At 44.3% G+C, this 72,089-nt stretch overlaps 1 protein-coding gene across 1 annotated transcript; it reads left to right on the top strand.

The window, feature by feature from the left end:
- The first annotated feature begins 33,276 nt into the window (after nucleotides 1-33,276).
- On the top strand, nucleotides 33,277-49,346 carry LOC311138233 (monocarboxylate transporter 1-like). The gene is made up of 5 exons (XM_084172907.1): nucleotides 33,277-33,522; nucleotides 40,009-40,282; nucleotides 47,138-47,281; nucleotides 47,516-48,301; nucleotides 48,451-49,346. The coding sequence occupies exons 2-5, from the start codon at nucleotides 40,066-40,068 to the stop codon at nucleotides 48,681-48,683; spliced, it is 1,380 nt and encodes a 459-aa protein (XP_084029033.1). The 5' UTR covers nucleotides 33,277-33,522; nucleotides 40,009-40,065; the 3' UTR covers nucleotides 48,684-49,346.
- Nucleotides 49,347-72,089: the final 22,743 nt, after the last annotated feature.

Here is a 72,089-nt window from a genome sequence, read left to right as displayed (position 1 = left end):
AGACTGGTAGCCCAAGATGCTCTCATTAAAACAACACACACCGTAACCATCGATTCAGGACCATGGACAGAAGGTTACCACAATTCAGCAAGATGAAAGGATGAGCTGCCAATTTCAGTACCAATGAAGTAGACAGCCAGGACAACTCACCTCAGGGCTCTCCTCAGAGCACAACCAATAGGCTAAATTGGTCCCTATACCCATAAAATAATGCAAAGCTGTATATCTATGAATAGCAATTTGACCCGCAAAAGCAAGCAATGACCTTAAGAATGACAAATAAATCTAACATGCGTTGAAGTAAGAAGCAAAGGCCTAAAGTAACTATACATTACATTAAGAAATCAGCCAAACAACCAGGCTTGCATGTGCATTAACAACCAAACAACCAATGCATTAATAAGTCTTGCACAGTGGCCAGGGCCAACAAGGTTGTAGCATACTATTTAGAAGAGTTGCAGCCTCCTCGATGCTGTGTTGAACCTCATGAGAAGGTTCTGATTCCAATCTCCTTCCTGGCGAAATTTACTTGTCAGGTCCCTCTCAAATGCCAGCTGGAAAAGCTGGGCTTTTAGTTGATGTAACATGCTGCTTCTGTGTTCAGTGAATGCGTTCTTCAGGGTGGAGAGGGAATTTTCACACATTAATGTAGATGCCCCAAATCTTAATCCATGTGTCAGTGCCAACAGCACAGTCGGCATTGCTGACAAAGACCCGCCGTATCTTTAAAGAACACTGAGTGGGGTCCATTTGTTGTTGCTGGCTGTGGTTGCAATTTCGCTTTGCAAGAATGTGCGAGCCACAATAAACTCTGCTTCCACTTGTTCAGTTTTGGTTAGATCCAACAATGGTTTGACCTTGTTCACTTCCAAAAAGTTTCGGCTCTCGGGATCCATGGCACACAGAGCTTCCACAAGTTTACTATTTCCTTTGCTAAATCTTGATGACATTTCCCCCAGCACAGCATCTGTGCTTTCAACTACATACTCTTTCAGAGTTTTACTCATGAGTCTCTGTCGTTTGCTTGGAGCTGCTGTGCTCGTGCCCTCCTGGCATGCCTCCCATTGCTTTTTGAATTCAGCATCACATCGCAGTTTTTCACTGCACCCTACGTACTGCGGACAAATTTGACACGTGTGCAGATCAGTAGCTTCTCACTGCAGTAACTTCTTAGGAGGGTCGAGGAGCCCTAGGATTTTTTGACTCTTGTTAACAATAAACGTAAAACTCTGCTCTGTCACTGCTTTCAATAAACCTGTGGCCTCAAGTCTCACATCTTTGCCATATGCGCCAGTAGATTTGATTTCACAGAGAATCTCTGTAATGTTGTCACTTGATTTCAAAATGACTGACACCGTGGCGAGGTGGCCAGTCCATCTCTGATGAATAAGTATTTTCAGTCTTTCCTCAGTGTACTGTACAGCCACCGTGGGTTTCCTAAAGAAATTGTACAGGGAGCCCTAGTTTTATCACCTCTTATCACCTCTTTATCAGCTCCATCCAGAGCCCTGCAGGCAGGTCCATCCAGGGCCTTGCAGGCAGGTACATCCAGAGCCCTGCAGGCAGGTCCATCCAGAGCCCTGTACAGTATATGGGTCTGGGTCCATTCAGAGAATCCCTCTCCCTTGTCTTTTATGCAGTGGCTAGTCCCTGTGGTGCTAGTTCTGGCTAATGTTTTGGGCTGTTGGCATGACAATACTGACATGGCTTATAGGGCTGGGAATTGCCATGGACATCACGAAGCCAGCAGCATACCACCCTGCATCCCACTGCTGGCTTGCCTCTGAAGCTGAGTAGGATTGGTCCTGGATGGGAGACCAGATGCTGCTTGAAGTGTTGTTGGAGGGCCAGCAGGAGGCACTCTTTTCTCTGGTCTAAAAAATGTATCCCAGGGCAGTGATTGGGGACGTTGCCCTGTGTAGGATGCCATCTTTCAAATGGGACGTTAAACAGCTGTCCTGACTCTCTTTGGTCAATAAAGATCCTGTGGCACTTATTGTAAGAGTAGGGGTATTAACCCCGGTGTCCTGGCCAAATATCCAATCTGGCCCTCATACCATAATGGCCACCTAATCATCCCCAGCTTCCAATTGGCTCATTCAGTGTGTTCTCAGTCAACTTACCTGGTAAAATAAGGGTTAAATGAAAAATATTATCACAATACTTAGGTGTCAATATGTATTATGCTTTGATACTGTGATTTTATTGCGATTCGATGTTCCAAACATATTGCTCACCATATGTCTGCTGCAGAGGGACAAGAGAGAGCCATGAGAAAACAAGTTTTGATCAGTCATGAAAATAAAAGTGCTGAAAACTAATTGGCTCCCTATTTAAAAATAAGATGGAAAATGTGAAGGAAAAATACTGGAGTTTTGGTGCAGGTACAGCCAACTAGAGCAAAAATAATACACCACCCTCTGGAGTTACCCTCCCACTGGAGTTACCCATCCACTGGAATTACCTACCCACTGGAGTAACCCATCCACTGGAGTTACCCATCCACTGGAGTAACCCATCCACTGGAGTTACCCATCCACTGGAGTAACCCATCCACTGGAGATACCCATCCACTGGAGTAACCCATCCACTGGAGTAACCCATCCACTGGAGTAACCCATCCACTGGAGTTACCATCCACTGGAGTAACCCATCCACTGGAGTTACCCATCCACTGGAGTAACCCATCCACTGGAGTTACCCATCCACTGGAGTTACCCATCCACTGGAGTTACCCATCCACTGGAGTAACCCATCCACTGGAGATACCCATCCACTGGAGTAACCCACCCACTGGAGCTACCCATCCACTGGAGTAACCCATCCACTGGAGTTACCCATCCACTGGAGTAACCCATCCACTGGAATTACTCTGACTTCAAGTGTTTAGGAGCTCTCCAGAGTTCTAAAAGTGTCAGAGGGGTCCCATGGCCCCTCTGTAGGTCCCATGGCCTCCCCGCCCCACCTCATCTTCCTCCGCTTGCTCATCCCTTCATCCCCTGGAGGGCATTATGAGGCATGAGAGCAGCTCCTCTCAAGCCATTTGACCTCCTAGGGAGGCATGCTGTGTTTTTACAAGTGGGGAGGATTTGTTGTTGTTGTGTTTTTCATTCCATCTAAATCCTGGAGGGAATAACCATTAATCGCTGCTGATGAATATTGTATGGAGCTGCAACTTGACTGGTCAGTCAGCGGCAGCCCAAGTGTTTAATAAAATCAGTGTGAAACGCTGGGGTAAATGACACCAAACCTGTGCTGCCACCAATTAATAATTCATTAGGAGCTGTTCGGGCTAGGCCTATATAAATACCTTCTCTGACAAAGCCCCTGATGGTGCGTCGGAATTACCATTTAAAGAATGCTCTGCAGGCAACTAAAAAACGAATGATATGTCCTTGAAACAGATATACAATAAGACATGCAAATGGCAATGTGATCCAGCTCGCTCTTCCTGGATTTCTCTCTCCTACTCACTCTCTCTCTCTCTCTCTCTCTCTCTCTCTCTCTCTTTTGATGTAAGGTACTGTACATGGGTAATGTATATGAAAGTATTCCCATATGTAAGGTTTATTTTGGGGATATGGCCTAGTTCCATTGGAAGAGTGTACTAGATACTGTATGTTGGTGCATACCTTAATACGGATGTCAGAAAAAACACAGTATTCTCCCTAACAAATCCTGGTTCAATGCTTCCAAGTGAAACCGACACACTGCCATTAAACAGTCATTTAATGACTGTGTAGTTTGAATTTGCAGCACGGCAGATCAAGGACTCTTGTGCTGTGAGTTGGAACCAAGGATTTTTGTCATGGAAAGAGCAGGTGTTCCTAATGTTTTGTACACTCAGTGTATATACAGTATATAGACTAGATGACTGAAGCCACCACACCTCCATTTTAGTACTTGCCACCATTTTTGGATTTATTAATAAAATCAGTTTATGCCACGTTTATTCTATTACAGACATCTTAATGCATACTTTTACATTATATTATGTGAGCTAAACACACACACAAAAATAATAGATAAATAAACATTTTCCAGTATAATTTGGATGTTTGCGTATAATTTTTTAGAGAGTACTGATGTTACTGTCCCCACTACAACAAAACACACTGTGCTTAAATTGATGTAATGTTGTGCTTGAAATATTTAATTGAAATATTGTAGAATTCCATTCATTCCTATAGACGGGTTAGCTGACAACATCATGAAAATGATGTGTACTCTTCAATGGGGCAGAAGTCCATGTGATGTTGTGATTCTGGATGGCCAGATAGCTTGCAACAATGACAAGAAGCTGCCATGTGAGTAATCGCAGGTGGCTCGTTTCAGCTAGTTTTAACTTGTTCTTGATACCATATCTTGTTTTGATGTGTTTTGACTGATGTCAAGCTAGCTAACCAATAACTGTAATGATGTACTTGAGACAACAAGTGCTCATTGTGAACATTTATTTATGTTTTCAATAAATATTTGGAGACTAAATATAGTTTACATGTTATCAACAATCTAAGTCAACCTTATCTATTTTGCCCCATAGTTGTGCATGCGGCGGGTTTTGTTGCTAAACAACCAACCCATCTATGGAAGACTGCTTCTTCTGAGGAGTACCAATATGGCCTACTGGGGGCTTCAAAGCTTCTCATTGGCCAATACACAGCATCAGCAAACTAGTGTTTATAGGCTATACATTATTGGTTGGAAGGTTGTTGAAAATCATACCTGTGCCAGACTTTGATGATGTAAATTACAACCACTTTGCATGGAGTAATTCTAAGTCAATTTTCCCTTGTTCGTCATGCGGAAAATGAGGACTGTGTGAGATAAGATATGCATGAACATCACAGACTGCATAGAATATCTACTTCATGATGAAATGTCACGATGTAAAATCCCTGTATTGCTGTGGCATCAGCCGTAGCTTAACTCACGTCACATAACAGATTCTCCCATACGAGCTCCCTGGTAATGCTCCATGCTGCTTGCTCAATCAATCCATAACACAGAGGCCATGCATTCTAGTGCTTTTATTGGTCACTAACCCAGTCTGCTCTGCAAGCAGGGAGATCCCTATAAAGTTATGAATTAATGGATCATAAGGTTTGCTACCCTGAGAAGATGCATTAAGCTCCAGAGATAATAAGATATGTGATGGTTCAAGGTTAAACCCAAATCATGATGAGAATGTGAAGCATGGCCAGAGATGCCAGGAACAGAGTGCCAGGGAGGCCAAGTCATCTCAGAGGATGGAGACTAGTATGTGGTCTTACGGTGGGAAGCCAGGAAATCAGGCATGTTGGAATAGTATAGTATGTCCATTGCACTCATGCCTTGTATTCATCAAAGAAAGAAGGATTCCATACTCAAGCGGGTATACGGTATGTCATGTTGTGTTCTGTTTGATGCCATGTTCAGGTCTTATTTATAGATGCACTGTTAGAATCCTTTCACCAAGGTTGAATTCACAGGTGGCTGAATAGTACAATACAACATCCGTAGAGTACGACCTTTCCTCACACAGGAAGTGGCGCAGGTCCTAATCCAGGCACTTGTCCTCTCCCGTCTGGATTACTACAACTCTCTGTTAGCTTGGCTCCCCGCTTGTGCAACTTGTCCAGAATACCGCAGCCCGCCTGGTGTTCATTTTACATTTACATTTTAGTCATTTAGCAGACGCTCTTATCCAGAGCGACTTACAGTTAGCACATACATTATTTTATCGAATCCACAACCCTGGCGTTGCAAACGCCATGCTCTACCAACTGAGCTACATCCCCTGCCGGCCATTCCCTCCCCGACCCTGGACAACGCTGGGCCAATTGTGCGCCGCCCCATGGGTCTACCGGTCACGGCCGGCTACGACAGAGCCTGGATTCGAACCAGGATCTCTAGTGGCACAGCTAGCACTGCGATGCAGTGCCTTAGACCACTGCGCCACTCGGGCGCCACTGCGCCGCTCAACCTTCCTAAGTTCTCCCATGTCACCCCACTCCTCCGCACACTCCACTGGCTTCCAGTCGAAGCTCGCATCATCTTCAAGATCCTGGTGCTGTTCCGCCACCTCTGGTCTCTTGGCCATCCCACCTCTATGGGAGGGCAGCTCCCGCTCAGCCCAGTCAAAGCTCCTCTCTGTCCTGACACCCCAATGGTGGAACAAGCTTCCCCCTAAAGTCAGGACAGTCCCTGCCCATCTTCCGAAAACGTCTGAAACCCTACCTCTTTGAAGAGCATCTTAATTAACTCTAACGGCACCTCCGATGCCCCCCTACCCACCCCCTAAAAAGTAGATCTAGTGGCAAAAGTGTGCAGTATTTATTTTGTCCACAGGGTGTCACTACTAAATAATACATGAAAGTTCAAATGACGGCGCTGATGGATAGCTTTTTGGTTCCAAATTCCAAATTGTATGGAGCTTCAGTATGGAGATGTCTTGCTCGCCTCAAAACAATGTGTGGTCTCATTGACCGGACTGTAATTTCATCCTTTAAAGATGTCCAGTTTATTTTCAGCTGACCAGTGGTGACATGAACTCATACTGAACTCATTGCCTGAATACCAATGGTCACGTTTCGTTGCTAGAATATTTCAGGGTCACATTCTGGATTTTGAATAGAAATGTCATGTATAGAGCTGACATAATTCTTTACTCTACATGACAAGGACACATATCTGTTCTACACAATACATTTCTATGTGACCTTTTCCATAAAATTGTGCCTTACTGTCGAGTTGTGTCACACTCATGCTGGGAAGTTACACAATGAAGGGGACATTCAATGCCATGGTGGAGTTGGTGTTGTATGTGGCCTATAGCCATTACCTCCTAGCCAGTTTGCTACAGCAGGAAAATAATCCTGCAGCAACAGGAAATGTGAATTATTTATGTGGATTATAATTTTTTGTAGGGGGTTGATACATTTTTCGTTAGGGCAAATCAAGTCTAACATTTTAAAGTGGAAATTACAAACTTTAGAAACCTATTTAAACCTTGAATACAGTAGAAGTTTGCATTTCCTGTTGTGCATGAAAATTCTCAGCAACAAAAAGGTTATCAAATTAATATCCTACATCTGTAGACTGAGTGTTGGGCTTCAGCCAACAGACTGTGGTGGTAGAACACTGCTCTTGTCTCGCAGATTCTGTTACTCAATAGGCCAGCCATCTGGCCTGTCTCAGAGGTGCAGTGAGATGCTGAGAACCAAAGCAGAAGCAGTAATAGAAAAGGTCACACAGCCGGGAAGAAAGGCTTTTCATTTGAAATCATTAAATGTTTAGCCAGCGCAATAACTGCAAAGAGCAACGTTGAAAGGCAATGTAATGCTGCATTTTAGTCTGTTCTTCCTAAATATTTTTTCGGGCATAAATGTAGTTTTATTTCTGTTTAGAAAATTGAATGTGTGTATGTTGCATTCATCATCAATGTGGGTATTCATACATTCCATTCAAATAAAGTTGAAGTCAGAAGTTTGCATACGTTTTAGTAATTCCTGACATTTAATCCTAGTCATAATTCCCTGTCTAAGGTCAGATAGGATCACCACTTTATTTTAAGAATGTGAAATGTCAGAATAATAGTAGAGAGATTTTTTTTTCAGCTTTTATTTATTTCATCACATTCCCAGTGGGTCAGAAGTTTACATTCACTCAATTAGTATTTGGTAGCATTGCCTTTAAATTGTTTAACTTGGGTCAAACATTTTGGGTAGCCTTCCACAAGCTTCCCACAATAATTTGGGTGAATTTTGGCCCATTCCTCCTGACAGAGCTGGTGTAACTGAGTCAGGTTTGTAGGCCTCCTTGCTAGCACACGCTTTTTCAGTTCTGCCAACACATTTTCTATAGAATTGAGGTCAGGGCTTTGTGATGGCCACTCCAATACCTTGACTTTGTTGTCCTTAAGCCATTTTGCCACAACTTTGGAAGTATGCTTGGGGTCATTGTCCATTTGGAAGACCCATTTGCGACCAAGCTTTAACTTCCTGACTGATGTATTGATATGTTGCTTTAATATATCCAAATAATTTTCCTTCTTCATAATGCTATCTATTTTGTGAACTGTACCAGTCCCTCCTGCAGCAAAGCACCCCCACAGCATGATGCTGCCACCCCCATGCTTCACGGTTGGGATGGTGTTCTTCGGCTTGCAAGCTACCCCCTTTTTCCTCCAAACATAACGATGGTCATTATGGCCAAACAGTTCTATTTTTGTTTCATCAGACCAGAGGACATTTCTCCAAAAATACGATCTTTGTCCCCATGTGCAGTTGCAAACCGTAGTCTGGCTATTTTATGGCGGTTTTGGAGCAGTGGCTTCTTCCTTGCTGAGCGACCATTCAGGTTATGTCGATATAGGACTCGTTTTACTGTGTTCTGAACTGAAGTCAAAAGCTGGTGATACAACAAGGCTACAGGTAGAGGTACAGACCTCTGCTGATGCTCTCTCCTTACATCACAAATCCTGATGATTACTCTGCACTTCTATGTTGTGTATTAATTATTTGCTGGGATTTGATCGGTGGCCTAGTCATTCAGAAATTGATCGATCTAACCTATCCCATATATGTATATATTCTTAAATCCCATCCCATTACTAGTTTTGTGTGTATTGGGTATATGTTGTGAAATTGCTAGATATTACTTGTTAGATATTACTGCACTGTCGGATCTAGAAGCACAAGCATTTCGCTACACCCGCTATAACATCTGCTAAACACGTGTATGTGACAAATAACATTTGATTTGATTTGATTTGAGCGCATGTTGAAGCCTGAAAACTCTGATCTATGTTGCTGCTGCAGCAATTGACCCCCATCGGATAAAGTGCTCCAATACCTGCCTGATATATCACTAGCCCTTCTTACCGCTCTGCCCCCTGTCAGTTTTCTCCATTCTCCTCAAGGTCAGCTCTCCAGCGTGTTCTTGGACAGAGTAGTAGCAACAGCAGCAGTAGTTCTTCCTTTACTGCTGTCTATTCTGTTGCCCGCCGCCTGCCGCCTGCCGCCTGCCTAGAACTCAGCTCTGCCCTACTCTTTCCACCTCTCCTCCTCTCCTCCTACTCCTCTCCACCTCTACTCCCCCTCTCCTCCTCTCCTCCTACTCCTCTCCACCTCTACTCCCCCTCTCCTCCTCTACTCCTACTCCTCTCCACCTCTCCTCCTACTCCTCTCCATCTCTACTCCTCGCCCCCTCTCCCTCTCTACTCCTCCTCTCCTCATCTCCACCTCTACTTCTCTCCACCTCTCCCCCTCTCCCTCTACTCCAATCACATTTCAGCACTGTTGATGAGTACAACCACCTCCCTGGAGCACCAGAAGGTCTGGAAGGTCTGAACCGGAGAAAACAATGTGTTGATGACTGAGGAGTCACTCCTAAACAGGGATAGGAAGGTTTATAAATAAATACTGTATGTATGAGCAGCATGGCATACGGCTCCTGCTGCTTCATACTGACATACAGTCAGTTTATTAAGTACACCCATGTAGTACCGGTCGGACCCCCCTTTGCCTCCAGAACAGCCTTAATTCACCAGGGCATGGAAACGTTCCTCAATTGGTATCAAGGGACCTAATGTGTGCCAGGAAAACATTCTCCACACCATTACACCACCACCACCAGCCTGTACCGTTGACTCCAGTCAGGATGGGGCCATGGACTCATGCTAACCATTTTCGTGAATGGGGTGGTGTACCTAATAAACTGGCCATAGACTGTGTATCATTTGTCTCTTTGGTATGACATGTGTGAGATATTTATGTTTTGCTTGAATGATTTGAATACCTTTTGAGCTTTCACAAACAATCGTGTAGGAAGAAATAACTTCAGAGGAGGAGGAGCTAAAATCAACTTTGAACTTTATAGGGTTAGTTATAAAAAAAAACTAACAAATTACTATCTTTATACCTCTGAAGAGATCAACGAAATTGGATAAACCAAATAAATTAAGTCTTGTAACATTTTGGTCAGGTGAGGTGAAGGCATTATTGGTCAACGACCAAAGGCCAAGCATTGTATTCATTCACATGAAAAGGAATAGAAATAGGAGGCGCCCTCATTCCGTAAGCACATACTCTGTGAAGTGCTCACCCCGCTTCCTACCTCACTGTTGTTCCCTTTGGCTTACAATGGAGCTCCCATGGTGAAGCTACATGTCACAACACCATGCAAACACAACTTCATACATGTACAGCAACAGCTGTTGTTTTCACAGTTGTCATCTCCTACACACAGAGCTATACATACGTTTGGTTAGAAGTTGTTTGAATATCATGGTGCATGATTCCACAATGAGAAGTCAAAACAAACATTGTCTGGGTGTTGATGGTGAAACAAAACATCTTACTGTATGTTTTTATAACTTTGGTCTATTTCCAGAGATGGGGATAAGGTATGGTTCGGGCTCAAGAGAAGAGGTCTACTTTTCATAAACATTTTAAAACAAAACCTCTGACTGTTTAACTTGTTTTGATCCTTAGAAGCTGAAACCCATGTATACCAACTGAAGCTCTCCAGCTCAATGTGCTCTGCTGTAGGCTATTGTTTGTATATTCATGCATTACGATCTGAATTATAAATGTTGTGAGCTTATATCAAAAAGGAATGTTGATAGCATTTTGCTCTAGCTTGAAGAATATTTTACGAGATGTAATGAATTAATACTCCACCCTTGAAGAACTGATAACTATTTCAAAAGTGCATTCTGGGGTCATGCTCATACCATTGGCAAACAAAGCGGAGGCAAGTCTATCAATTTATTCATTGCTACCACAAGAGCATGCTGTGGAACTACACAATAACCTAACACACTAGGTGTTCTTTCAGTTGTTTAATGCATCATCATCCAATAGATAGCTCACAGTTCAAGTTGTTCTTGAGGAGACCAATTATTTCAGACTCAGAGGGGTAAAGGCCTTCTATTGTTATCCTTAGACATTCTAACCTGCTCATCAGGAACCAGTGCTGGACATCACTGAGCCAAGACCAATACCGTGTGAGAACAGAGGAAGGAATAGGGGAAATAACTTTTCCCCTCTGGCTCATAGAAACATGATGATTGGGCGGAAAGCAGTCTCACCTGTTATTAAAATTCAGATAACTATTATTTTTCCTTGAGGGAATGTCCTTTGTGGAATGGCTAGTACAGAATGTACAAAGATTAAAAAAGCAACCCATTTAATCTTAAAAAACAAATGTGAAAATAGCAATGGATGCTCTCTTCGAGAGTGTTGATGATGGTACTTATCTACTGTATATACACTGAGTATAGAAAACATTAAGAACACCTGCTCTTACCATTACATAGACTGACCAGGTGAATCCAGGTGAAAGCTATGATCTCTGAATGGCACATATACACAATCCATGTCTCAATTGTCTCAAGGCTTAAAAATCCTTCTTTAACCTGTCTCCTCCCATTCATCTACACTGATTGAAGTGGATTTAACAAGTGACATCAATAAGAGGGTGAATGGGCAAGACAACAAATCCAAGTGCCTTTGAACGGGGTATGGTAGTAGTTGCCAGGAACACAGGTTTGTGTCAAGAACTGCAACGCTGCTGGGTTGTTCACACTCAACAGTTTCCCGTGTGTATCAAGAATGGTCCACGACCCAAAGGACTTCCAGCCAACTTGACACAACTGTGGGAAGCATTGGAGTCAACATGGGCCAGCATCCCTATGAAACGCTTTCGACACCTTGCTTGAGTCCATGCCCCGACGAATTGAGGCTGTTCTGAGGGCAAAAGGGGGGATGCAACTCAATATTAGGAAGGTGTTCCTATGTTTGGTATACTCAGTGTATACTATAATAAGCCATACTAACTCAAAGCTTTAGTAAATTGACCACTCTGTGTTCACACTGGTCTGTGAAGTGTCTGAAAATATGTATAGAGAGAGAGAGCAGAGATCAGAGATCGCAGCCACATTTACAAGCCAGTGTCAGTGTGACTTAAAGCCAGTTAAATGTAACTAAATGTAACCTAAAATATAATCTACCTAATCCCCAAAAGTAATTAGTTATCATGAGAGGGCCATAAACAATAACTAGGAATGCTGCATACTCCAAGAAAGGTTAAAATCTCACCTTTCTGGTAATTAAAAAAATTATAATTGCTGAGGCGTAGTCACTTTTGAGGACATAAGCTCAAGTACACAGTACAAATATGATAAAAATATGTAAATATGAAATATTTTCTATGATGTATTTCCTATTTAACAAAACTGTATGAATACGGCTTGAAATGACTTATATGCAATGTTCCCTCTAAACACCACCTCCAGGACTGCCGCGCAGAAGAAATGCAGAGATGCAAGACTTTGAACTTCACTGAGTTCGCCCCATTACTTTGCACTTTATAGATTAAAAAAATTTTATGTGATCGAATCAACATTATATCAGCCCCTTTTCAATGCAACAAACCAAAACAAATCTAACTTTTCTAGATTGAGTCTGTGATTTTGTTGTAGGCAGAGCCAGAGCGCAACGGAGTACAATTCGGGTGGGTAGCCCAAGACGGGTCTTTCAATCACCCACGAGTGAATGAATGTGCTTTTCAGTTCAGATCAGAGCCACTCATGTGAACATTTGATGATATTCTTTACTAGTTAGAGAGTCATCCCAGTTATACAGTGGGGGAAAAAAGTATTTAGTCAGCCACCAATTGTGCAAGTTCTCCCACTTAAAAAGATGAGAGAGGCCTGTAATTTTCATCATAGGTACACATTAACTATGACAGACAAAATGAGAGAAAAAAATTCCAGAAAATCACATTGTAGGATTTTTAATGAATTTATTTGCAAATTATGGTGGAAAATAAGTATTTGGTCAATAACAAAAGTTTCTCAATACTTTGTTATATACCCGTTGTTGGCAATGACACAGGTCAAACGTTTTCTGTAAGTCTTCACAAGGTTTTCACACACTGTTGCTGGTATTTTGGCCCATTCCTCCATGCAGATCTCCTCTAGAGCAGTGATGTTTTGGGGCTGTCGCTGGGCAACACAGACTTTCAACTCGCTCCAAAGATTTTCTATGGGGTTGAGATCTGGAGACTGGCTAGGCCACTCCAGGACCTTGAAATGCTTCTTACGAAGCCACTCCTTCGTTGCCCGGGCGGTGTGTTTGGGATCATTGTCATGCTGAAAGACCCAGCCACGTTTCATCTTCAATGCCCTTGCTGATGGAAGGAGGTTTTCACTCAAAATCTCACGATACATGGCCCCATTCATTCTTTCCTTTACACGGATCAGTCGTCCTGGTCCCTTTGCAGAAAAACAGCCCCAAAGCATGATGTTTCCACCCCCATGCTTCACAGTAGGTATGGTGTTCTTTGGATGCAACTCAGCATTCTTTGTCCTCCAAACACGACGAGTTGAGTTTTTACCAAAAAGTTATATTTTGGTTTCATCTGACCATATGACATTCTCCCAATCCTCTTCTGGATCATCCAAATGCACTCTAGCAAACTTCAGACGGGCCTGGACATGTACTGGCTTAAGCAGGGGGACACGTCTTGCACTGCAGGATTTGAGTCCCTGGCGGCGTAGTGTGTTACTGATGGTAGGCTTTGTTATTTTGGTCCCAGCTCTCTGCAGGTCATTCACTAGGTCCCCCTGTGTGGTTCTGGGATTTTTGCTCACCGTTCTTGTGATCATTTTGACCCCACGGGGTGAGATCTTGCGTGGAGCCCCAGATCGAGGGAGATTATCAGTGGTCTTGTATGTCTTCCATTTCCTAATAATTGCTCCCACAGTTGATTTCTTCAAACCAAGCTGCTTACCTATTCAGTCTTCCCAGCCTGGTGCAGGTCTACAATTTTGTTTCTGGTGTCCTTTGACAGCTCTTTGGTCTTGGCCATAGTGGAGTTTGGAGTGTGACTGTTTGAGGTTGTGGACAGGTGTCTTTTATACGGATAACAAGTTCAAACAGGTGCCATTAATACAGGTAACGAGTGGAGGACAGAGGAGCCTCTTAAAGAAGAAGTTACAGGTCTGTGAGAGCCAGAAATCTTGCTTGTTTGTAGGTGACCAAATACTTATTTTCCACCATAATTTGCAAATCAATTCATAAAAAATCCTACAATGTGATTTTCTGGATTTTTTTTCCTCAATTTGTCTGTCATAGTAAATGTGTACCTATGATGAAAATTACAGGCCTCTCTCATCTTTTTAAGTGGGAGAACTTGCACAATTGGTGGCTGACTAAATACTTTTTTCCCCCACTGTAGATACAGTAAGTACAGGTCAGCAATGGGGAGTTACTGCTTTCTACAAGAGCACAAAACGTGTACGCTACATTTCAAGCTCTCTTTAAAAAGGTAGTCAGGTTAAAAGTTGTATTTAAAGGGAAAGTGTTGTATTTTCAGACAGGCTTGAATATGCAAATAAGCCAATAGGCAGAGGGGTAGCCTACGTTGTCTAATTCTCTGTTTGGTAATAATAATTCATTTTATTTTTGTAAAGTGTTTTTTTGCATCATATAACAAAATACAATGCAATTTACAGTCACCTATTTGGCCCATGGTGTTACAGACTAAGTAAAAAAATCATTAATTAATGTCAAGCCCTTCATAACGTAAAAAATATATATATGTTTTTAAAAGTCTCATGTAATGTAGGTTACATCATATAAATCAAAAGCGATTTCCATGTGAAAATCTTATGGGTTTGCTCCATTGGTTTTGTTGGTAGGCCTACATTATGCTCAAATAGCCACAATAGCCTATTGGCTACTGTCTAAAACTGTCTAAAACTCCTACCCTTTGAATCAGGCTGCAATGCCTGTGGACATTGCTCAGGACAGTTCCTGCAGAGCACCTGTTGCTGCACCTTATACGACCCGTACGGACCGTACTATACAGAACGCGGCTGATGGACCACGACTGCTAAATGGACACAAAAAAAAGATTTAAAAATAAAAATAATAATAATAACACATGAGTGACGAAAAAATTTACAAACAAACAGAAAATCTCCCTGTCTGGTAAAAGGTAAATATATACAGATGAAGTCGGAAGTTTACATACACTTATGTTGGAGTCATTAAAACTCTTTTTTCAACCACTCCACAAATGTATTGTTAACAAACTATAGTTTTGGCAAGTCAGTTAGGACATCTACTTTGTGCATGACACAAGTACATTTTCCAACAATTGTTTACAGACAGATTATTTCACTTATAATTCACTGTATCACAAGACCTCCGAAATTTTTTTTGTAGACCTCCACAAGTCTGGTTCATCCTTGGGAGCAATTTCCAAACGCCTGAAGATACCACATTCATCTGTACAAACAATAGTATGCAAGTATAAACACCATGGGACCACGCAGCCGTCATACCGCTCAGGAAGGAGACGCGTTCTGTCTCCTAGAGATGAATGTACTTTGGTGCGAAAAGTGCAAATCAATCCCAGAACAACAGCAAAGGACCTTGTGAAGATGCTGGAGGAAACAGGTACAAAAGTATCTATATCCACAATAAAACGAGTCCTATATCGACATAACCTGAAAGGCCGCTCAGCAAGGAAGAACCCACTGATCCAAAACCGCCATAAAAAAGCCAGACTACGGTTTGCAACTGCACATGGGGACAAAGATCATACTTTTTGGAGAAATGTCCTCTGGTCTGATGAAACAAAAATAGAACTGTTTGGCCATAATGACCATTGTTATGTTTGGAGGAAAAAGGGGAACGCTTGCAAGCCGAAGAACACCATCCCAACCGTGAAGCACGGGGGTGGCAGCATCATGCTGTGGGGGTGCTTTGCTGCAGGAGGGTCTGGTGCACTTCACAAAATAGATGGCATCATGAGGAAGGAAAATTATGTGGATATATTGAAGCAACATCTCAAGACTTCAGTCAGGAAGTTAAAACTTGGTCGCAAATGGGTCTTCCAAATGGACAATGGCCCCAAGCATACTTCCAAAGTTCTGGCAAAATGGCTTAAGGACAACAAAGTCAAGGTATTGGAGTGGCCATCACAAAGCCCTGACCTCAATCCTATAGAAAATGTGTGGGCAGAACTGAAAAAGCGTGTGTGAGCAAGGAGGTCTACAAACCTGACTCAGTTACACCAGCTCTGTCAGGAGGAATGGGCCAAGATTCACCCAAATGATTGTGGGAAGCTTGTGGAAGGCTAGCAAGTTGACTTTAAAAAGATAAAGGAGACTTAACTTCCAGGATCCAGTCAAAGTAAAAGTTTTAATAGATATTTGGGGTACAAGTGGTCACGTGAAAATGCAAAGGCCAATAGCATGGTGGTAGAGCATGGCTGTAAGGGCTGGTGTGAGGTGTGACCCAGGTGCGGTGCAGGATAGACAATAGGTAGTAGGCAGAGATGGTGAAACAAGGATCTTTACTGGTGGTCCCGAAGCCAGGATACAAAACAACGGACTTAACATGATAAAAGAAAGGTGGAGCAAATAAGTCTCCAAAAACAGGCTGACAGCCAAAATACGAAATAGTAACTATGACTGAAATAATAAATAAATAATAATAATATGCCATTTAGCAGACGCTTTTATCCAAAGCAACTTACAGTCATGTGTGCATACATTTTTGTGTATGGGTGGTCCCGGGGATCGAACCCACTACCCTGGCGTTACAAGCGCCGTGCTCTATCAGCTGAGATACAGAGGACCACAAATAATAAAGAAACAGGGAGAACACTTCTCAAGTACCTGTACATACTTCTCCGATTAGACACTGATTAGTACTGCTGAGCATAGAGAAACTAGCAGAGAAACCTGAGCAAGGGAACACAGGGAAGTGAGGGCATAAATACACAGGTGAACAGCTAGACACAGGTGACACCAATAGGATGATGATTAGTCCGGATTGTGAGTAAGGAGGTGCCTAAGGTTGTCGGAGGATGCCCATAACCCTCCCAGTCCAGGCGTTTGAGAACGGGAATGAAGTGGGCAGCCTTCGAAAACCGGTCCACAACGACCAGGATGACTGTGTATCCATCAGAGGGGGGTAGGGCGGAAATGAACCAGGGGTGCTTGGGGATAGGCAGGTGTCGGAGCAGCCCTGCCGCAGGCTGACATGAGCTCTTCGTGCGCGTGCACACCGGGCAAGCGGCCACAAAGACGTACGTAGCCCCCTCAGCTGATGGCCACCAGAACCTCCTACGCAGGAACTCCAATGTCCTGGCGCCCCCTGAATGGCTGTTGAGGTCGGACGCGTGCGCCCACTGAAGCAGTTGCGAGCGAGCCACCTTTGCGTATGTACATCCTCCCCGATGGACCTCCGCCCGGATTGGGCTCCCGCCGTAACGCTGCTCTGACCAGCCTATCGATTCCCCACGAAACTGGGGCAGCAATCAGGGCATTGGGGACAATTGGGTCGTCCCTCTCCACCAGGTCCACGGGGTCTAACTGCCGGGAGAGCTTGTCAGGCTTGGTTTTCTTCAACCCCGGACGGTCTGAGATCGTGAACCGGAACCTGGTGAAGAACCACACCCACCTGGCCTGGAGCGAGTTGAGCCTCTTTGCTCCCTGAATGTAGGCTAAGTTCTTATGGTCAGTCCATATGAAGAATGGGTGGGCAGCCCCCTATAGCCAATACCTCCACTCACCCAGGGCGAGCTTGACCACTAGCAGCTCACGGTTCCCCACGTCGTAATTCCGCTCTGCCGGGGACAGCTGACGGGAGAAAAACGCACAGGGGTGAGTCTTTCTTTTTCTTTTCTTTTTCTTTTTTAGGGGGTAGATCAGCTTTAATATTGCAGATAGATTGTAACTTCCATCAATGTAATTGTATGCATCACTTCCAATCCCCCATGTGTTTTTTCTCACAAATATATAAATATATATATATATACAAACACATACATATGCACATACAGTGCCTTGCAAAAGTATTCATCCCCCTTGGCATTTTTCCTATTTTGTTGCATTACAACCTGTTATTTAAATGTTTTTTATTTGGATTTCATGTAATGGACATACACAAAATTGTCCAAATTGGTGAAGTGAAATGAAAAATAATAACTTGTTTCAAAAAATTCTAAAAAATAAATAACCGAAAAGCGGTGCGTGCATATGTATTCACCCCCTTTGCTATGAATCCTCTAAATAAGATCTGGTACAACCAATAACCTTCAGAAGTCACATAATTAGTTAAATAAAGTACACCTGCCACCACCAAGCAAGCAGCACCATGAAGACCAAGGAGCTCTCCAAACAGGTCAGGGACAAATTTGTGGAGAAGTACAGATCAGGGTTGGGTTATGAAAAAATATCTGAAACTTTGAACATCCCACAGAGCACCATTAAATCCATTATAAAAAATTGAAAGAATATGGCACCACAACAAACCTACCAAGAGAGGGCTGCCCACCAAAACTCACAGACTAGGCAAGGAGGTCATCAATCAGAGAGGCAACAAAGAGACAAAAGATAACCCTGAAGGAGCTGCAAAGCTCCGCAGCGGAAATTGGAGTATCTGTCCATAGGATCACTTTAAGCAGTACACTCCACAGAGCTGGGCTTTATGGAAGAGTGGCCAGAAAAAAAGCCATTGCTTTTTTATTTATTTTATTTATTTCACCTTTATTTAACCAGGCAAGCCAGTTGAGAACAAGTTCTCATTTACAACTGCGACCTGGCCAAGATAAAGCAAAGCAGTGCGATAAAAACAACAACAACACAGAGTCACATATGGAATAAACAAAACGTACAGTCAATAACACAATAGAAAATGTATATACAGTGTGTGCAAATGTAGTAAGTTATGGAGGTAAGGCAATAAATAGGCCATTGTGCAAAATAATTACAATTTAGTAATAACACTGGAGTGATAGATGTGCAGAAGATGATGTGCAAATAGAGATACTGGGGTGCAAATGAGCAAAATAAATAACAATGTAAATAATAATATGGGGATGAGGTAGTTAGGTGGGCTAATTACAGATGGGCTGTGTACAGGTGTAGTGATCGGTAAGCTGCTCTGACAACTTATGCTTAAAGTTAGTGAGGGAGATAAGTGCTTAAAGAAAGAAATAAGCAAACACGTTTGGTGTTCGCCAAAAGCCATGTGGGAGACTCCTCAAACATATGGAAGAAGGTATCTGGTCAGATGAGACTAAGATTTAGCTTTTTGGCCATGAAGGAAAACGATATGTCTGGCGCAAACCCAACACCTCTCATCACCCCGAGAACATGTTTTTCATTGGCAGGGACTGGGAAACTGGTCAGAATTGAAGGAATGATGGATGGCCCTAAATACAGGGAAATTCTTGAGGGAAGCCTGTTTCAGTCTTCCAGAGATTTGAGACTGGGACGGAGGTTCACCTTCCAGCAGGACAATGACCCTAAGCATACTGCTAAAGCAACACTCAAGTGGTTTAAGGGGAAACATTTAAATGTCTTGGAATGGCCTAGTCAAAGCCCAGACCTTAATCCAATTGAGAATGTGTGCTATGACTTAAAGATTGCTGTACACCAGCAGAACCCATCTAACTTGAAGGAGCTGGAGCAGTTTTGCCTTGAAGAATGGGCAAAAATCCCAGTGGCTAGATGTGCCAAGCTTATAGAGACATACCCCAAGAGACTTGCAGCTGTAATTGCTGCAAAAAGTGGCTGTTCAAAGTATTGACTTTGGGGGGGGTGAATAGTTATACACGCTCAAGTTTTCTTATTTTTTCTTATTTCTTGTTTGTTTCACACACAAAAATATTTTGCATCTTCAAAGTGGTAGGCATGTTGTGTAAATCAAACGATACAACCCCCCCAAAAATCCATTTAAATTCCAGGTTTTAAGGCAACAAAATAGGAAAAATGCCAAGGGGGTGAATACATATCCTTTAAAAATATATATTTCCCTTCATGACTTTCCAACCCCAACACCCCTTCCCTAATTGGAGTAAACTAGTGAACGACAATGCTTAGGCCTCTACTTCCAGCTTTTACATACTATATACATTTTATGGACAGTCAATTTTAGAATAATTATATTTTGTTTGTTTTTACTCCTGAACTTCCTCAATCCGGTTTGCTTCTATATGCCATATCTTTCTAACTGTGCTCTTTCACAAAAGCTCTCAACCTATAACCTATACAGTGAGGGAAAAAAGTATTTGATCCCCTGCTGATTTTGTACGTTTGCCCACTGACAAAGAAATGATCAGTTTATAATTTTAATGGTAGGTTTATTTGAACAGTGAGAGAGAATAACAACAACAAAATCCAGAAAAACGCATGTCAAAAATGTTATAAATTGATTTGCATTTTAATGAGGGAAATAAGTATTTCACCCCCTCTCAATCAGAAAGATGTCTGGCTCCCAGGTGTCTTTTATACAGGTAACGAGCTGAGATTAGGAGAACACTCTTAAAGGGAGTGCTCCTAATCTCAGTTTGTTACCTGTATAAAAGACACCTGTCCACAGAAGCAATCAATCAATCAGATTCCAAACTCTCCACCATGGCCAAGACCAAAGAGCTCTCCAAGGATGTCAGGGACAAGATTGTAGACCTACACAAGGCTGGAATGGGCTACAAGAACATCGCCAAGCAGCTTGGTGAGAAGGTGACAACAGTTGGTGCGATTATTCGCAAATGGAAGAAACACAAAAGTGCTATCAATCTCCCTCGGCCTGGGGCTCCATGCAAGATCTCACCTCGTGGAGTTGCAATGATCATGAGAACGGTGAGGAATCAACCCAGAACTACACGGGAGGATCTTGTCAATGATCTCAAGGCAGCTGGGACTATAGTCACCAAGAAAACAATTGGTAACACACTACGCCGTGAAGGACTGAAATCCTGCAGCGCCCGCAAGGTCCCCCTGCTCAAGAAAGCACATATACAGGGCCATCTGAAGTTTGCCAATGAACATCTGAATGATTCAGAGGAGAACTGGGTGAAAGTGTTGTGGTCAGATGAGACCAAAATGGAGCTCTTTGGCATCAACTCAACTCGCCGTGTTTGGAGGAGGAGGAATGCTGCCTATGACCCCAAGAACACTATCCCCACCGTCAAACATGGAGGTGGAAACATTACGCTTTGGGGGTGTTTTTCTGCTAAGGGGACAGGACAACTTCACCGCATCAAAAGGACGATGGACAGGGCCATATACCGTCAAATCTTGGGTAAGAACCTCCTTCCCTCAGCCAGGGCATTGAAAATGGGTCGTGGATGGGTATTCCAGCATGACAATGACCCAAAACACATGGCCAAGGCAACAAAGGAGTGGCTCAAGAAGAAGCACATTAAGGTCCTGGAGTGGCCTAGCCAGTCTCCAGACCTTAATCCCATAGAAAATATGTGGAGGGAGCTGAAGGTTCGAGTTGCCAAACGTCAGCCTCGAAACCTTAATGACTTGGAGAAGATCTGCAAAGAGGAGTTGAACAAAATCCCTCCTGAGATGTGTGCAAACCTGGTGGCCAACTACAAGAAACGTCTGACCTCTGTGATTGCCAACAAGGGTTTTGCCACCAAGTATTAAGTCATGTTTTGCAGAGGGGTCAAATACTTATTTCCCTCATTAAAATGCAAATAAATTCATAACATTTTGCGTTTTTCTGGATTATTTTGTTGTTATTCTGTCTCTCACTGTTCAAATAGACCTACCATTAAAATTATAGACTGATCATGTCTTTGTCAGTGGGCAAACTTACAAAATCAGCAGGGGATCAAATACTTTTTTCCCTCACTGTATTCCGAGTATATCCACATCACCATCAGTCCATTTTATTGGTAAACTACATGGTAATGTAAAAATTGTATTTTTTTGTGATCCAATACGTAACATAGTACATATTATTTGGTTGTAATCCAGAGAGGTTAGAAAATGTATCTAGCTCCTCTCTGAGGCTGGGGAGGGATTCAAGTTGTGGATTTAAAAGAAAACATTAATCATCAGCGTACAATGACACCTTTGTTTTTAAGCCCAGGATTTTGAATCCCTTGATATTATTGTTGGATCTGATTTTAATAGCTAACATTTCGATGGCCATAATAAATAAATATGCCGATAGTGGACAACCTTGTTTCACTCCTAGGGTGAGTCTTACCGTCCGCGAGGAACCGCTGGGACAGGATTTCTCCCATCGCAACGTCTGAAGCATCCACCTCCACAATGAACGGTAGGAACGGATCAGGATGCCCTAGGACCGGGGCCGATGTAAAGTGCCTCTTAAGCGCATCGAATGCGTTCCCCGCTTCCGGGGTCCAGGCGAAGGAGCGCACACTCGTCTGGGTGAGGGCTGTCAGGGGAGCGGCTAGGGAGCTACAATTGCGAATAAACGCCTATAAAAAAATCTATGTGGAACATGCACTCTTCACCTTGACTTAGAGCTGGTGACTGAGAAGGCACTGGATAACCTGTCGAACGTGCTGCTGTTGTTGACTCATGTCCTTTGAAAATATTAGGATGTCATCCAAATACACGAAGACGCTGTGGGCGAGGAGATCCCGGAGCACGTCATTGACCAACGCCTGGAACACCGCAGGCACGTTGGCTAGACCGAACGGCATGACTTGGTACTCGTTATGCCCACTGGGTGTGTTAAACCCCGTCTTCCACTCGTTTCCCTCCCGAATCCTCACCAGGTTGTAGGCATTTGTAGTCCAGCTTGGTGAAGATCCGGGCTCCCTGCAACGACTCGAATGCCATCGTCATCAGGGGGAGTGGGTAGCGGTTCTTAACCGTGAAGTCGTTGAGCGCCCGGTAATCAATGCACGGCCGTTGCCCACCGTCCTTTTTCCCCACAAAAAAAGAAGCCTGCGCCCGCGGGTGAGGTAGATGGGCGGATGTGATATACTCCCTCATGGCCAGCGTCTCCGGCCGGGACAAGGAAAACAATCGCCCTTGTGTGGGCATTACGCCCAGCAGGAGATCGTTAGCGCAGTCGTATGGCCTGTGAGGAGGTAGACCCTTGGCACGCCTCTTACTTAACACCTCCCCCAGATCCCAATACTCCCGGAGAACGCCTGCCAGGTCTGGGCCAGTGACGGAGTCTGTAGCTGCCGTCCACCCGGTGGCAACCACCACTAGGGCGGTAGGCGGTTCGGAGTGTGGGACCTGGGGAAGAGGTGAGGACTGGTAGGTGGTCTGGGACGGTGGTTTGGGCTGATGAGTGGTCGGTGAACAGAACAGGGGCGGATCCTCCCTCCAGGATGAGCCGCCCCGTGGACCAGTCTATTCTAGTCTGGAGTTGGGGTTTCGGTTCTGGCTCGCTACCACACCTCCCGATACTAGCGAGCCCTCCTGTTTCCCGGCTTCTCTGTGCATGAGTCGCAGTGGTGACCTGCCTGGCCGCAGTACAGGCAACGTCTCTGGCGCAGACGCCTCTGCCTCTCCATCCTGGACAAGCGCGCCGCACCCAGCTGCATAGCCTCCTCCTGAGGCGTCTCCTCCCTGAATCGCCGGAAAGCCTCCGGGCTGATAGGGGGACGCGGAGGCGCACCTTGTGTCATCCCTCTCTCGTGCGCCCTCTCAAGACGACGATTGTCTACCCGCACTGAGAGGTCGACTAGGCCGTCCAGTCTCTCAGGCAGCTCCCTGAAGGAGAATTCATCCTTCATCCCCTCCGATAGCCCCTGTGCGTAAAGGACGACCAGGGCGGCCTCCTCCCATCCTGCCTCTCGAGCCCGGGTCCGGAACTCCACGGAGTAGTCCTTCACCGAATGGTCACCCTGCTGACAGGCCGTGAGCTGCCTCCCAGCCTCGTGCCCCGACACCACCCGAGAGGTGTCGAACACCTTGCGTAGCACCCGGGTGAATTGGTAGGAGTCGGAGCATGGCGGAGTTTGGCTCTCCCACTCCGCTTTAGCCCAGGAAAGGGCCCGACCCGTCAATAGAGTGATGATGTAGGCCACCCGGCCCTGCTCCGTCGGAAACGAGGAGGGTTGTAGGCTGAATACAAGGGTACACTGGGTGAGGAATTCCCTGCAGCCCTCTGGACGTCTGTCATACCTCTCCGGAGGTGGTAGGCGGGGTTCCTGCGATGTCGCAGGTGAGACTGGAGACGCCGCTGCCGCGGCTTCTGCTCCGCCAGCTGCTGGGGCTGGTCGGGTGTCCACCCAGCTCTGCATGGCAATCGTCAGCTGGCGGAGATTCTCTGTGATCTGCTGCAGGCTTCGGTCATGTTGGTTCAGCATAGCTCCCTGCGTTGCCAATGCGCTCCGATACTGTGCTGCCTCAGCTGGGTCCATATTGGCTCAGTTTTCTGTAAGGGTTGGTGTGAGGTGTGACCCAGGTGCGGTGCAGGATAGACAATAGGCAGTAGGCAGAGATGGTGAAACAAGGATCTTTACTGGTGGTCCCGAAGCCAGGATACAAAACAACAGACTTAACACGATAAAAGGAAGGTGGAGCAAATAAGTCTCCAAAAACAGGCTGACAGCCAAAATACGAAATAGTAACTATGACTGAAATAATAAAGAAACAGGGAGAACACTTCTCCGATCAGACACTGATTAGTACTGCTGAGCATAGAGAAACTAGCAGAGAAAACTGAGCAAGGGAACACAGGGAAGTGAGGGCATAAATACACAGGTGAACTGGTAGACACAGGTGACACCAATAGGATGATGATTAGTCCAGACTGTGAGTGAGGAGGTGCCTGAGGTTGTCGGAGGATGACACCTAGTGGGACGCTCTGGAACTGTGACCCCCTCCTGTAACACGTGGCTCAAAGGCATAAAGGCTCAAAAGGCAAATTCTTTTTCTATGGTCTCAAGATTATATAGTCATTCTGAATTACGAATACATGCATCATTACAGACATTGGTTGATATGAAACTTTCAATTGAACAATGAGACATCTGCTACTTTGGGAACAGAGAGTTCAAGATTTAATTGTCAGTTCCAGAGGCCTGGAAGTCTGTCCAGAGATCTGATAAATAGATAAAATGGAAACTTGTAGACCTTTATTTCAGACTGTTTTAGTTGTGTAAGCAATAAAGCAGGCTAATCATATGATTATAAACTAAAATATGTGGGGATGTGGTTGTTGTTGATCTTGATCTGTGTTTTTGCATTAATCTGAACATGTATAAAACTTCTGAGTTCATCCCAAGGAATAGGATTAATCAACAAATGTAGCTAGGTTTCCATCCAATTGGCAACAGAATTTCATACGAAGATTCTCAAATCTGCATCAAACAATATGCACATTTTCCCACCAGAGATGTGTTTCTATCAAACTGACTTATTGCTGATAAAAGGCTGTGCGTGATGAAGTAGTGCACATTAACTTTTGCGGTTAAATTCCCATGTACCGGATAAAAAATACAAGTTCAATTGGGTTTTCATCGCATTTTCAACTCTACTGATGGTTTTGTCACAGAAACTGTTGCGTTAAATAGCAAATGTGCCCACTCTGGTCTTGGCACGTGAGCTTTAGCCAACAGCTGGCAGATATAGTGTGGGTAGGCCACCTACATAAGATTATTCTGCATAAGAGCCAGATTATTTTTGTCAAACAGCAGCCAAGCATCGATCATCTTGTCACCAGAATAAGACACTCAATATTTATTGGAAAGGAGCATCAAGCTCATCACCGTGCACTATCACCATCCTGTGAAGTTCATCATAACTTATTTAACCTGTAGCCTAATAAACTGCATGCTTTCCCGAGTCGTAGTGGGAGGACCACACAACATATCATCGCGTGACTCCAAGTTTTCGATATGATGGTTATTATATCAATATTTTACTTACCTGCCAGTGTTGTGATTGGCTGTGATATTTGCCTATTGATTTCTCCCTCCGGAGATCAATGACCTCGTTAACCTCAAAGTAACCAGACAAACATAATCAATTACCGAGCACATTCAACACACATACTCAAAATGAAAACTACTTGTAACAGGGAAAGATCTTGACCCTGTTTCACATGTTTAGGAAATGTCTTGTCATAGCCAACCTCTGGAAGTGTGTGTCCTCCACTGATCTGATCTTGCTTTGTGTTTGTTGGTCGATAATACACTTTCACACTAAACCAACGTAGGATGTTATTTGTTTACTGCCGCAAAACAATTTACAGTTCTGGTTCATACCTGATTTCAACATGTAGAGATACTAGATTTTAGCATTTGGAATGATTGAGGACATGGAACATGTAACTGCTATAGTAAACAAGGCCTGTTTGTTTCATGCTTATTCATGAAATATCATAAAGTGTTACCAGCATTGGTCCATAGCTGCATTACAGGTTGTCATGCTCCGGTCCAGTGACTGAAATGGTAGCGAGACCCGAGACATAGGCTTTTTTAAATAACACTCTCTTTTATTCATTTACTGCAGCAGCAAGTTGGTGGAGCAAGTCAAGTGCGGTGGTAATAACCCCAGAACCTATTATTGTGGAGCTTATCATTCTATAGGGAACTTCTCAAATCCAGACCTGGGAAATCAAAGGATAATGCAGGGTCTATTTTTCACATAGCTGCACTAATCAGATGAAATCTTACAGATCAAACCTTGTGAATTATTATTACAGTGTTGGGTCGAGGTTCCTGATCCCCTCTCTCACACACCAATTAGAGAGCCATGTCTGGATAGGATGAATAGGCTGCATTTGAAGAGGAAGAGTAATTACATGTTGTGAGAGATGAAGTATGAAACACCTCATAACGTAATTCAGGAACACCTGTACAGTAAGAACACCTGTACACCTGTACAGTAAGAACACATTTACACCAGCACAGTAGGATTACCTGTACACCTGTACAGTATGAACACCTGTACACCTGTAGAGTACGAACACCTGTACACATGTACAGTAGGAACACCTGTACACCTGTACAGTAGGAACACATTAACAGTAGGAACACCTGTACACCTGTACAGTAGGAACACATTAACAGTAGGAACACCTGTACACCTGTACAGTAGGAACACATTAACAGTAGGAACACCTGTACACCTGTACAGTAGGAACACATTAACAGTAGGAACACCTGTACACCTGTACAGTAGGAACACATTAACAGTAGGAACACCTGTACACCTGTACAGTAGGAACACATTAACAGTAGGAACACCTGTACACCTGTACAGTAGGAACACATTAACAGTAGGAACACCTGTACACCTGTACAGTAGGAACACATTAACAGTAGGAACACCTGTACACCTGTACAGTAAGAACACATTAACAGTAGGAACACCTGTACACCTGTACAGTAGGAACACATTAACAGTAGGAACACCTGTACACCTGTAGAGTAAGAACACATTTACACCAGCACAGTAGGAACACCTGTACACCTGTACAGTAGGAACACCTGTGGAGTAGGAACACCTGTACACCTGTACAGTAGCCTACTTTACTAATTAAAGGGCAATGTACAGTGGGATACTGTACAGTAACAATGTAGTACTAATTAGATCGTGAGAGAACGTTGAAAAGTAATGCACTTTGTAACTTAAGGATCACTCCTCTAGAACTTCACAACATACACTGTATAATCTAGTGTAAGGAACACCATTCAGCCTTCTTAAGTAGACTAATGCAGTTTGTTACATATTGTACACCACGCTAAATGTAATACACTTCGTAACGTGTGTTTAAATATGGCGGCAGGTAGCTTAGTGGTTAAGAGCGTTGTGCCAGTAACCGAAAGGTCGCTGGTTCTAATCTCCGAGCCGACTAGGTGAAAAATCTGTCGATGTGCCCTTGAGCAAGGCACTTAACCCTAATTGCTCCTGTAAGTCGCTCTGGATAAGAGCGTCTGCTAAATGATTTATTATTTATTTATAAATATACTACTTTGTGAGAATGTGATCCAGATACTGTATACATTCAATATATTCTTCTTTTGTATTCTGTAATTGTACATATACTCCTTATGTAGGACTGTTCCAAGTTTCTGCTTGTACATTTTGGATTAGTACTGCTTCTATATCCCTCAAACTCAACTCTGGAACTCGAAGCCAGTTCCACTGCGTTTTTCATTGTTCCCCCTAATCAGGGACTGACCAGGTGGGTGCAATCAATTATCAGGTAAAACAAAAAACCAACAGGCTCTGACCTCTTACGGTAAGAGTGGAATATCCCTGTCTATATTATCATCGGTTGTCTGTTTACCACTCTCCATTGCCTGATACTCTGAGATACTGTACTGCCCATGGTTAGAGATAGGAAATACAGCCTTGATTACCGCAGCCAGGTGAAATGTGGTAATCGCCTTCCTGATTCCTACACTCTTAGAAAAAAAGGTGCTAAGTAGAACCATACAAGGTTCTTCGGTTTGCCCCTATAGGGGAACCCTTTTTGGTACTGGGTAGTACCCTTTGCAGAGGGTTCTTCCAGAATCCTCTATGTAGGGTTCTTCAAAGAATCCCCTGTATATGGTTCTACGTAGAACCCTCTATGAAGGGTTCTCATAGAACCGTCAATGAAGGGTTAAACCAATACATTTTTTATCACCAAGGTTCTTCCTAGAACCGTCTATGAAAGGTTCTACCGATAACCCTTTTATCTTTGGAGGGTTCTTCCTAGAACCCTCCAAATTAACAAGTAGAACCCTGATCAAACATTAAATACAGTGGCTTGCGAAAGTATTCATGAGGTCTGGGCTTTGACTAGGACATTCCAAGACATTTAAATGTTTCCCCTTAAACCACTCAAGTGTTGCTTTAGCAGTATGCTTAGGGTCATTGTCCTGCTGGAAAGTGAACCTCCGTCCCAGTCTCAAATCTCTGGAAGACTGAAACAGGTTTCCCTCAAGAATTTCCCTGTATTTAGCGCCATCCATCATTCCTTCAATTCTGACCAGTTCCCAGTCCCTGCCGATGAAAAACATCCCCACAGCTTGATGCTGCCACCACCATGCTTCACTGTGGATTTTTTTCTGGCCACTCTTCCGTAAAGCCCAGCTCTGTGGAGTGTATGGCTTAAAGTGGTCCTATAGACAGATACTCCAATCTCCGCTGTGGAGCTTTGCAGCTCCTTCAGGGTTATCTTTGGTCTCTTTGTTGCCTCTCTGATTAATGCCCTCCTTGCCTGGTCCGTGAGTTCTGGCAGGTTTGTTGTGGTGCCATTTTCTTTCCATTTTTTAATAATGGATTTAATGGTGCTCCGTGGGATGTTCAAAGTTTTTGATATTTTTTTATAACCCAAACCTGATCTGTAGTTCTCCACAACTTTGTCCCTGACCTGTTTGAAGAGCTCCTTGGTCTTCATGGTGCCGCTTGCTTGGTGGTGCCCCTTGCTTAGTGGTGTTGCAGACTGTGGGGCCTTTCAGAACAGGTGTATATATATACTGAGATCATGTGACAGATCATGTGACTCTTAGATTGCACACAGGTGGACTTTATTTAACTAATTATGTGACTTCTGAAGGTAATTGGTTGCATCAGATCTTATTTAGGGGGTTCATAGCAAAGGGGGTGAATACATATGCACGCACCACTTTTCCGTTATTTATTTTTTAGATTTTTTAAAAAGAAGTTATTTCACTTCACCAATTTTGACTATTTTGTGTATGTCCATTACATGAAATCCAAATAAAAATCCATTTAAATTACAGGTTGTAATGCAACAAAATAGGAAAAATGCCAAGGGGGATGAATACTTTTGCAAATAGTCCGGGTAGCCATGATTAGCTGTTCAGGAGTCTTATGGCTTGGGGGTAGAAGCTGTTAAGAATCCTTTTGGACCTAGACTTGGCGCTCCGGTACGGCTTGCCGTGCGATAGCAGAGAGAACAGTCTATGACTAGGGTGGCTGGAGTCTTTGACCATTTTTAGACCCTTCCTCTGACACTGCCTGGTATAGAGGTCCTGGATGGCAGGAAGCTTGGCCCCAGTGATGTACTGGGCCGTACACACTACCCTCTGTAGTGCCTTGCAATCGGAGGCCAAGCAGTTGCCATACCAGGCAGTGATGCAACCAGTCTGGATGCTCTTGATGGTGCAGCTGTGTAACTTCTTGAGGATCTGAGGACCCATGCCAAATCTTTTCAGTCTCCTGAGGGGGAATACTCTTTGTTGTGCACTCTTCATGACTGTGTTGGTGTGTTTGGACCATGATAGTTTGTTGGTGATGTGGACACCAAGGAACTTGAAGCTCTCAACCTGTTCCACTACAGCCCCATCGATGAGAATGGGGGCGTGCTCAGTCCTCTTTTTTTTCCTGTAGTCCACAATCATTTCCTTTGTCTTGATCACGTTGAGGGAGAGGTTGTTATCCTGGCACCACACGGCCAGGTCTCTGACCTCCTCCCTATAGGCTGTCTCATCGTTGTCGGTGATCAGGCCTACCACTGTTGTGTCGTCTACAAACTTAATGATGCTGTTGGAGTCGTGCCTGGCCATGCAATCATGGGTGAACAGGGAGTACAGGAGGGGACAGATGTGTTGTTACCTACCCTTACCACCTGGGGGAGGCCCGTCAGGAAGTTCAGGATCCAGTTGCAAAGGGAGGTGTTTAGTCCCAGGATCCTTAGCTTAGTGATGAGCTTTGAGGGCACTGTGGTGTTGAACGCTGAGCTGTAGTCAATGAACAGCATTCTCACGTAGGTGTTCCTCTTGTCCAGGTGGAAAAGGGCAGTGTGGAGTGCAATAGAGATTGCATCATCTGTGGATCTGTTGGGGTGGTATTCAAATTGGAGTGGGTCTAGGGTTTCTGGGATAATTGTGTTGATGTGAGCCATGACCAGCCTTTCAAAGCACTTCATATTACATATTACATATTAGTCATTTTAGCAGACGCTCTTATCCAGAGCGACTTACAGGAGCAACCAGGGTCAAGTGCCCCGCTCAAGGGCACGTCGGCAGATCCTTCACCCAGTCGGCTCGGGGGGACTAGAACCAGCGACCCCTCGGCCACTGGGCACAACGCTCCCAACCACCAAGATACCTGCCAACTGAAGTCAAATGATCAGCTTCCAAACAAAAAACAGGTTTACTTTAAAAAGACATCCGTACATTTAAAATACATCAGGGAGAACAATAACATGAGAAGTTATATTGCCACTTTATAATGTGTATTATGATGCATGAATATACATTTCTACAGCCGGTGTTCATTCAGGAGGGTGAAAGATTCATGGCTACGGGTCTGTAGTCATTTAGGCATGTTACCTTAGTGTTCTTGGGCACAGGGACTGTGGTTGTCTGCTTGAAACATGTTGGTATAACAGACTCAGTCAGGGACATGTTGAAAATGTCAGTGAAGACACTTGCCAGTTGGTCAGCGCATGTTCGGAGTACACGTCCTGGTAATCCGTCTGGCCCTGCGGCCTTGTGAATGTTGACCTGCTTAAAAGTTTGAGACTACCTCAATCATCTAAACTGGAACAAACATCTCGGTAACGGGTGCAATAAATTCAATTACTAACAGTTTAGTTTATAAAACTGTATGTTATGTATCTTTGTGTAGCATAAAATTAATCAACCAATCAATGTACATGCAAAAACACACACAGATATTACAGTAAAACAAACAATTATGAAAATCTCCATGCAATAGAGCATGCTGGGAAATATGAATTTGAACCCTTCTTGCCTTCCAAAGAATCATCAAATAACCTTTGTCTTCCAAAAAGGGTTATTCTGATCAAAACGGTTCTTGGAAGAACCCTATCCCTCCGCAAATAACCATTTTGGAACCCTTTTTCTAAGAGTGTAGCTAAAACAATATATTCCAATAATTAACCACTTTGTCAAGGAAAAACACACCACGTAGCCAACAGACATCCAAATATCATTAACTGGGAGGGGATGATGTCATTATCTCTTGAGCATAGACCTGTGATTAGAAAGACAGTGATTATAATGTGAGTAGGCTGATAAGCAGAGCCAACAAGACAGGGCTCATTGTGATCTACACTGCACGTACTACAGGTGCTGAATGTATGAGAGCAGCCTGAAATAATGTATCTTCTCCTCAGAGAGCGAGCAATAAGAGGGCACACTGTGATGATGTGGTGCTTTAATATATTATGCCACATTGGCTATGGTAAAGGATTTATTTTCAAATAGAGAGCGGAGCAGACAGGAAGAAATGACCCTGACTGCTGAATGAAAGTGAAGAGAGGATTAGAGGCAGGATACATCCAAAGGTGGAATAATTGTCTTAGGCTGTTTAATTATGCATGCACAGAATGTCACGTATTCAGGAGGTGTTACCTGAATGGCTTGGTAAAACAATGTGTCCCAAAGCCATGATATGCAAAACTGTGCTGCACACTGAAATTAAAGGGGCAATCTGCAATTGCTACATCCATTTTTGGATTATAAATTACTGATATGGACCCATTGATTCATGAAGAACATAACTTTTAAATGCCTCATGAGTTTATTTCAACTGTTGTACCACATCAGAACCCTAAATAAAAGCTTGTTTTACTCTACTGTTTGTAAACAAAGTAAATGCAAACAAACACCATATTGCCTCAAAACATGGTTAAAACTATCATTTTGATATCATGGATGGTCAGTCCATGCATCCATGGATCTGTCTATGAATTTGAGAGTGGTTACATTTCTCCAGCCCCATCCCTCAGCTTGTTACCGAAACAGCGGTAGGGATTATTGTTTCAACTATGGATTGTCCCTTTAATGTCATATAGCTGATAACTTGGCTGTTAGTTGTTGTGTGATTGTCACAACCTCCATCCTCCCTGTGGAATGCCCTTATTAGGTTTCTAATAAAGGGAGGGACGCTAAACAAACAAACAAACCAAGGATCCGAGTGGGCTGTTCAAAAGCCGTCAGTGTTATGATGTCACTTGCTGGTCCCCATACAAGGAATCAGTGTTTATTTGCAATACAGTAGTGCTCTTTGTTTGTTAACCTCCAGCAGCGCTCAGGGATGTTTCCTTTCCCAAGCCCTGACCATCGAGCACAGAATGACATCCGGAGGGAGTTGGACTAAGGCCTCGCCTAAAGCTAACCTCTGAAGTGATCAGAAGGAGTTCTGCTAATAATTCCCAGGAGGCCAGAGGTGAACAATACAATCTGCCTAACAGGGAGCCAGTTGATTGATTGCTGTGACTTCCAACATCCTGTCATCTATCGTCTATACAATTATGAAAGACATTAATGGCCAATAAGAACGTTATCTCTTAGGCCCAGACATTAGTGTGTATCCTACTGCTTGAAGTTTCACGTAGAGCCAGTAGTGCAGTACTTGTGAGCTGGAGACTCATGACAAGGAGACGGGGCAAACATTTTAGGGGCATGGCTCTAATCCTCAAACAGCCAATAAGAGGCGGACTGGACTGACCTCACCAGTTAGCACTCTAGTGTCTTGGCCGACCCAGCTGTTTGAACTGGCCATCTCTTCCACTTCACAGACCAGCACTTATTCAGACTCTGAAGTGTTCATTTCTCCAGCATAGGGAAAACGCTTGGGACTGTCGTAGTGAAGGTAGAGGTTCTGTTCTATGGGAGAATCTCAGACATTCTAGACTTAGACTTCTGTAGAGGTAATTTGCTTCTTACACAGAGACACTACGGATATACAGTAGTATGCAGTCTGCCCTGTTCTGAAGTACCTCATTGAGAGGAGCGCTCCCCATCTCAACCTGTAGAGCTCATCTGGATCTAGGAGGAGCAGCTGGCAAGGTAAGATGCAACCATCCCACACACCCATATGTACATGTGCTTACTCTGCATTAGCTCTGAGAGGTCAATTTGCTCTTGGAGAAGCGTACTCATTTGCATGTAAAAAAAAAAAGAAGAGTTGTGTCAAAGGAGATGGGGATTTTCTTGAAAGCATCTCACTGATATGTTTAATGTGACACACATGTCAAGTTGTTATGTGAGTGCATATTCTGTTTATTGTTCATGCCCTGAAAAACAACAACTAGTATTCTGTTGATTGTTCATGCCTTGAAAAAACAACTAGTATTCTGTTGATTGTTCATGCCTTGAAAAAACAACTACTATTATGTTTATTGTTCATGCCCTGAAAAACAACAACTAGTATTCTGTTGATTGTTCATGCCCTGAAAAACAACAACTAGTATTCTGTTGATTTTTCATGCCTTGAAATGCCTAGTATTCTGTTTATTGTTCTGAAAAGCATTGAGGAAGTGGTCATGATCATGACGGCTCACTTTGGGATCATTATAGTATTGAGCAGGATGCTTGAGGCATGGCTGAAATGGAAATCAATGGGGATAGCCTACTACAAAATAACAGGACAGGACCTGAACTATCACATTCATTCCTACCAAGCCTTCAACCTAAATCCCACTGTTGCTATTGTAAGGCTTTAGCGGGCAATACTGAAATAACCTAACATTGGTCCAACAACCCAGCTTTTGTCCTGTGCTGTGATCCCCATTCATTTTTGTTAGTCACATATCCATTTGGCTTAACAGCCAAAGTCCTGGGGCTTCTGAACACTACTCTCACTCGCCTATCTGAAGTGGCAAGATGTCTGCGAGGGATTTAACCTTGAAGAAGTTAAGACATAGACCTTGTTGTGACACAGCCAATGTTCTATAGCGCCGAGCACATGTGCCACTGGGGCTTTTGAAGCAGCATGTTCTGTCTCGAGTGGCATGGTCAGGCCGCCCACTGGCTGCTTATTATAGCCCTTTAGCCAAAGAGGGGGCCATTGTTCATCTTGACTCATATTTCATCATCCATGCAGGCTGGCTGCATTTGATAAACATAGAAACCAGGTTCAAGTGGAGTCTTTAACTCACAGATTACTGGCCACATACTTTGCAAAGAGTCTGCAAAGTTTTCAGTCTTCTTGAGTAGATGAAATGGCCACCCTTATTTATTTCATTATTTATAACCTTGATGTGTTGATTAGTCATTAATACACATTAGTGTATGTCCTGACTTTCTCCTCCATTCATAAATGAAAACAGAATATAATTACAATGTCTTATCTGTGTGGGACTCAACGACCTCCATGAGCCCATGCACAGAATGTATGCTATGCTTGTACCCTGGCTTGTACCCTGTGCCCTGGCACATACATGTGCTGATTGAGAGACTGTTGAACAAGTAAACAATACTATTTTCAGACAGAGACATATCTTTGAGCTGACCTTTGTTCCCAGACTAGGAGGTAAAGTCAATAGCTGTAAGAGGACACCCAGCACATTGCATTCTCAACACCCATTTAAAAGGACAGTCCACTCCTGATAAGTGCACTTCGGATATGTGCAAACACCTGTGCAATACAGTTTTCAAGTCCCAATTCAATAATATGTTATATTATTAATGCTTATAACCGCATGATCTGGTTTAGTTCACTCTGTCACTCCAGTCCCAAGCCATTATATTTACTGTATCAGGAGTAGACTGAACTGTTCCATTTCCACAGCAGTAAGCTAAATTATTTTTCACATTCATCTGCATCTCACTTCTATGAAACTGCTCAAAATATAGAAAGTTGACTGACCCTCCCTCATTAATCCTAGCTGTTCCCCGTGAGAAAGTTATTTGCAACATGCTGTGTTTGTACTGCATACTGCACAGTTAAAAGAGCATGCACCCTGGAGTCCTCATCAGATAATGGCTGAAATGTAAGTTGATAGGGAACACATTCTTCTTTTTAATTTCTCTGTCTACAGAGTACATCCACTAACAGGGGAACAATGTGAACCAGCATCAGGATACACATTTGGTCGAATTAGTCTTTGATCTTTGCCTGGTGCGGTGAATTACTTTAAGCGACTCCAATGGCAGCCTTCCCTATATTTATGTTAAATTCGAGGGGAATCTTGGGATACCAATTCCAGACTGATATACTGTGCAACAACGTGTAACATGTTGTATCCAACATGAATGGATCTGCAGTATAGCACATACAGTACCAGTCAAATGTTTGGACACACCCACTCATTCAAGGGTTTTTCTTTGTTTTTACTATTTTCTACATTGTAGAATAATAGTGAAGACATCAAAATTATGAAATAACACAAATGGAATCATGCAGTAACCAAAAAGTGATAAAAAAATCAAAATCTACACTGCTCAAAAAAATAAAGGGAACACTTAAACAACACAATGTAACTCCAAGTCAATCACACTTCTGTGAAATCAAACTGTCCACTTAGGAAGCAACACTGATTGACAATAAATTTCACATGCTGTTGTGCAAATGGCATAGACAACAGGTGGAAATTATAGGCAATTAGCAAGACACCCCCAATAAAGGACTGGTTTTGCAGGTGGTGACCACAGACCACTTCTCAGTTCCTATGCTTCCTGGCTGATGTTTTAGTCACTGTTGAATGCTGGCGGTGCTTTCACTCTAGTGGTAGCATGAGACGGAGTCTACAACCCACACAAGTGGCTCAGGTAGTGCAGCTCATCCAGGATGGGACATCAATGCGAGCTGTGGCAAGAAGGTTTGCTCTGTCTGTCAGCGTAGTGTCCAGAGCATGGAGGCGCTACCAGGAGACAGGCCAGTAGATCAGGAGACGTGGAGGAGGCCGTAGGAGGGCAACAACCCAGCAGCAGGACTGCTACCTCCACCTTTGTGCAAGGAGGAGCAGGAGGAGCACTGCCAGAGCCCTGCAAAATGACCTCCAGCAGGCCACAAATGTGCATGTGTCTGCTCAAACGGTCACAAACAGACTCCATGAGGGTGGTATGAGGGCCCGACGTCCACAGGTGGGGGTTGTGCTTACAGCCCAATTTGCCAGAGAACACCAAGATTGGCAAATTCGCCACTGGCGCCCTGTGCTCTTCACAGATGAAAGCAGGTTCACACTGAGCACATGTGTCAGACGTGACAGAGTCTGGAGACGCCGTGGAGAACGTTCTGCTGCCTGCAACATCCTCCAGCATGACCGGTTTGGCGGTGGGTCAGTCATTGTGTGGGGTGGCATTTCTTTGGGGGGCCGCACAGCCCTCCATGTGCTCGCCAGAGGTAGCCTGACTGCCATTAGGTACCGAGATGAGATCCTCAGACCCCTTGTGAGACCATATGCTGGTGCGGTTGGCCCTGGGTTCCTCCTAATGCAAGACAATGCTAGACATGTGGCTGGAGTGTGTCAGCAGTTCCTGCAAGAGGAAGGCATTGATGCTATGGACTGGCCCGCCCGTTCCCCAGACCTGAATCCAATTGAGCACATCTGGGACATCATGTCTCGCTCCATCCACCAACGCCATGTTGCACCACAGACTGTCCAGGAGTTGGCGGATGCTTTAGTCCAGGTCTGGGAGGAGATCCCTCAGGAGACCAGCCGCCACCTCATCAGGAGCATGCCCAGGCGTTGTAGGGAGGTCACACAGGCACGTGGAGGCCACACACACTACTGAGCCTCATTTTGACTTGTTTTAAGGACATTACATCAAAGTTGGATCAGCCTGTAGTGTGGTTTTCCACTTTAATTTTGAGGGTGACTCCAAATCCAGACCTCCATGGGTTGATAAATTTGATTTCCATTGATAATTTTTGTGTGATTTTGTTGTCAGCACATTCAACTATGTAAAGAAAAAAGTATTTAATAAGATTATTTCATTCATTCAGGGTGAATCAGGCCTTCATGGTCGAATTCCTGAAAAGAAACCACTACTAAAGGACACCAATAAGAAGAAGAGACCTGCTTGGGCCAAGAAACATGAGCAATGGACATTAGACCGGTGGAAATGAGTCCAAATTGGCGATTTTTGGTTCCAACCACCGTGTGTTTGTGAGACGCGGTGTGGGTGAATAGATGATGTCCGCATGTGTATTTCCTACCGTAAAGCATGGAGGAGGAGGTGTTATGGTGTGGGGGTGCTTTACTGGTGACACTGATTTATTTAGAATTCAAGGCACACTTAACCAGCATGGCTACCACAGCATTCTGCAGCGATACGCCATCCCATGTGGTTTGGGCTTATTGGGACTATCATTTGTTTTTCAACAGGACAACGACCCAACACACCTCCAGGCTGTGTAAGGGCTATTTTACCAAGAAGGAGAGTGATGGAGTGCTGCATCAGATGACCTGGCCTCCACAATCCCCCGACCTCAACCCAATTGAGATGGTTTGGGATGAGTCGGACCGCAGAGTGAAGGAAAAGCAGCCAACAAGTGCTCAGCATATGTGGGAACTCCTTCAATATTGTTGGAAAAGCATTCCAGGTGAAGCTGGTTCAGAGAATGCCAATAGTGTGCAAAGCTGTCATCAAGGCAAAGGGTGGCTATTTGAAGAATCTCAAATATAAAATATATTTTGATTTGTTTAACACTTTTTTGTTTACTACATGATTCCATATGTGTTATTTCATAGTTTTGATGTCTTCACTATTATTCTACAGTGTAAAAAAAAAATTAAAATAAAGAAAAACCCTTGAATGAGTAAGTGTGTCCAAACTTTTGACTGGTAGTGTAGGGGCATCCTGAAAATTGTAAGGGTTGGTGTGAGGTGTGACCCAGGTGCGATGCAGGTTAGACAGTAGGCAGAGATGGTGAAACAAAGAACTTTACTGATGGTCCCAAAGCCAGGATACAAAACAACTGACTTTACACGAAAAAGAAAGGTGGAGCAAATAAGACTCCAAAAAACAGGCTGACAGCCAAACATACGAAATACAAACTGTGACTGAAATAATAAATAAACAGTGAGAACACTTCTCACGTACCTTGTCCATGCGTCCCGCCATCAGACACTGATTAGTATTGCTTGGCATAGTGAAACTAGCAGAGAAAACTGAGCAAGGGAACACAGGGAAGTGAGGGCATAAATACACAGGTGAATCAGATAGACACAGGTGACACCAATAGGAAGATGATCAGTCCTGACTGTGAGTGAGGAGGTGCCTAAGGTTGTCGGAGGATGACACCTAGGGGGTCGCTCCGGAACTGCGACCCACTCCTGCAACAGAAAATGTTTTGTATTCAAATGAGAAACACAGAAACTGTCATACAGAAAGAAGCCTGCTGTAGGTCATTGACTCATTGTATTACCTTTGCATCAAAGCTCTGTCTGAAGGACTGTATTAGGAGGAAATAATGAGCTTTTGAAAAAGATGCCCCACTTTCCTCCAGATCTTCTGTATTTAATCAATGCAATCACATCACCCAAGCTCAAGTCCTAGCTTAGCATCATTACTTCTCAAACTGCTAATCCTATGCTGTTTTCCCCACCACAGAGGGCAATTACTTCCCTTAGATCAAGAGTCCTCTCCGCAGAACATGCAGAAGCTCTAAATCATTACCCTCTTTATGAGAGCATAGCCCCGAGCTTCCTAGGAAGCTGAATTCAACCTGTATTCATGGTTTGATAAATGTGCACTGTGGTTGGGCTCCTCGGTGTAAACAATATAGTAAGCCATTTGACTCTGCAGATGGGCCTGTATTCATAAGCTCAGAAGTGAGGGGGGAGTATAATGGGCGGCTGTATTTACAGTAAAAAGAAGCTCCAGAAATGGCACCCACACAGAGATTATTGGGCTTTTTAGGATGAATCTTCTTGGCAAATCAAATTGATTATTTTACTTGTGAAATACTAAGGATGAAGTTATGGATTCTGCGTTTCATACACTGGTAAGAAATAATCATGCAAATGTCCTAAAGGAGAAACTATTTAAGTCAACATTTCTTATATGATCAAGCCATTGATGTTAACAGGACATGTTCATGTATGCATTTCCCCTCTCTCTGTTTGATATTTAGTTCTTGTTGCTATAACATTAACTTTCAGGAGCACATTACCATGACACACCTGTGATACCTACCAGAGGTAGATATGCGTGGAGGTAAAGCATCCACCCTGTAAATAAACACATGCTTATCATTTGAAAGCAGCATGTGAAATCCTGCTGACATTAACCATACACCATTGGTCCCAGTCATGCACACTTAACAATTTTTCAAAATAAATTAAATGAATCTGAATAGATAAGACCCATTTTGCTTCTCAAATGTTGAACAGAGGCAACATGCATAGCACTGTATCTGACCTTCACAGTGAGGAAACAGAAACAGTCTTCCTTGACAACCCACATTGTGAAACATTGTTAACATAGTCCGATTACCCCCCCTAAAAACATACATTTGCATAGTGCAGGATGAACAATACCATTCTCAGAAGATTCTCGGTTAAATGAATTCTAGCTTTGAAAACTTGATTAATCTTTCTCCAACAGGTGCCCATTGCTGTGTAGGTTCCTGTGCGCAGGAGCTTGGTGAGCAGAACAGCAGCCATGCCGCCTGCCATGGGAGGACCCCAGGGGTACACCCCTCCAGAGGGGGGCTGGGGCTGGGCGGTGGTGGTGGGAGCCTTCATCTCTATTGGCTTCTCCTACGCCTTCCCCAAGTCCATCACCGTCTTCTTCAAGGAGATCGAGGTCATTTTCGACTGCACCAGCAGCCAGGTGTCATGGATCTCCTCCATCATGCTGGCGGTGATGTACGCCGGAGGTGAGCTGGAGGATAGATTAGGGCTAGCCTGGTAATTTACCAGACTGATGTCCGTGCAGCGAACATTCATGTAAGATGGCGGCTTCCGAGGCTAGAATAGTGCACCACTACCGGAAATGTACATAATAATAACATATTTTATTGTAACACCAATTAAATTGTAACACGTTACAAATGTACTCCAACTGTCTTTGCTTTCACAAACAACAAAGCTTGTATGGAGTGCATTTTTGTGGTTCATAATAATATGCCATTTAGCAGACGCTTTTATCCAAAGCGACTTACAGTCATGCGTGCATAATTTTTTTTTTTTGTGTATGGGTGGTCCCGGGGATCTAACCCACTACCTTGGCGTTACAAGCGCCGTGCTCTACCAGCTGAGCTACAGAGGACCACAAATGCATTACAAATGTATTGGAAACGGGTTAACAAGTGATTTCACAATTTTGTGTGAAGTTTCCGGTAGGGAGTCAGAGTGATGAGATAGTGTACCAGAAATTAGCTGTACGATGCAGAGTGAGTAGGGGAGCATTGTGTAACAGACATTGGTTTAAAAAGTATTTGTTGGCCTCCCGAGTGGCGCAGCGGTCTAAGGCACTGCATCACAGTGACTGAGGTGTCCCTACAGCCCTGGGTTCGATCCCAGGCTGTGTCACAGCCGGCTGTGAACGGGAGACCCATGAGGCGGCACACAATTGGCCCAGCGTCATCCAGGTTAGGGGAGGGTTTGGCTGGATGGGATTTCCTTGTCCCATCGCGTTCTAGTGACTCCTTGTGGTGGGCTGGGTGCCTGCAAGCTGACTTTGGTCACCAGCTGGATGGTGTTTCCTCCGACACAATGGTGCGGCTGGCTTCCGGGTTAAGCGAGCGATGTGTCAAGAAGTCGTGTTTCGGAGGACGCATGGCTCTTGACCTTCGCCTCTCCTGAGTCCGTACGGAAGTTGCAGCGATGGGACAAGACTGTAACTACCAATTGGGTAAAAAAAGTATATATTTGTTTTCTTTCAAATACTTTGAGCATTTGATTGCACTTATAGGTTTGGATCAAGGGACCATTCCATTGGTTCCATTGAGACCAGACAAGCTAAAGTATTAATAGAAAACAAATACTACTTGAACCCAGACCATAGCTTGGTAATCCCATGAAGTGAACGGTCATGATACTTTTTAAGTACCACTTAAACCTTATAGCTAAATCATTAAGCGTGTGTCCCAAAACTTGTCCCACCATATCCTCCTACAGTTGCTGATTTAAGCTGATCTGTGAGACTTCGGAAAAACGTCAACTTGGCTTTCTTTTAGATGTTTTATTTGATGCAAAAATTAAACGTAATGATAGCTAAGACGACAAATAAGACAATGTATACCATCATCCTTTTTTAAACAGATACTGTAAATGCACCTTTTAACATGCATGGATCTGGATGCCTCTGTTAGGGATCCGTATTCTCAATGTACCTTTCAGTGAGAATGCATACACTCTTTATTTTGCTCAGTGGACTGTTTATGCACTTCCTATTCTTCAGTCACAAACAGCTCCAATAGTTTCCCACCCATTGGCTATGTTGAGTAAGGTCACCGGGCACCAGATCAAGATTAAGTGTATTGTCCCAAAGGAGACGCTGATGCCTGAATCAAACCACTGTCATTGAAATTAAACAAATGGGGCCTCTAGAAAGCTTTTACTCTTCCATTGAAGCATTGTTCTTTACAGTGCAACAGTATCTGTCTCTACAGTCCGTGGATGGGGTTCCTCTCTTCCCAGTGTGCTTGTTAATGCTCTGATCAGATGAATGTTGTCCCAGGTGTCTTCTGAGGCTGAGGAGATGAAATGGCTTACGTGAGAGTGGCAGGTGAGGCAGACTGTGTCAGCTGGTCTGGCTTCCTGTACCGACGGGGACTGGGTTGAATCAAATGCTATGTGTCAGACAGGTCAGACAGGTCTTCCCAGTGGAGCGTCTTTTCATCTGCATGACATTTAACACGAACAGACAGAACAGTAATCAGAGGGACTCTTCTTCTCAGACTCCTTGTCCCACAAGAAGAGGTCTGAGGCCGGATAGTGAATGGACTCATTTTCTCTCTAGGAGGGGAGATAAACTGAATGAACAAATCCCCGGGGTATGATGCTGTTTTAGAAAATGTCGTCTTTTTTTTCCATATTGATGTTGTCCTGTAAACATTGTTATTAGCTGCACACTTCTACAGCAGCATTTTTAGCTGGCTTAGTAGTGGTGCCTATTTACAGTGGGGAAAAAAAGTATTTAGTCAGCCACCAATTGTGCAAGTTCTCCCACTTAAAAAGATGAGAGAGGCCTGTAATTTTCATCATAGGTACACGTCAACTATGACAGACAAATTGAGAAAATTTTTTCCAGAAAATCACATTATGGGATTTTTTATGAATTTATTTGCAAATTATGGTGGAAAATAAGTATTTGGTCACCTACAAACAAGCAAGATTTCTGGCTCTCACAGACCTGTAACTTCTTCTTTAAGAGGCTCCTCTGTCCTCCACTCGTTACCTGTATTAATGGCACCTGTTTAAACTTGTTATCAGTATAAAAGACACCTGTCCACAACCTCAAACAGTCACACTCCAAACTCCACTATGGCCAAGACCAAAGAGCTGTCAAAGGACACCAGAAACAAAATTGTAGACCTCCACCAGGCTGGGAAGACTGAATCTGCAATAGGTAAGCAGCTTGGTTTGAAGAAATCAACTGTGGGAGCAATTATTAGGAAATGGAAGACATACAAGACCACTGATAATCTCCCTCGATCTGGGGCTCCACGCAAGATCTCACCCCATGTGGTCAAAATGATCACAAGAACGGTGAGCAAAAATCCCAGAACCACACGGGGGGACCTAGTGAATGACCTGCAGAGAGCTGGGACCAAAGTAACAAAGCCTACCATCAGTAACACACTACGCCGCCAGGGACTCAAATGCTGCAGTGCCAGACGTGTCCCCCTGCTTAAGCCAGTACATGTCCAGGCCCGTCTGAAGTTTGCTAGAGTGCATTTGGATGATCCAGAAGAGGATTGGGAGAATGTCATATGGTCAGATGAAACCAAAATAGAACTTTTTGGTAAAAACTCAACTCGTCGTGTTTGGAGGACAAAGAATGCTGAGTTGCATCCAAAGAACACCATACCTACTGTGAAGCATGGGGGTGGAAACATCATGCTTTGGGGCTGTTTTTCTGCAAAGGGACCAGGATGACTGATCCGTGTAAAGGAAAGAATGAATGGGGCCATGTATCGTGAGATTTTGAGTGAAAACCTCCTTCCATCAGCAAGGGCATTGAAGATGAAACGTGGCTGGGTCTTTCAGCATGACAATGATCCCAAACACACCGCCCGGGCAACGAAGGAGTGGCTTCGTAAGAAGCATTTCAAGGTCCTGGAGTGGCCTAGCCAGTCTCCAGATCTCAACCCCATAGAAAATCTTTGGAGGGAGTTGAAAGTCTGTGTTGCCCAGCGACAGCCCCAAAACATCACTGCTCTAGAGGAGATCTGCATGGAGGAATGGGCCAAAATACCAGCAACAGTGTGTGAAAACCTTGTGAAGACTTATAGAAAACGTTTGACCTGTGTCATTGCCAACAAAGGGTTTATAACAAAGTATTGAGAAACTTTTGTTATTGACCAAATACTTATTTTCCACCATAATTTGCAAATTAATTCATTAAAAATCCTACAATGTGATTTTCTGGATTTTTTTTCCTCATTTTGTCTGTCATAGTTGACGTGTACCTATGATGAAAATTACAGGCCTCTCTCATCTTTTTAAGTGGGAGAACTTGCACAATTGGTGGCTGACTAAATACTTTTTTTCCCCACTGTACAATGTGTAAGAAAAACTACTGAACGAGTAATTACCAAAACACTGAACTCCTGAGAGGATTAGTGCTGATACGTTTCATGTGTCGTACCATGTACTGTATACAGTACAGAAGGTCAAGCTTCAGCAATAGCAGCACTTTATGAATAACTCTTTAACGAGTTCTGAACCATATGCCTATTTCAGTATAGAGGGGACCAGCACCATGTGGACGTACGAGTGGCGCAGTGGTCTAAGGCACTGCATCGCAGTGCTAGCTGTGCCACTAGTTATCCTGGTTTGAATCCAGGCTCTGTCGTAGCCGGCCGCGACCGGGAGACCCATGGGGCGGTGCACAATTGGCCTAGGGTAGGGGAGGGAATGGCCAGCAGGGATGTAGCTCAGTTGGTAGAGCATGGCGTTTGCAACGCCAGGGTTGTGGGTTCGATTCCCACAGGGGGCCAGTATGAAAAAATAAAAAAATTATGAATGCACTCACTAACTGTAAGTTGCTCTGGATAAGAGCGTCTGCTAAATGACTAAAATGTAAATGTATGGTGTGGACCATATGTATTTACATTTAGCAGACGCTCTTATCCAGAGCGACTTACAGTTAGTGAGTGCATACATTTTCATACTGGAGTACATAGCTGCCACGGCTGCCCCCCACCAGACCGGTGAATCAATGCTATTTATTGTTCAGCAGTCCATTCCCTCAAAAGGTAGCACTTAGCTCAGGCGCACATTCAGGACCTGCATGGGCGAAAGCCAGGTCATTGGTTCATGCAGTAACATTGTCTCAGACTGTTCCCAGTAGTTCTCAGTTCTCCCACTCTAAGTGTGTTGCCTGTTAGTTGGGCCCTAGACACATGACTGCCTGGCTGGCTGCGCATGATCAGGAGCACAAGACTGTGTAGGGGCTGACCTCTGACCTTTCTACAGAACCAGAACACACAGGCCCTGTCAGACTCAGACCCTAATGATGTCTATGACCCAATCCTGGCAGGCCTTAAAACAGGGGTTACAGCCAACAGTGCACAGCATACACTGTGTTCTTCTAGATTGTAGCTCAAGTAATCAATGAGTAATTGAATCAAATGGCTTTAGAAAGCCCTTTTTTACATCAACAGCTGTCGCAAAGTAAACAACAGGAACCTGGCCTAGACCCCCAAAGAGCAAGCAGCAGTACAGTGGCAATCCGTACTCCATTTTGCATGTAGGCCTACTGGTGCTACAGAAAATGGGTTGTGTTGCTTGGCTTATTCAACTGTAAGTTGCCATAATTTAGTGTTTGTATGTCATCCATGAACGCTATGAAAAAATCATGTTATGGAAAATGTATACATTGACTAAATAATGGGACTTAATCCTCTTGTCTTGACCTCTCTTTCATTTCTAACCTATCCTTCTCAATGTCTTACATTGTCAGGATTGGTCACAGGCTATCTCCTCAGACATTACTCTCCCTCACCAGCTCATCTTCAGAGAGGGAGGGGACAGGCTCTTTGTTGGTGTTTAGCCTCGCCTGTATTAGAATCTAAAAAGCCTTTGTCGTGTTCCGAGCTGGCAAATTAGTCTGGACAACCTCTAAACAAAAACTGTCACATTCCATTTAGGTTCCTTCCGTGGTGCCGGGATTTGGCAGGGAGGCTGAAGCGTCTTCCACATGGATCTTCGATATTCGCTCCCATTTAGGCCTTGTTGGTATAAGCCAGACAGAGGGTGGGCATGCAGCCAGCAGAACTCTGCATGCCATCTAGGCATATATGTTAACAAATTGTAGTGAGCTAGCTGTTGTTAGGCTCATTTTATGGCCCATATTTACCTTGAATTTGTGTTGCCGAACCCTCTGAGATTTAGCCCAACCTAAATGGAAGGAATATGTTGCAGTCTAAGACTATAACAAAGTGGAGCTATTGTGAATGTAGCCTCCAAATCTTCCAGTAGGGAAGATGATAGGGTATGTAGTAGCAGGCTGTCGGCCATCATTGATTAGAAAAACTAAGAGTAGGCTATGTTGATCAAGTTATATCAGTAGACAAACTGTCTATTTTGACATCAGTAGGAGGCGGAGTGGGACAAAGGTAGTGTTCCTCTTAATGTGATGCTCTCATCTTTCAAAATCAAGGGATATTATTTACTATTACATGGGAACTGTGGTAGATTACCCATAGGAAATGAGTCTGACTAAGTGTAACCTGCTCTACTGTTCTTAAGCTCTGCTAAGTATTTTGCTAGGAGACAGTAGAGTACTTTAAATGTATTTTTTCTATACTCAACCTCCCTAGCACACACACACATAAAATCCTGCAGAGGAGAATGAAGCAGGGTTTTACAGTAGCCTAGTTAGAAATGCTCTTTAGCGACAGAGCCCTCTTCTTTTGTCATTCTCTGCACATAACGTTAGGAATACACAAACTGTAGCCACACCTCACAATATCTTGTTTCATCGCGATTGTCTTCTTGTTTTCTGTGAGATTGCATTGCCAACTGTGGCTAGACCAGAGAAATTGCTGCAGTGCAGCAGTGAGACAAATCATTGCAGAAGTTGTGTGGAAGCTCCCCTGTAGCTCAGTTGGTAGAGCATGGCGCTTGCAACGCCAGGGTTGTGGGTTCGTTTCCCACAGGGGGCCAGTATGAAAATGTATGCACTCACTAACTGTAAGTCGCTCTGGATAAGAGCGTCTGCTAAATGACTGAAATGTAAATAAATGTAAAGCTCCGGCTGCACCAGTGTTTCTCAGAGCTGGGGCTTTAGGGCCCTCTAGTGGTAAAATATAACATTTCTCAAAAATGGTAGGCTTTTCTTATGGTAGTCAACTTCGCTTTTTCACCTATTAAAGATTTTCAATCATGTTAATCAAGGAAATTAATTCAAGATGTGAATTTGCAATCCTCTAAAGTTTGACTAATGAGATTTCGATAGTCATTATGGTATAGTCAGTTATGCTTGGGCATATTTGCCTAAGGTGCATTTTCCCACCGTATGAGCCATCTTGACTGTTTGCTTTGTATTTGTCACCTCTCAGGTCCTATCAGCAGTATCCTGGTTAATAAGTATGGAAGTCGTCCCGTCATGATGTGTGGAGGATTCCTGTCTGGCTGTGGACTGATTGCTGCCTCCTTCTGCAACTCAGTGGAAGGACTTTACTTCTGTGTGGGAGTGGTCGGAGGTAGGCCTCTTTCATGGTTAGTGCTATCTGAGATCCTATATGTTCATTAGTTCACTGTTCAATAGTTGCTGCTGTTGAGGAAATGTATCGCCCTCTGGGGACCTCTTTAGGAACTCTATCATCACTTTTTAGTATCCTGAATTTCTTTTCGGTCTGGTTTCATGTGTTATGTATAAGGAATAACTAGGCAGTCTGATGTTGGACTGAATTAATGTCTTTAATATATTTCAACAGGTTTGGGACTGGCATTCAATCTGAACCCAGCCCTTACTATGATTGGGAAGTACTTCTACCATAAGCGGCCCATCGCCAATGGAATCGCCATGGCGGGCAGCCCAGTTTTCCTATCCACCTTGGCCCCTCTCAACAGCTGGTTCTTTGACCAGTTTGGCTGGAGGGGCAGCTTCCTGATCCTGGGAGGCCTGCTGTTCAACTGCTGCGTCGCTGGTTCTCTCATGAGACCCATCGGACCAAAACCACAGCCTGCCGTAAAAAGTGAAGACGCTGCCAAAGAGAGTACGACGTGTGGGCAGAAGTGCAACAGTTTTATCGACCTCTCACTGTTCAAACACCGGGGCTTCGTGCTCTACCTCATGGGTAACGTAATTATGTTCTTTGGTCTCTTCTCCCCACTAGTGTTCCTTAGTAACTTTGCCAAGAGCAGGGACATCCCCAAAGAGAAGGCAGCCTTCCTGCTGTCTGTCCTGGCCTTTGTGGACATGGTGGCCCGGCCCTCTATGGGCATTGTGGCCAATACAAAGTGGATACGACCCAGGGTGCAGTACTTCTTTGCCTGCTCTGTGCTGTTGAACGGTGTGTGCCACGTCCTGGCGCCTATCTCCGTGGACTACACAGGCTTCGTTATCTACGCCATCTTCTTTGGCTTTGCCTTTGGCTGGCTGAGTGCGGTGCTGTTTGAGACGCTCATGGACCTGGTGGGAACCCAGCGATTCTCCAGTGCAGTGGGACTGGTCACCATCGTGGAGTGTGGGCCGGTCTTGTTAGGTCCCCCTGTGTTAGGTGAGTGCACACTTCACATGTATTTGTAGTTTACTTATGCTCCTTGTTTCTATATAAAGATGTTCAATCATCTAACTGGTTTATTTTTATGAAAAGTAAAGACTGTTAACTTATGATACAAGTTAGAATTAATCTTTGTTTTGTCACAGGGAAATTCAAAGACATCTACAATGACTACCAATACACCTACCAGAGCTGTGGGGTGATCCTTATCATTGCCAGTGTGTTCCTGTTTGTGGGAATGGGTCTCAACTACCGGTTGTTGGACAAAGAGAAAAAGGAAGAGGAAAGGAAGGCTAAACTGGAGGGAAAAGAAGAAGAGTCCAACAAGGACAGAGTGAGAGCAATTGACGAGACAAAAACTTCAGAAGACACAGTTTAACTTTTCTTGACATCAAATACACACATTCACATGGTATCTCAATACAGTCAATGAGATAATGTAGACAACAAATTAATTTGGTTCAAGTCCTTGGCAGACAGCATTGTTCATGTAAACATATTTGTTCACCATTTCCACTTCTGTCATTGAATAATGTATTATTAGCATAATATGACTGGAGCAAGATACACTTATGTATGATAGAAACATGCAACTTTTTACTGAAATGTGCAGCCGCCCTGCGAAAACATACTCTATTTTACGAATCTGGAGTCCAGATAGTACATTTTCTGCATAAGTGTTGTGATATATTTTAGAATATTATTATATGCAGGTAATTTCTATGTTCATACTGTATTTGGAATTTCAGAAATCCACTTCAAATAACTGCAATGTACAGTTTTATTCTGTGAAAGCACTTAATGGATATACTAGTACTTTTAGAAGGTTTAATGAATCACTGTAACATTTTGTTCACACTGTCATGATGAATGGTAGGTTTCTTTTCTTTCTGAAAGCGTTGTTAAATGAATAACGTGTAGTCTCCTGATATTCACAATGTTCTTCAATACATCTTCACAACAATTATATTCCCATGTTGACTGCACAGCTAAAAGCTAGCCAGACCGATAACAACACTAAAGATAATACAGTATGAATATATGCAGAAACTGCTTCTCCAATAGAAATTTGGTTTTAGAACTGGGGGGGGGGGGAATAAGTATATATATATATTTTTTAATCCAGTCGGATAAACACTCCAAACAGCCACTCGACCGCTCGGAGGCGTACGCATGGTCCTAAAGCACATCGTTTTGTATCACATTCCAATGATAAAACTGGGGGAGACAAAAATACAATTTCAGAATGTGGGGGGGGGGGGGGGGGGGCATGTCCCCTCTTCCCCGGTGAAAGTTGTGGCCATGGCTATATCGTTAAAATTCATGAAAACAAAAATGTTTTTTTTTGGTATTAATTTAAGTTTAGGCATAAAGTTAGCAGTTTGGTTAAGGTTTGGGTTAAGGTTAAGTTTAAAATCAGATTTTAAAAAGAGAAATTGCAGAAATAGGCAGGGTTTAGATGTCAAAATGTTGCCATTAGCTAACTAAACTCATGCGTAGAAACACATAATCGGGTCTAACGGTCGTCTCGCGCCGAACTGCGCATGTGCAGGCTGTAAAATCAATGCCACTAAATCGATATAAAGTAGTTTTTTACAAAAAAAGATGTACGTGTCAGTTTGTCACGTTCACGAGGTTGGAATAATAACATGTTCAACTACCTTAGACATTGGCTTGAATCTAGGTTGTGCCTTTAGATTTCGAGAAAATTAACAGGATCTTTCACTTCTACCACTGACTTCTCATTCCTGGCCTGGTCATCTTGGTCTGTTTCGCAAGCGTTCCCAGAAGTCTCCCGATGTTGCGCCTCTGGGTTTAGAAACTCTTGGTGCTTTCAAGACAACTGGGAACTCCCCCCCCCCCCCCCCCCCCCCAAAAAAAAAGTTAAAGTTTGAGCTCTAATAAGATGTTTCTAACTTGGAATTCCGAGTTGGACGAACATTCAAAACAATTTTTCCCAGTCAGAGCTCTTTTTTTTCCCAGTTCCCAGTTGTCTTGAATGCACTGAAGTCGGAGATTTCCAACTTCCCAGCTGTTTTGAACGCGGTATCTGTGACAACACCCAAAGACAGTACAACACTGTTGAACTGAGAAGGGTGCAATTCGGGGCGATCCTGCATGTGGGCATTCCTGCATCTGCAGGAACCCCTCTTTATAATTCAAAATGTCTATTTTTAAGCTAGGACTCCGGTCTGCAGGCAGGAGGCGGGGCGCTCCAGTACAGTAGGTGGCGGTAATGCATGCAGAAGAGGCAGGGGCGAAAACGGCAACTAGCTAGCTAGCTAGCAATGTTAGACAGTGTCCTTCGCCCCCCGCCTGTTGGGCATTTGTTTCCCGCTGTTCTGTTAACGAGGTCGACGGCAGTTGTTCGGCAGGCGTTTATGAAACTGGGTAATAGCTAACTAGTTAGCAAGCTAGAACTATGTAGGCGGGATAGGTAGCTAGCTTGCATACCGGTGGACAGTGTACTTTGCCCCCGCCTACCGGGCACTGTTTTCCTGAAGTTCTGTTAACGACAGCGAGGGCAGGTTTTCGGCAGGCGTTTAGGACACTGGGTGCTAGCTAGTTAGCTAGCTAGGATTCCAGTACACAGCAGCTAGCAATAGCTAGGACACCAGTAGACAGTGTCCTTTGCCCTCACCTGTCGGGCACTGTTTTCCTGCAGTTAACGACAGCAAGGGCAGATGTTCGGCAAGCGGGAGCGAAGGACACTGTGTGCTAATTTCTTAGCTTACTAGCTAGGACTCCGGAACACAGCTGGCGGTGGCGACACCGGTAGACAGTGTCCTTCGTTCGATGCAGGAACCAATGAGATGCTCGAGGGGGGGGGGGGGGGGGGGGGGGGCGTTCCTGCGGATGCTTGGAACTTCCTGTTCCTACATTTCCTGCCTTAACCCATTAGCAATTTATCTCCACTAGGTGGTAGTATTTACTCTTACATTAATGACTCTTGAGCTCCTGAAGGTTTATCCTCATCCTGGAGGAAATAGTTTTCACGTTATATTGCAAAATGACACAGTATATCACTGTCACTGATTGAGTTTACTTATTTTACAAGTAAGTAAAAAAATATTCCAGACATAACCACCTTGAGGTTGCACTGATGTAGGCTACTTGATGAGACTAAAGTTGTAATTGTGAATGCAGAAATCAAGGATTTGGTCCAATGAAAAGTGATAGGCATTATTGTTGTCATGTGATCCATGAGGGAACAAACTATCTTTGGTCATCATCATCATTTTCATATGTTCAATGGCACTTGGAGGGTCATGAAGGGATCCAGCTTTTTGTCAGAATTGACTTTTCGTATCAGGTTTAGGAGAACTTACGCAGCAGGTTAGGAGAATTAGGTTAAGATTAGGGAAAGGGTTAGCTAAAATGCACACAAAAAATAGCACTTTGACGTCAGCAAATATGCACAGAAAGACACTTTTAATTATGTGTTTCATATATGGATGATGACCATGATGTGAATGGTTTTGTGACACTTCTATGAATGTATTTTTTTCTTTCCACAAAAAAATAAAACAGAAATGGGATATTGTGTTCATATAGCAAGGAGAGCTACTGTATTATGATGTATTTAAAGACGTTCAAAATGAAGAAAATGCAGTGACTAACAAATTAAGAGTTATTTACTGTGGCCTAAGTATAAAATAAAACATCCCCACAGCTATTGGACTGTTTGAATTAATTGGCTAACCTAGATTACAATGTTTCCATCGATTAGCATAATGCTGAGCCATATATTAAGAACATATAAATATATGACTGGTATAATGTAACTTTATTTCACAAATGTAGGCTATCCATTTGATACATTTACATTTTTACATTTTAGTCATTTAGCAGACGCTCTTATCCAGAGCGATTTACAGTTAGTGAGTACATACATCTTTTTTTTTTATACTGGCCCCCCATGGGAATCGAACCCACAACCCTGGCATTGCAAACGCCATGCTCTACCAATTGAGCTACATCCCTGCCGGTCATTCCCTCCCCTACCCTGGACGACGCTGAGCCAATTGTGCGCCGCCCCGTGGGTCTACATACATTCCGCACGCATTCACACACAATAAAAGTCTGCCCTTGCAGCTACACTGTATCCAACGGAATGTAGCCTTGTTATATTTAAAACTTTTAACAGCAAAGCAGATAACCAAGAATTGCATGGAACTGTCACATCAATATCTTAGAAATGTTAACATTTTGTTTGGGATGAATAAACTTTAGAAGTCATTTGTGAAATCATCGCCTTCCGTGCACTCATTGAAAAATAAAAGATCTGCCAGTTGAGCACAGCCATTTGAACAAGAAAAAGGTTGGCTGTCTTCACTTCCAGTTAAGGAACTACTGTCTAACATGAACTAATATTTCACAATTATATATTAATTATTTAGCTAGCTAGCAAAATATCTTATAGCAAAATATTTCGTTTTGTGGTAAATGTGGCCAGTCTCTGACCCCAAAATGTATTTTTCTAGTAGTAAACCGTTAGCAAGCCTACCTGACATTAGCTAGCTAAGTTAGCTAGCTAGCTTTTTGCCAGCTAGCTAACTCTTAGCTAGCTGTTGTTGTACCAAAATTTCAATTTGCTCACTAACATTATCTGGAGAAAAAAATTGCCAAAAGCCCTTGCCTGCTAGTTTACTAACTGTCAATAAAGTGTTGTTGTCAATTAACATTAATGTTACCAATTTGTTGTCAGAATGGAGAGAAAGAGGATTCAACTTCAAGCTGTTGGTTCCTCCAAGAGTCAACCCACTCCCAGGCATAGTATGTGAGCGGAGTTCAGCTGTTGGAAATCCCGCTCATTGACCTGCTCCTACTGCTGTCCTTTCCTACCGCTCTTCTAATAACCGCTCTGCTAATAACCGCTCCACACACACAGGAAAAAAAACTCCTGCTCCAAATGCGCTCCATTCATTAAAATCACAATTTAACCAACACCCATCTATTTTTGTGACTACCTGGACCTACCAATTGGTTTTAAGGTATTGAAACCCAGTGTTGCCAACTCCTCAGTGTTACGATCGTCAGGGAGAGACCAAGGCGCAGCGTGATGAACAAACATACTTTAATAGTTCAAGTTTAAACACAATACAAAACAAGAAATGACTCGTGACGTCCAACGGTATCAATGACCGAACACGGAACAAAAACCCACAAACACAACGGGAACACAGACAGTTTAAATATGGCTCCCAATCAGAGACAACCAGCCAACAGCTGACACTCGTTGCCTCTGATTGGGAGTCACTCAGGCAAAACATAGAAATAGACGAACTAGAACCCCCAACATAGAAACACACCACATAGAACAAACACACCCTGGCTCAACAACTAGAGTCCCATAGCCAGGGTGTGACAGTACCCCCCCCCTAAATGCGCGGACTGCGACCGCGCCTCAAAAAGAGCAAAACAGGGGAGGGCTGGGTGGGCATACCTCCTCGGCAGCGGTTCTGGCTCCGGGCTTGACCCCCACTCCTTCTCTAACCCCCCAAAGTACCCCTGGTCCGGTCTGGCCCTGCTGACCAGAACTGAACACTGGTGGAGCGGATTGCTCTAGCTCCGGCGTGACGCAGCACCTGACCGGTGCCGGACCCGCCACCGGTGGAACAGGCACGGGCCGTGCCGGACTGACGACGCACACCACTGGCTTGGTGTGGGGAGCAGGAGCGGGCCGAGCCGGGCTGACGAAACGCACCACTGACTTGGTGCGGGGAGCAGGAGCGGGCCGAACCGGGCTGACGAAGCGCACCACTGACTTGGTGCGGGGAGCAGGAACGGGCCGTGCCGGGCTGACAACGCGCACCACTGACTTGGTGCGGGGAGCAGGAATGGGCCGGACTGGGCTGGCGACGCGCACCACAGACTTGGTGCGGAGAGCAGGACCGGGCCGGACAGGGCTGACGAAACGCACCACAGACTTGGTGCGGGGAGCAGGAATGGGCCGGACTGGGCTGGCGACGCGCACCACAGACTTGGTGCGGAGAGCAGGAACGGGCCGGACAGGGCTGACGACACGCACCACAGACTTGGTGCGGGGAGCAGGAATGGGCCGGGCCGAGCTGGCGATGCGCACCGTAGACTTGGTGCGAGTGGCAGGAACAGGCCGGACCGTACTGGGAACACACACCACTGGCCCTACGTGGGGATCAGGAACAGGCCGGACCGGACTGGCAACACACGCCAGTACCTCTCGCCGTGCCTCTACATCTTCCACCCCCTCTTCGACCAGTGGCCCCCGTAACCTGGCGGCCTCCTCTGCCAATCCGCTGGGCCGCTCTGCCGCGGTCTCCTGCTGGCCCGTCGTCCACGGCGTTAGCCCCCCCCTAAAAAATTTCTGGGGGTCTCTCTTCCCCGTGGGCCAGGCCTCTATATTTCTCGCCCAACTCTCGCTCTCCTGCTTCCAACTCCAGCCATTCTGCTCCTCCTTTGGCTTGACCCAGTCGAGACTCCTCCTCCACTGTTCCCAAGTCCACCCTCTCTGCTCCTCACTAGGCTTGACCCAGTCGAGGTTGCCACGGAGATCTGCTAGCGATCTCCCTGGTGATGGCTCCTGGATACGCTGCTTGGTCCAGTCTTGGTGGGTTTTTCTGTCACGATCGTCAGGGAGAGACCAAGGCGCAGCGTGATGAACAAACATACTTTAATAGTTAAAGTTTAAACACAATACAAAACAAGAAATGACTCGTGACGTCCAACGGTATCAATGACCGAACACGGAACAAAAACCCACAAACACAACGGGAACACAGACAGTTTAAATATGGCTCCCAATCAGAGACAACCAGCCAACAGCTGACACTCGTTGCCTCTGATTGGGAGTCACTCAGGCAAAACATAGAAATAGACGAACTAGAACCCCCAACATAGAAACACACCACATAGAACAAACACACCCTGGCTCAACAACTAGAGTCCCATAGCCAGGGTGTGACACTCAGTAAGGAAAGTAGCTATTGGCTGTCCTAAAATATATATATATATATATATATATATATATATATATTAGTTTAATTTTCTTAAGTTTGGTTTGGTTTTTAACCTTATGGTCTACTTAGGAGCCTACAACAAGTCACAGTAAAACCTGAACATTTTTAACCATAACATTTAAAACATTTTTTTGTATACAATCTACATTAAAAATCTAAATGGACCAAAAAGAGACAATAGAAAAAACTGTCAATGGCAATGTGAGAAAATGATGGTAACTAGTCTGGCCCTAATTCAGGTTAATTGTTTGTTTTTTTCAGACTCCCCTCCACACACAGGCTGTGCTGGCTCACAGAAAGAGTGTGTCATCGTCATTTTGGTCAAGGCTCTCTATGGCAGGTTCAGCAACTGAGGGAGCTGAATTAAATGAGTAAGCAGCTGATGTGCCAAAAAGCTGCAAAACATTATCAGGCAGCTGGTGCTCATAGCAAGCCTCACTAGACATCTTCAGTCCATATCGAATGTACAGGATGGAGTTAAGGGTCTGCAAGGACATCTGATTTCTAAGTTTGCTTTTTACCACACTCATCTGGCTGAATACTCTCTCGACTTCAGCATTCGAGTGTGGCAAGGACAACACAGACACAGCAGCCATGGCAAATTCTTGAAACGGGTTGATATCAGCTGCATCCCTCCAGAAGCCTAGTGTGTTTTTTTGTCTCATTCCATTTACTAAGATGGATGGCACACCATTGCTGGACAATCTTGTCTATCTCTGCAGGGGAGTAGCCAAGGAGCTTGGCTATTTTTTCTATTTCTCCAGGGCTCTTATTGTGCTTTAGAGTTTCCTCCACATTGAAAACTGACATGTACTGCAATGCTTCGATGTTGTCCGGCAGTCTCACCCTCAACTCATTAGTGAGGGAGATGGTGAAGGCTACACACTGCTTTCGGACATTGTTTTCATGCTCAGGCGCAAGGTGGAGCTCAGCTGCCTTTGACTCAAAAAGGTAACCAAGGTACGGTTTGGGACTGATGTATCCATCTATTGGCCCTTTGAGTACATCAACATTTTCCAGTGGATTCAGCACCCTGCTGCTCACAGACTTGATCAGGCTAACCAAGCTGTGAAGTATCTTAAGAGGATCTACTTGCTCTCCCTCAAAAGCCTTGATGGCCAGCTGTACCTCACCCAGCACTGACTTCAAAAAAGTCAGATACAATATGTTTTGAGGATCACTGTACGTATAAAACCTCAGCCATGTAGCAGTGTTCACTGGACTTGGTGACTGCGAAATGCAGCCTAAGCTCCTCCCACTGGTCCAAAATGCATGAAACCGCGGGTTCAATGGAGAGCCAACGTGTGGCACACACCTTGGTTATCTGTAAATGTTTCTCCCCACAGTTGATGGTCTCATATATGGCCTTGTAGGCCTCCCTGCGCTTTGGAGACACTGACAACCAGTTAAAAGTCTCTTGTACCAAGTACTCCACACTACGGGGGATGGTGTCATTACATTTACATTTACATTTAAGTCATTTAGCAGACGCTCTTATCCAGAGCGACTTACAAATTGGTGCATTCACCCTATAGCCAGTGGGTTAACCACTTTACAATAAAAAACATTTTTTTTTTTTTTTTTTTTTTTTGGGGGGCGGGGGGGGGGTGGGGGGGTAGAAATATTACTTCATCCTATCCCAGGTATTCCTTAAAGAGGTGGGGTTTCAAATGTCTCCGGAAGGTGGTGAGTGACTCCGCTGTCCTGGCGTCGTGAGGGAGCTTGTTCCACCATTGGGGTGCCAGAGCAGCGAACAGTTTTGACTGGGCTGAGCGGGAACTATGCTTACGCAGAGGAAGGGGAGCCAGCAGGCCAGAGGTGGATGAACGCAATGCCCTCGTTTGGGTGTAGGGACTGATCAGAGCCTGAAGGTACGGAGGTGCCGTTCCCCTCACTGCTCCATAGGCAAGCACCATGGTCTTGTAACGGATGCGAGCTTCAACTGGAAGCCAGTGGAGTGTGCGGAGGAGGGGGGTGACGTGAGAGAACTTGGGAAGGTTGAACACCAGACGGGCTGCGGCATTCTGGATGAGTTGTAGGGGTTTAATGGCACAGGCAGGGAGCCCAGCCAACAGCGAGTTGCAGTAATCCAGACGGGAGATGACAAGTGCCTGGATTAGGACCTGTGCCGCTTCCTGTGTAAGGCAGGGTCGTACTCTCCGAATGTTGTAGAGCATGAACCTGCAGGATCGGGTCACCGCCTTGATGTTAGCGGAGAACGACAGGGTGTTGTCCAGGGTCACGCCAAGGCTCTTCGCACTCTGGGAGGAGGACACAACGGAGTTGTCAACCGTGATGGCGAGATCATGGAACGGGCAGTCCTTCCCCGGGAGGAAGAGCAGCTCCGTCTTGCCAGGGTTCAGCTTGAGGTGGTGATCCGTCATCCATACTGATATGTCGGCCAGACATGCAGAGATGCGATTCGCCACCTGGTTATCAGAAGGGGGAAAGGAGAAGATTAGTTGTGTATCGTCAGCGTAGCAATGATAGGAGAGGCCATGTGAGGATATGACAGAGCCAAGTGACTTGGTGTATAGGGAGAAAAGGAGAGGGCCTAGAACTGAGCCCTGGGGGACACCAGTGGTGAGAGCACGTGGTGCGGAGACAGCTTCTCGCCACGCCACTTGGTAGGAGCGACCGGTCAGGTAGGACGCAATCCAGGAGTGAGCCGCGCCGGAGATGCCCAGCTCGGAGAGGGTGGAGAGGAGGATCTGATGGTTCACAGTATCAAAGGCAGCAGACAGGTCTAGAAGGACAAGAGCAGAGGAGAGAGAGTTAGCTTTAGCAGTGCGGAGAGCCTCCGTGACACAGAGAAGAGCAGTCTCAGTTGAATGACCAGTCCTGAAACCTGACTGGTTTGGATCAAGAAGGTCATTCTGAGAGAGATAGCAAGAGAGTTGGCTAAAGACGGCACGCTCAATAGTTTTGGAAAGAAAAGAAAGAAGGGATACTGGTCTGTAGTTGTTGACATCAGTGGGATCGAGTGTTGGTTTTTTGAGAAGGGGTGCAACTCTCGCTCTCTTGAAGACGGAAGGGACATGGCCAGCAGTCAAGGATGAGTTGATCAGCGAGGTGAGGTAGGGGAGAAGGTCACCGGAGATGGTCTGGAGAAGAGAGGAGGGGATGGGGTCAAGCGGGCAGGTTGTTGGGCGGCCTGCAGTCACTAGTCGCAAGATTTTATCTGGAGAGAGAGGGGAGAAAGAAGTCAAAGCATAGGGTAGGGCAGTGTGAGCAGGACCAGCAGTGTCATTAGACTTAACAAACGAGGATCGGATGTCGTCAACCTTCTTTTCAAAGTGGTTGACGAAGTCATCCACAGAGAGGGAGGAGGGGGGGGGGGGGTTCAGCAGTGAGGAGAATGTGGCAAAGAGCTTCCTAGGGTTAGAGGCAGATGCTTGGAATTTAGAGTGGTAGAAAGTGGCCTTAGCAGCAGAAACAGATGAAGAAAATGTAGAGAGGAGGGAGTGAAAAGATGCCAGGTCGGCAGGGAGTTTAGTTTTCTTCCATTTCCGCTCCGCTGCCCGGAGCTCTGTTCTGTGAGCTCGCAATGAGTCATCAAGCCACGGAGCTGGAGGGGAGGACCGAGCCGGCCGGGAGGATAGGGGACACAGAGAGTCAAAGGATGCAGAAAGGGAGGAGAGGAGGGTTGAGGAGGCAGAGTCAGGAGATTGGAGGGAGAAGGATTGAGCAGAGGGAAGAGATGATAGGATGGAAGAGGAGAGAGTAGTGGGAGAGAGAGAGCGAAGGTTGCGGCGGCGCGTTACCATCTGTGTAGGGGCAGAGTGAGTAGTGTTGGAGGAGAGCGAGAGAGAAAAGGATACAAAGTAGTGGTCGGAGACATGGAGGGGAGTTGCAGTGAGATTAGTAGAAGAGCAACATCTAGTAAAGATGAAGTCAAGCGTATTGCCTGCCTTGTGAGTAGGGGGGGACGGTGAGAGGGTGAGGTCAAAAGAGGAGAGGAGTGGAAAGAAGGAGGCAGAGAGAAATGAGTCAAATGTAGACGTAGGGAGGTTGAAATCCCCCAAAACTGTGAAGGGTGAGCCATCCTCAGGAAAGGAACTTATCAAGGCGTCAAGCTCATTGATGAACTCTCCAAGGGAACCTGGAGGGCGATAGATGACAAGGATATTAAGCTTCAATGGGCTAGTGACTGTGACAGCGTGGAATTCAAATGAGGAGATAGACAGATGGGTTAGGGGAAAAATTGAGAATGACCACTTGGGAGAGATGAGGATTCCTGTGCCACCACCCCTCTGACCAGATGCTCTCGGGGTATGCGAGAACACATGGTCAGACGAGGAGAGAGCAGTAGGAGTAGCAGTGTTTTCAGTGGTAATCCATGTTTCCGTCAGCGCCAGGAAGTCGAGGGACTGGAGGGTAGCATAGGCTGGGATGAAGTCAGCCTTGTTGGCGGCAGAACGGCAGTTCCAGAGGCTGCCTGAGACCTGGAACTCCAGGTGTGTGGTGCGTGCAGGGACCACCAGGTTAGAGAGGCAGCAGCCACGCGGTGTGAGGCGTTTGTGTAGCCTGTGCGGAGAGGAGAGAACAGGGATATGCAGAGGCATAGTTGACAGGCTGCAGCAGATGGCTACAATAATGCAGAGGAGATCGGAATGAAATGAACTAAACATCTGGGAAAGGAGAGAGCAGGCCTCCCTCACCAAAAAAATATAACTCTCCCAACTTCCACCTCAGAAACTATAATTGTTTCACTGAACCACCCGAATAAAACTCTCCCAACTTCCACTTTAGAAATTAGAATTGTTGTAAACTACAGCGGTTCAATGTTTCAATGAATAGACTCAACTTACTTTATTCAGCTAGCTAACTATGACGCCATAGCTAACTAGCATGCTAGCATCCAACAACACACAGTTTAGCACCAATACTTGGTTACAACAAACTACCAATAGTGTGTGAACACACTAAACAGATAATTTGTGTCCGTGTCTAGTTCTTTCATAACGCAGCAATGATTAAACGTTGGCTAGCTAGCACAAAGATATTGTATTTAGCTACTACAGTACAGCCAGCTGGTAGTGTTGGCTAGCTAGCAATGGCTGCTGTGTTGACTTTGTTTGAAAAAACGGCGTCGCTGCGAACGAATGTAGCTGGCTAAAAGGATATTGTTTTTAGTTGCTACCGTTGCTAATAGCTACTCGCCAGCTAATCCAGGAGGTGAGTTAGCTAGCTAGCTTCGTGCTACACCCGGCACCGCCGACTACAAAAGTAACCTACAATAACTACACAACAACTACCCACAACAGCCCACGATGCCTACCTATACTACTTAATAATATACAGCACACGATGCCTACCTATAATACCTAACTACAATCTAAATACATAGTTTAAGCCTTACTCGACAAAGCCCAAGCTATGTATAAAGCCAAACTGGCAGACTGCAATCAGTAGCTGTAATTAAGTACAGCAGCTACCAACCACCTAACGTTAATGCCTCGGATAATGAGGTTAGAAAAACAGCTGAATGGTGGCAGCTAGCTGGCTCAATCACAGGTACTCTTAAGCGTGAAATAACATTGGAAACAACTAACCACAGTTGCTAAAAGTTACCAGTAGCTACCCGCTAGCTAGCTAGCTAGCTTTGTTGGTCCAAGTAGTGAGTAGGCTAGCCTCGTGCTTCGCCGAGGTCCGCCGAATACAATACTTACCTACAATAATTACCTACAATAACCTACAATAACTACCTGAGTAAACTACCTATAATACCTAACTACAATACCTACCTACAATCTAAATACATGGTTTAAGCTTTACTCACCACCATATAAGAAGCCAAGCTTACCTCCTGCTAGAGAAAACACAACCTCTCCCGACAACCGCTCCCGACATGACATCATTGGAAGCATGACTTACAGCAAGCTGCAGAGAGTGGCACACACAGCGAATAAGAACCAGATCTTTGAGGCCATACTCCTCCTTCAGCACTTTATGGACCCCATTGTTAATCCCCGTCATAACAGAGGCATTGTCAGTCCATATCCCCAGGAGTTTCTCTTTTTTAAGACAACGCTTCTCGAGGAAAGCCACAACAGCATGGGCTATAGATTTGGCATTTCCTCCATCCAACTCAACAAGCCTCAGAAATGTTGATACAATTGTCTGCTTGGTGTCACTAAAGTACCTTATCACAACCCCCAGGTACTTAGAAACAGCACCCGCTGCTTGTTGTGAAGAGTAAGAACGATACGTGCTTTCACATCAGTCTCCAAAAGATTTTAATGAAAAGTATTTGAATAAACATGAAAAGGTAAATGTAAAAAGCGAACATCATTTCAAATAGGCTACATGTCATATTAAACAGCATATAAACACTCTAAATAGGTCAGGAGCAAGACAGGGAGCCTAAGAAGGAACAAAAATGAATTATTTAGGCTATATTATTTATATTATTTCAAGGCTATAATCTACAAATAAATACATTGTGAAGCATTTGCGAGTGCAACACAATAGGCTGGTAGGGACATGAAGAGCTCAGCATTTAAACAACATTTCGTTGTATTAAATAATTATAGACTATTCATTGCGCATATAGGCTGCGACTTACTTAGAATTAAAAACAAATTAAACGAAAAATGACTTATTAGTGTCTTTGGATTCATTTATAGAAACACGAGTTGTGTTGTGTTTTTTATTTTTCTATAGGTAGGCCTAAAGGTTTTTAAGCAAAATAACCAAATCAAAACGGAAAGCTCCTTGAACGTGGGAATATGACAGGCCTATTGGGCCAAAATCAATGATGGCCTATTGTATAGATAATAGAACGAAAATGAGCTAAACTGATTTTTTGTTTATAAACACATTGCTACAATGACACACTTAGTTATCTACCCACCTCCTTCCTTTCTGTTAGCATGTGCACGTATCCCATACTTTTGGGATATGTGTCTTTTCAGATTCCACAATGATTCTTTAGTTGTGGATGTTTCATGTAGCCAGCATGTAACAACTGCCATTTCCTGCGGGCAGAACAATGGCATCCGGTCTATAACCTAACAGTTTAGCACCGTACCAGCAGGTGGCATCCAAGCCTTACACATAACAGTGGCCACTACACCGCACTCCATTTCTTGCTCCATTCCTCATCTTTGTAAGTCACCTTGATTTCGCACCTGTGTGTTTTATCAGTTTCTTTATGAAAATATTTAGCAAACTCCATGACAGTAGGTAAAGCAAGGGGCTATTAGCAGCACACAAGTAGACTACATTTTACATTTACATCATTTAGCAGACGATCTTATCCAGAGCGACTTACAAATTAGTGCATTCAACTTATGATAGCCAGTGGGACAACCACCTTTTTTTTTTATGGGGGGTAGGGGAAGAAGGATTACTTTATACTATTCCAGGTATTCCTTAAAGAGGTACAAATGCATGCTGGGGTGGGCATGCCCTGAGCTCCTGAAGTGAGCACTACTGGAGCGAAATTGAAGTGGGCGAGAAGGCCGATGCTCCAGACTTTGGGAATCTCACTCCACGCTCCAGTCAAATTGGGCACGTTCTGCTCCTAGCTCTGCTCCAGCTCCGTTCTGCTCCTAGCTCTGCTCCAGCTCCGTTCTGCTCCTAGCTCTGCTCCAGCTCCGCTCTGCTCCTAGCTCTGCTCCAGCTCCGTTCTGCTCCTAGCTCTGCTCCAGCTCCGCTCTGCTCACATACTCTGCTCCCAGGACAGGTTTCTACCGTCAACCCACAGGAAGTACTGGAGGATAGTGGATGTTTCATGTACACTTTGAAGCAGGTAGTTATATTTTTGGTTTGACATTTTTTGGGGGGGTATTTTGTCAATATGAATGACCTCGCATCAATGTGCTACTTGATTTCTTAGGGTTACAATAAATGTTTTGAAAAAGAGTCAAACATGCCTTTTCCCTCAACGAATATGAAACCCACCAGATCAGGTATTTTATTACCATGCACATAATACTGTAGAAAATTCATATGGAACATTAATTGCAGAATGCTTACACTTTTTAAAACACTTAGTGCTGTTTTTTCAGACCCAGATACTACATTGATGGTACTTTTTAGTCAAGGAATTAGGTTTAGGCTAAACCGGCCCTTACAGTTATGTGCAAAGTTGATTTATTATCTCTCCCCTCGAAAGATGTACTCAAGATGAAAGTTGTGCCACCAATGAAAAATGAAGAAGTGAGTAAACTTAGTTTGGTGTGAACACAGATAAAAACAATAGTATGTGATGTGACATGGAGCTGGTGGGATGTGGGGGAATACAACTGCTATAGAGAGCAGAGGGAGATGTTTCCTTGATTCCCTGAAGTTGCCCTATACGTTCACCTGTTGTTGTTACACTAGTGAGGATCAATCAGAAGAAGGGTGTGATGTCCAATGGATCTTTAGAAAACCACTTGGCATGTTCCAAACATTGGTCACGTCAACTTTGACAGGCCACAATATAGGCCTAGATACAGTAGATACCACACTTTATAACTCACCAGCAAGCCAATATTAGTTGAACAAAAATCCCTGTTAGAAAGTCTGCAAAGTACAGTACAGCTCAATAAAGACTGTGAGGTTAGTATGCTGTCTTTTACTCCAGTATGCTGACGAAGAGAATATTCAACATACAGGTTATGCAATTCATCATGCGTATTCCAAGGGGGCATATGTTGGTCATTTTACATTCTATATTGTTATTTAGCTTTATTTGGCTGTGGACAGTACATAATGAGACAATGGAAAACAGTCATTGTTACTTATTTGTTTTTAGCTTGAATGCAACCAGAGATTAAATATCCGTTTTCTAGGAGAGATTAAAGAAAATATAGACTGCCAGCTACAAAATCCTTGAAGATGAACTGGCAAAGATTATACTGTGTTTTGTGAACTCAAATGGTCAATTCCCTCTCATAAATGTCATGCCTAATTCATGTAGTGAGGTTAATGAAAGAGCAATTATTTAACTCTTGCCTTTAGGATGTCAAAACAAAATCCATACAGTCACTAGAGGAAAGAAAGTTGTGGAGACCAGAACATTAGAACTCACCACAGAGCTTGAGGGGAAACATGCTGAAATTCACCAATTCAAGGTGAGATGATGTTCAGATGACCATTGTGTAGTGTAGATACAATTGTAACGCTACTTATTCAGAAGGATATTGACAGAAGGATATCGTTTGCTTAAATCGTATTATATTTTAATATTGGAATATGTTGTACCCTTCTAGAATAAAGTTGAAACCATGTCTGTTGAAAACAATTTACTGGAAAAGGCTCTTGAAAGGGCTGAAACAATGCAAAACAATTTGAAGGAAAACTATTCTGGTAGCACAACTAAAAGTCTGTATGAATTGAACATGGGTTGCTGTCTGTATAGAATAATACAGAATAATTTAGCAGTTTTCTGATAATTTATGCTATTTACGTTGTTATGGTAATATTTTTCTCTCATTCAGGAGAGTGAGGCAAAAGAGATGAAGATGAAGTGTCACGACTTCCTCCGAAGCTGCCTCCTCTCCTTGTTCGGACAGGCTTTGGCGGTCATCGTCCACCGGCCTTCTAGCCACTGCCGCTCCTCATCTCATCATTCCATGTGTTTTGTCTTGTCTATTAGATACACCCTCATCAGTACCTGTATAAGTGTTCCCTCTGCCCCCTTGTCTTTGTGTGTGATTGTTTGTGGAGAACAGTGAAGCTCGGTGGAGCTCTTTGTATTTTGTATCACCAGGATATTTTCCTGTGTGCCTTGTATTTTCCAGTGTGCCTGTTTTGCGTACTGGAGTGTTTTGACACGTTCCTGCGTAACTCTGTGGTTGCAGAATAAAGACTGTTATTCTGTGATTTACCCTCCTGCGCCTGACTCCTTCAACATCACCTCATCACATGAAGAAGGAAATTGAAAGACTCCAGGAAGAAAACCACCAATTACGGTCAGAGTTAATTGTTTCTAAATCTTTAGTAATTATTGTTATTATACAATGCAGCAAGACTTTTATTTATCTCAAAATCATTCAGATTTTCTTACCCATAGAGAGGAATTGAAATCCTTAAATGCCAAAGTTGAGAGGCAAGGTCAAGACACTGAGAAACTGTAGAAGAAACTTAAAGAAAGTGTAAGCAAATCAACTGTTTAAAACTTTTTCTCAAGCAACAACAAAATATGGCCGATCTAAATGCACGTATATTTTATTCTAAACTGAGAATACCAAACATTATGAACACCATTTGGTAACAGGCCCAACACTCTAGGCTACCTGTCACCCTAATAACTATCTTATCAAATACTTTGCTTTTTCTCTCTAGCTGTCCAACCTGAAGATAACATTAGAGAGTAAAACTAAAGTCCAGGACGAATACCAAAAAGAGGTTTGTGTTGACTCAAAATAAGTAATGATAAAATGAAAAGTGAAAGATACCGTATATAACGCTCATCTTTCTATAACTTGTGTTTTTCATTTACTTGCTTGTTCACAGAACACAACTTTGAAGAAGCAAACTGCAATTGAGACAGCAAAATCCAGTGAATTTGAAAATGAGGTACTCCATGGCTTTAAATTATCACAAGAAAAGTGCAAAATTATAATGCAGTTGTGATGCAGCTTGGTTTTTCATCCATTATAGATAAACAAATTGAAAAAGGAGTCAAAAAGTATTCCGCAGTCAAATGAAGAGGAATGTAAAAGATTGCTTAATGACCTTGAAACCAAATCAACATCTGAGGCAGAGCTTCAGAAAAAGGTGCTTGGAAGTTAATATTATAGTACATTTTCAGCTTCTGGTAGATGTGGCAGAATACTTACTACATACCTTGCTCCCTGCAGTTACAGAAGCTGCAACTTACAGCTACAGAGGCCGTCAAGAGTAAAGAAGATACTGAAATCAAATGTCAGAACAAGATAGCAGACATGGTTGCCTTGATGGAAAAGCACAAGGTTAAATTATGTGTTGGTCATTATCCGCAGATTACACCAACACTGCTTCCATCTTGCATTTTGAATGAAATGTTCTCCATGTGTGTTTGTAAACATTTAGTTCTCTGTTGGTATCAGAACCACTATGACAAAATGGTTGATGAGAAAGATGCAGAGCTTGATTGGAAGAAGAGGAAAGAAATGGAGGTAACTGCTAATAGAATATCACTGGTATGATACATGATAGTATAGAAATACAAATGTGATTGTATTAACTGGGAGAATTTCAGTAGAGTGTTCTAATTAGAGAAAGAAATGAAGGAGAGGGTAAGTGTGTCATGGCCCCTGCCATGCACCATGATGAGAAAGCTGTGTCAAGTGACAAATGTTGTCTATTTACTGTCACGGATCCCCCCGGTACTGCTGCTCATTCCGTTCACCAGCTCCGGAGGTCTACGTCACCGGCCTTCTAGGCGTCACTGACCTGGTTCATTACCACCAACCCCGGACTGTCTTGTCTCATTACGCACACCAGGTTCCCATTCCCCCTGATTAGTACAGTGAGGGAAAAAAGTATTTGATCCCCTGCTGATTTTGTACGTTTGCCCACTGACAAAGAAATTATCAGTCTATAAATTTAATGGTACGTTTATTTGAACAGTGAGAGACAGAATAACAACAACAAAATCCATAAAAACGCATGTCAAAAATGTTATAAATTGATTTGCATTTTAATGAGGGAAATAAGTATTTGACCCCCTCTCAATCAGAGAGATTTCTGGCTCCCAGGTGTCTTTTATACAGGTAACGAGCTGAGATTAGGAGCACACTCTTAAAGGGAGTGCTCCTAATCTCAGCTTATTTCCTGTATAAAAGACACCTGTCCACAGAAGCAATCAATCAATCAGATTCCAAACTCTCCACCATGGCCAAGACCAAAGAGCTCTCCAAGGATGTCAGGGACAAGATTGTAGACCTACACAAGGCTGGAATGGGCTACAAGACCATCGCCAAGCAGCTTGGTGAGAAGGTGACAACAGTTGGTGCGATTATTCGCAAATGGAAGAAACACAAAATAACTGTCAATCTCCCTCGGCCTGGGGCTCCATGCAAGTCTCACCTCGTGGAGTTGCAATGATTATGAGAATGGTGAGGAATCAGCCCAGAACTACATGGGAGGATCTTGTCAATGATCTCAAGGCAGCTGGGACCATAGTCACCAAGAAAACAATTGGTCACACACTATGCCGTGAAGGACTGAAATCCTGCAGCGCCCGCAAGGTCCCCCTGCTCAAGAAAGCACAGTAACATGCCCATCTGAAGTTTGCCAATGAACATCTGAAGGATTCAGAGGAGAACTGGGTGAAAGTGTTGTGGTCAGATGAGACCAAAATCGAGCTCTTTGGCATCAACTCAACTCGCCGTGTTTGGAGGAGGAGGAATGCTGCCTATGACCCAAGAACACCATCCCCACCGTCAAACATGGAGGTGGAAACATTATGCTTTGGGGGTGTTTTTCTGCTAAGGGGACAAGACAACTTCACCGCATCAAAGGGACGATGGACGGTGCCATGTACCATCAAATCTTTTATGAGAATCTCAAAATGGGTAGTGGATGGGTATTCCAGCATGACAATGACCCAAAACACACGGCCAAGGCAACAAAGGAGTGGCTCAAGAAGAAGCACATTAAGGTCCTGGAGTGGCCTAGCCAGTCTCCAGACCTTAATCCCATAGAAAATCTGTGGAGGGAGCTGAAGGTTCGAGTTGCCAAATGTCAGCCTCGAAACCTTAATGACTTGGAGAAGATCTGCAAAGAGGAGTGGGACAAAATCCCTCCTGAGATGTGTGCAAACCTGGTGGCCAACTACAAGAAACGTCTGACCTCTGTGATTGTCAACAAGGGTTTTGCCACCAAGTACTAAGTCATGTTTTGCAGAGGGGTCAAATACTTATTTCCCTCATTAAAATGTAAATCAATTTATGCGTTTTTCTGGATTTTATTGTTGTTATTCTCACTGTTCAAATAAACCTACCATTAAAATTATAGACTGATCATTTATTTGTCAGTGGGCAAACGTACAAAATCAGCAGGGGATCAAATACTTTTTTCCCTCACTGTATGTGTATATATGTGCCCTCTGTTCCACATTGTCCTTGTCGATTATTGTCTCATGTCTGTTGGTCTCGTGAGTACCGTGTAGTGTGCTCTTGTTATTACGGGTCTCGTCCCGTGTATTGTGTAGAGGTTACACCTCGCTCTTTTGTTTGGGTTACATCCCTTTGTTTTATATATACGTGTTTGTTTTGGGCTTCGTCCCCGTCGTTTTCCATGACGTACCTTGTGTTGGGTGGAGTAAATAAAACCCCTAATACGTATTCCTGCGCCTGTCTTCTAATCATCACGGGAAAGGCCGAGCTGACGACCATCGTAGAGACAGTCCAGCATCACAAGGACGACCATCGTAGAGACAGTCCAGCATCTGCCTCCGTCCCATCTGTGCCGGTTCGCAGAATACCCCTGTCCCTCCCGGAGCGCTTTGACGGCGCGCCAGCGACATGCAAAGGATTCCTTCTGCAATGCGACCTGTAGCTCGCGCGCTACGCCGAGGTTGTCTCCGGGAGAGAAAGGGTTTGCCACAGTCATCTCGGCACTGACCGGAAGAGCCCTGGACTGGGGTGCCGCAGTCTGGGAAACGGGCAGACCTGAGGTCGAGTCCTATGAGAGCTTCACCCTCCTCTTCCGCTCGGTGTTTGATCATCCTGTGGAGGGCAGAGAGGAGGGTGAGCGTCTACTCCGACTACGCCAGGGATCTAGGACCGCCTCGGAGTTCGCCCTGGAGTTCCGGACCATCGCGGCCAGCACCGGATGGAACAAGTCGGCTCTGGTCACCGTTTTCCGCAGTGGACTGCAGGAGGAGGTACAGATGGAGTTAGCCTGCCGTGATGACAACCTGTCACTCGACCAGCTCATCAGTATGGCGATCCGGTTGGACAACCTCCTGCGGTCCCGACGAAGACCTGCGCGGAATCCGGAGCCCATGGCTACACCTGCTCCCTGGCCAGAGCCGATGGAGGTGGGCTCTGCCCGAGTCAGACCGTAGGAGGAATCTGGGTTGGTCGCAGGAGTGTCAGGGGAGGTGTCTCGCAGTGTCTGTCAACACCACTACGATGGAAAGTCCGGACTATGCCACTCAAGTGGATTTACCAGAGGAATACCAGGATCTGGAACGGGTTTTCTCTAAGACCCAGGCTACACGCCTGCCTCCTCATCACCCCTGGGACTGTGCCATTGACCTTCTGTCTGACGCAGTACTCCCAAGATGACACGTCTATCCCCTCTCCTACGCGGAGACCGAGGCCATGGAGACCTACGTACAGGAGAGCCTCCAGCAGGGTTTTATCCACCCCTCTACGTCATCAGCCTCCTCTAGCTTATTTTCTGTTAAGAAGAAAGATGGGGGACTGCGCCCCTGCACTGATTATCGAACACTGAACAAAGCCACCGTTAAGTTCAGCTATCCTTTACCCCTCATCCCAACCATAATCAAACAAATGCACAGGGTGCAGTACTTCACGAAACTGGATTTGAGGAGCGCCTACAATCTGGTGCGCATTCGTGCAGGCGACGAAAGGAAAATAGCCTTTTCCACGACCACTGGGCATTACGAGTATGAGTATCTCGTAATGCCCTTTGGCCTGTTTAATGCTCCTTCAGTCTTCCAGGCCTTTTGTAACGAAGTGTTTCGGGACATGCTGGGACAGGGTGTAGTGATTTATATAGACAACATTTTGGTCTATTCTGCTGTCCAAGCCCAGCATGTCTCGTTAGTCAGGTCTGTGCTGGGAAGACTGTTGGAGCATAATCTCTATGTTAAACAAGAGAAATGTTTGTTTTTCCAGTGGCCCGTGTCCTTTTTGGGCTACCTCATATCCACGGAGGGAGTGGAGATGGAGGAGCAACGCGTCAGCGCAGTCAGGTCATGGCCCATCCCCAATTCCATGAAAGCAGTCCAGCGATTCCTGGGGTTCGCCAACTATTTCCGGAGGTTCATCAGGGGCTTCAGCACGGTGGTCACGCCTCTTACCTCCCTGCTGAGAGGAGGTCCCCACCAGCTCCTGAGGTCTACGTCACCAGTTTTCTAGGCGTCACTGACGTGGTTCATTCCCACCAACCCGGACTGTCTTGTCTCATTATGCACACCAGGTTCCCATTCCCCCTGATTAGTATGTGTATATATGTTCCCTCTGTTCCCCATTGTCCTTGTCGATTGTTGCCCCATGTCTGTTGGTCTCGTGAGTACCGTGTATTGTGCTCTTGTTATTATGGATCTCGTCCCGTGTATTGTGTAGAGGCTACACCTCGCTCTTTTGTTTGGGTTACATCCCTTTGTTTTATATATACGTGTTTGTTTTGGGCTTCGTCCCCGTCGTTTTCCTCGATGGTGCAGCTGTAGAACTTTTTTAGTCCCAGGGTCCTTAGCTTAGTGATGAGCTTTGAGGGTACTATGGTGTTGAAACAGTCCTGTAGCTTAGCATCTGCGTCATCTGACCACTTCCTTATTAACCGAGTCACTGGTGCTTCCTGCTTTAGTTTTTGCTTTTAAGCAGGAATCAGGAGTATAGAGTTATGGTCAGATTTGCCAAATGGAGGGCGAGGGAGAGCTTTGTACGCGTCTCTGTGTGTGGGAGTAAAGGTGGTCTAGAGTTTTTTTTTCCCTCTGGTTGCACATTTAACATGCTGGTAGAAATGAGGTAGAACGGATTTAAGTTTCCCTGCATTAAAATCCCCAGCCACTAGGAGCGCTGCCTCTGGATGAGCATTTTCCTGTTTCCTTATGGCCTGTTGAGTGCAATCTTAGAGTCAAAAGCTCTCTGAAATGTTTCTCCATTACATCCCTGTGCATGATCACTGTATAATACCTTAGATTAACTGATATATTTTTGATGTGTCAAAGGAATTGGAAAGTGAAGCCCCAAAACTCCATGACTAGAGTTAGAGATTTTGTGATTATTGGTTGATTATTTTGTGTGTTGTATTCATAATGTAGGCTATTCAATCATCAATGACCTGTATGTTGTATGATCACTAGAATGTATTAGATGAACTGACTTGGTATGTTTGATGTGTCAAAGGAAAGCGAAGCCCTCAAATCTCCATATTGGCGTTCCCCCAGTACAGCCGACGCAACACCACGGATTAAGGAGTTGGAATATATGTTGATAGATTTTTATGTCTAGTATTCATTAACTGTTTTTATTTGTCGACCGTGACATGTGAACCATTCCCCCAGAGGATTCTCTCCATCCTATTTTTCTGTGATTGAGTGATTTTCTCCACGGTCTTACAGAATCAGAACTCCTCCGTCCACTGGGAAGTCTGTGCCCTGGGGGAAGAGCACACTGGAGCTTGACCCCAAGTCTGACAGCTCTGTACATAATTATTTAATGGTAAGACCTAATGAACACACTGCTTTAACTTTAATAGTGCTACAAATATTGGATTGGCCTAAAACTCAGGATTTATTATGAGATACCACCCAATTCCCAATGCACATGCACATTTCCATTGTGGAAATCATTTTGCTTTAAATATCACATCTAACTTGGATGTCTTTCTGGTTCTTATAATGGCAGAGCTTTGCAGTTGCAACTGATCCATTCAAGAGCCGCCTGCAGCCAATTGTCCCAGCAGCACAGCATCAAAAAGTGGACATATTCAGGAAGGAATGAGCCAGCTGAACTTACATTACCACCAAATACTTGATTTACTTGGCAATGCATTATGAAATAAATTGTGAAATACCATATTGCGTTATAGTATAGTCTGTACTCTGCAACTTCTAAAATATAGTCTGTAACTTGTCAAAGTAGTTAAAGGCTGTGGGGTTCTACAATTTT

Source organism: Coregonus lavaretus (genome assembly GCF_964263955.1).
Source record: "Coregonus lavaretus genome assembly, chromosome: 12".
Classification (NCBI taxonomy): Eukaryota; Metazoa; Chordata; class Actinopteri; order Salmoniformes; family Salmonidae; genus Coregonus; species Coregonus lavaretus.
The sequence above is the reverse complement of the archived record's forward strand: the minus strand, read 5'-3'. Positions and strand labels throughout refer to the sequence as shown.

Bases quoted from the DNA above. Each gene is read 5' to 3' on its own strand.
- LOC311138233 (XM_084172907.1), top strand. From the start codon at position 40,066: ATGCCGCCTGCCATGGGAGGACCCCAGGGGTACACCCCTCCAGAGGGG. The intron at 40,283-47,137 runs GTGAGCTGGAGG...GTCACCTCTCAG, and splicing joins GGCGGTGATGTACGCCGGAG to GTCCTATCAGCAGTATCCTG. The intron at 48,302-48,450 runs GTGAGTGCACAC...GTTTTGTCACAG, and splicing joins GTTAGGTCCCCCTGTGTTAG to GGAAATTCAAAGACATCTAC.